The following is a 71,790-nucleotide window of genomic DNA, read 5'->3' on the forward strand; positions in this document are numbered from 1 at the left end:
AAATAGTTCGGCAGTCATCCAAGCCTTTTTGTTGAACCGGTAGTCAACAGACAGCTGCTTAATATTCTTAAAACATCTTGGCTTCGCAGCCTTCCCGATCACCAGCAGCGCAGCGGCAGCCACTCTGTGCCGGTCATGTTAGTAGCCAGAACTGTCACGCACACTTTACTTCATTTTCCACCGACGCACGGTTCCCTGTTATACGCGATTGTCTTGTCAGGCAGAGCCTTATAGAACAGCACTGTCTTATCAGCGTTGAAAATGTTGCATGGCTCCTATGTAGAAAGACACGCAGATAGTCCAGACCACCAGTCCTGCACAACACTTTCGTCAACCGCACCTCTTTTACCACACACATTGCGGAACACCAGTCTGTGTCGCTTCTTGAAGCGGTTGAACCAGCCTTTCGACGCATTCAAGGAGTCAATGTTCATAGTCACCATGAACTTCTCTGCTTGTGCGCAGATAAGGGGGCCGCTCAAAGGCAAAACGGCAATCCAGCACAACAGTGCTTCTTCTAGCTTGAGATGCGCTGCCGTTCGAAGCCTCTCCCTTTGGTTGCCAAACATGTCCTCGTCATACGCTTGCATAATCTGCTCTTCGTTCTTCACGCAAGTGCTCAGCGTGCTCTTCTTCACATTGAACTTTTTCATCTCTTCTTTTTGAGATACTCCCGCTTGCAACGCCTTCAATATTTTCACCTTCGCAACCAAATCCTTTGCTTCATACTTTGCCCTCTTCACTGCAGGAGACAGAGGGGAAGCCATCCTGGTGCTACGGCCGCAATCCGATTTCAAAGTTGTTTAGGTGCGCCGTCGATTTGGCCGACAGAATCCGCTGCTGCTTCCCCATCGCGACTCGACCGAGGTCGGCCGTTCGAATTAACTGAAGTGCGGCCGAATTTGTCCGAACAATGAGAGTTTTCAGTCATAGAACAATGTATATTTTGGACGGGACCAGATGCTGTGACCGAATTAACCGAAATTTTGAATTAACAAGATTTTACTGTATGGTTTTTTAGGAGGAAATGCAATTTTGTGAGGAGCTGTAGCTACAAGTATATAAGTGCTCTGGACATACAGAACCAGAATTTGGTAGCATGAGAAAATGTACGGCCACATCCATGGTAGCTACAAAAGCAGAGTCCCACAACACAAAGGTCGCCAGATAGATGGAGGCCACATCTACTGCCATAGGAAACCCTCAAGATCCAACCAACTGCCACGCATACATATGCATGCTAGATATCAGTGCTGCTTCAAAGATAGCAAATGAATTATTCTGACCAGACGATATACACTTTCGAAAAGAAGGCAAGATGATGGGCACTGGCTTAATAACGTTTCCAGTAATTATGACCATGCTGTATAATTAGACCCTACATATAAAGCACACAGAGAAACTAAGGGCCATCATACTCTGTGAAGCCAGGTGACTAGTAGAGCCAATGAGCACGTTCTCGTCTTTACTATAGTTGCCGTTTTTCATAAGGGCTTTGCTCCTCGGGCGCTCTCCCAATGCAGAAGCACAAGACATTCGCTGTGGATGACCTTGCCAATACAGCAACCAAATTGTATTGAGGTTGTGAAATGTGAATTAATTTTTTTTTTTAAACACTCGAATTCTTCCACCACACCCTCAAGAGCACCAGTAAGGAGTGGTGGAATTAGTTCTGCTGCTGCTTCCTAGAGGGCACTCGGGGTTTTCGCACAGTAGAGTTACTGTATATGCTACCTTTAGGTAGCAGAGTTGCGCCAAGATACGCCATCTTGGGTTCAAATGTCTTGCAGGAAAGCCACTCACCACCCGCGTAGGAGCAACCTTCGCACTTCAGATTACTAGCGTTGCTTTATTTTTCATTTCTCGTGTCCTTTCCTTTCTATTTTTTTTATGAAGGTATGAGAAAAACTCAGCTGCTCTGGTCACGCCTAGAAGCTTTGATTTTTTTGTTTACGTACTTGGTATGAAATAATGAAACAAAGGGTGTCGGCTCGTTGAACCAGTGAAGCATGTATTTACAGTAGGCCCCACATTAGCTTCATCCTCTTTTCCGGTGTTTTTCCCATTTACAGATATGAAATTATTTTTCAGTCTTGATTGCAATCGAGCCAGTTAGGGATGGAAGTTTTCCATCGCATTGGGCTTCTTCATTAACTGTGTGATTTAGCCAGCTAAAATTTTGTAGTCTTGAAATGAATTGAGCTGGATAGCGATCTAGAATGGCTACGCGACTTCCTCGATATGCGCGGCTTTCGTATTACTCTTGTATAACAATCACGGCTTACGACCGTTGATGTGAATCATTCTTCAACAGCCTGTTGTGTCCAACATTCTTTTCGCTTAAAGGTTGACAGCTGGATTAAATTCACAAACTAGCAGCAACAGCTTGCCAATTTGAATAGTTCTAGTATAACTTCTCCCTATATTTTTAGCGTTCCCCCCGCCAGACCAATTTGGACGTGTGCAGCAGACATGCGTATAACTACTCCCTTTATTTTTAGCATTCCCCCGTCAGACCAATTTCGACGTGTGCAGCAGACACACGCTAACCATCTCTGCATGTATAACGTATTCACTACTGCCCCTGTGGATAATACAAACAGAGCAAGTTTCGCAGCGCCGTGGATAGATAAAAAGAAGCCAAGTGCATGGCAAGAGCAGAGGTGTGCAAAAAGGGCACTTGCACCCCTCAAGCCACAACGGCACTTGCCCTCACTCAAGCTAGACCAGTGCTTTCCCTAAGCCGCGATGCAACAATAGTCTGCAGCTCCCCCCCCGCCCCCGCCAAAAGAAAATCCTGCAGACGACCATGGCCAAGCGTTTATTCTTTCTTCGCTGAACCCAAATTTTCCTATAGCCACACCCACTGCACCCGTGTCTGATAACATCGGCTGTTTGTAGTACATTTCAACAAAAAACGCACTTCTACCACATTTATCGCGATCAACGGGCAACATGGCTACAGTACCGAAGAAGCGTGGCGAGAATAACAACAGTCGATGTCAACCAGGCTTGATCTGCCCGGAATCTGTGAAGCATCGGCGTCGTCTGCATAGTGTTGGCTTCTCTGCAGTGCAAATGAACCACCTATGACCACGTGATGGTGCTCGGCGAATAGGGCAGCTGAACTCCTGCAGGCAGAGCGGGTGGCGCCCGAAAAACGGTGGTGCAGCTCTGCTACCTAAAGGTAACATATACAGTAACTTTATAGAACAGTAGCATTACTGCATATGCGACCCTTAGGTAGCAGAGTTGCGCATAGGTCCGCTATCTTGCCCGCTGAGACGTCTATGTCATGCAGAAAATCCACCCCTTCCGAATGTAGGATCCGACGCAGTCCAGCAGCTCCGAGCGTTGTCTCGCTCGTTCATAACCCGTAGCTGGCACAATGACTTTCGCTTCAAAAAAAAAAAAAAAAAAACAAACACGAATAAATAATGGTCTTAAATATTACTGATGCTATAGCTTGTTCAATGGCAGTCACCATAGAAAGATATTTTTGTTTTAAATAGCAAACAAGAAAGCCTTCACTTAATTTGTCAATAATCGTTTTTGCAACAACTCAAATTCCGCGAATCGCTTGTCTCACATAGTTTTTCACCGCTTTAAACCATTAACCAGGTGGCTCGATAAAACCATCGCTAGGACTATCCCTCTATATTTGACAAATAACGCAAGCAGACGAGAATTTTTGGCATATCTATACGTTCCTGTAGAATTGGTCATCATGGCAACTACACAGCACTGAGTCACGACGCTGCGCCGCACAGACGCCACTAACACTGATGTTCACTAAAATGGACAACACAATGGTGCTGTCCATTATTAGTGAACGTTCTTAGAGTACATTTTAGTGATAGTGTTTCAAGACACAATCACAACACCACACTCGGCGGCATCGCCTTTTCAGGCTGCTTGTGCAGCGGTGGTGGTACTGCCAGTGGCGCGGCGGTTGCAAGCATCCACGCGACTGTAAGGTTGGTTTTCCCTAAAATAAACACTTTTCGTGCACGCGAGCGCGCTCGGCGAATGAGTACGCAAGCGGAGAGTTCTATTAGTGGCGCAACTCTGCTACCTAAAGGTAGAATATACAGTAACTCTATCGCACAGCTACCCGAAGAAATTGAGGAGGTGTGCCAGCTCAGTTACAATCGAGAATTCTTTAAAAATTACATAATCAGGATCGTATCCAGAACTTACACACACAAGTGCTGTGCACAACTCAAATGCAGGAATGATCCAGATTAAAAAGGAGATATATGAATAGATAAATGTTTCAATATGATTTACAAACTTATTAAGAAGCTTAAGCGATCGCAAATTTTTCTATTGCACCAAATCAAATTTTCACGGGCAGTATCGATGTCACCTATCAAGTCAAGGTTCAAGATGCTGTTGCGATTTCTTGTGGACTTCGCACAAATGCATTATCAAGACCATTTTACATTGCTCCAGATAATGTTTACTTTTGTAATGTTATCTTCAAGGTAGAATGTACTTGACTTAATTGCAGTATCCTGTGGATATGACCCAAGACTTGAAAATCATTGGGCATGGCTACATTACCGCACACTTTCCACATGTAGCCCGGTTGAATCCTCTCGCAAGCAGCAGCATATCAGCTGATGCCACATAGAAAGGGTACGCATTTCCAATTGGCCCAGTATTCAGTTCGTTCAAAATAAGTGTCATATATTTCAATTCGGCTTAACTGTATAACAACAATATTAGTCGGGGTTTAACGTCGCGAAACCACCACATGATTATGAGAGAGGCTGTAGTGGAGGGCTCCGGAAATTTCGACCATTTGGTGTTCTTTAAAGTGCACCTGAAGCGAAGCACACGGGCCTCGAGCATTTTTCGTCGCCATCGAAAATGCGGCCGCGATTCGATCCCGCAGGTCAGCAGCCGAGAGCCGCTAGACCACCGTGGCGGGTAATTTACACTGTAGGGTATATCATGGATTGTTTTCTCTCTCTTTTTTTCGGTGGAATAGTTGTTGCAACTTGTACGGCGTGCAGTGCTGACGCGGAATGTTCTTTTTCTACCCCAGAGCGCGCGATCTCCTTCACTCGATCTGTGACCGTTAGCCACAGCTTTCATCGCAACTGCCCAAACCGAAATTAGAAGTTCTGCGCGCGATCTCCTCAACTCACATTTACATTGCTGCACATCTTGATGGCTTCGTTTCCTCCCATCGGATAGAGCTGCACGGGACTGTCCAGACCTTGTGATCGACACCGTCTGCACCACTCCACGACACGAGGCATCTGGGCCAGAAAGCAACATCATTAAACATAACGAAACAGGCCCCAGTTGTCGGCACTCGCGCCAAAAGCTTGCAAGAAAACCGTTGTGCCGTTTCGTCAATCCAGACACCCTCTGAACTCGTTATTTTCAACGACGAGAGCACGTAACCGGTAGCGTTCCGTATTTCAATACATACACCAGTGTCGAGACTTTTTATCACGCGACCGGCGGCTTTTTATCACGCGACCGGCTTAGGCGGTTACCTGGCGGACTCACGACACAAAACTCGAGATGCACACAACCAAACGTCAAGAAAACAGTCAATGAGGTAACATTTCATTTATCCGAACAACGCGGGACCGTGAATCCCGGACACGTGCGTTTGTGACAACAAAGTTGGTTTACTTGCGACTGGTTTTCGTACCGACTTACCTTGCAGCCGTGTCTTGCGCTTACGCGCCAGCCAACTTCGTCTTGCCCACAACAGCTACCGTTATGAAGAATGGTGGTGATGAACGTCAACACAAACGCAACTCAAACGTTGCGGTACCGGCAGCATGCCGGCAGCCGCGTGCGGCGTCTTGCGAAGGTGTGCGCATGGCGGCGCCACAAAACACCTATATTTATAGGCACCGTGCACATAGAGAAATAAAAAAAAAGGTCCTTTCTCTATGCCGTGCACTCGAGTTTTCCCGTGTGACTGCAGCGCCAGAGCATAGAGCCTAGCGGAGAAAAAACGCAATAATAGGTTGAGATCAGTCAAGATGGAACACGATGCCCGCGTCTCACTGCCAGTGTGAGTGAGCGGATTGCCGCAGGGACGCGTGCGCGCGTCCGTTTTCTGCGTGCCCCTAACGGCCAACGTCAACAGATTTAGAATGGGCTAGTGCCAACAACGCAGCTCCCTCTGATCAGCGCACGGTATAGAAAAACATACAATATAAAGAGTGGCCACTCGAGCCTACCGTTGTCAGAAAGGAAGGGGATTTGGCACCCGAAAAGCGCCGCGTCCCAGAGTACATATCACTCATCAACACCTCATGATCTGTGTTTTGGAGGATCAAATAAAAGTTTATCCAATCCAATCAACACCTCATCATGCCGTTACGTTCACCCCAGTAACGAGCCTCTTCGCGGCCCCGCAAGATAGGCTCTGACTAACCGCTAGATAGCACGCCAATGCCCGTTTTTACTTTTCTGTCCCGGCGTACAATAGCCGCCTCAGTAGGTCAATGAAAACATAAGTTTGGCATCAAATTTTCGCAAAGAAGAAAGTTTATTGATTAGTGCGATTTTCCACATCCACTTTACAACGTGTCCCACTGAGCACGTTTAATGCTTTACCACAAACATCAGTAAAGTTTCACTAAAAAGTGTTCTTTTTCTGCATTTATTTTGCACAAAGAATACAAATTTGTGTGGTTTAAATGTGCTGTATATGTATTCCTTTCGTGCACGGGTAGGTGTGTAGTCTAGTGGTAAAGACACTCGTTTTCGGAGTATGAGGGTACGGGTTCTAATTCCAGCATCAGAAGAAGAAAGCTTTGTTATTTTATTTATGCAAATACACGATTCAGATACACGATAAGGACACGTGTCCTTCCTGTCTCTGTGTCATCGTTTTGTTCTCGTGCTATAACTATCGTCATGCCATACCAACTAGCCCAAGCCGCCACACTTCTAAGCCTATACGGCACTACGTGCTATACGGCGTCGCTAGCATCAAAAGATCTGAATCGTGCGAATTGTGATCCTAATCAACTTTATGCAAGCTGCAGAATGAAGGCAATCATAGATATTGGATTTGATCCTAATCAGGTTTAATCGCGATTGGCAATGCACTATGTGACGCCTGTGTTAAAAGAAGTTTGTTTGGCTTTAGGAAAAATGATCTTGGGCGTACCCATGAGCGAGTTTCATACAATTATTGTATGGAACTCTACGCCAAAAGCGTGCCCACCAAAGGAAGGCGGCTGCAGCCGCCAACTTACAAGGGGCATGTAAACTCGGGAACATAAAAGTATAGTTATAACACAGAACACCTATACACTGCCATGGTTATAGTGCATGTCTAGAAAATATATTTCTGGATACTGTAGTAAAAGCACCTTTACCCTGACATAGTCAAAAAATCGCCGGAGTTGGCCTTTAAGAAGACTGGTATTTTAGGCAAAATTTTTGTAGCTTAAATCACCGATACTCGTGTTATTTCGTCGGGAACAACTCTTTTAATTTATAATAAACGTAGCTCATAACAGATCAGCGCAACTTGCAAGTGAACACCAGTAAAGTGAACTATATAGAATATTCTAGTTCACTATAAGCACCACCAAAAAAGAGCACGTTTTCGACATCTTTGGTAGGCAAAAGCTGGCTTGATTCACTTTTGCTGGCAAGGCATTGCGGGAGTTTCCACTCCAGCAAGTGTTTTTTTTTTTTTTTTATGCCTAGCCACGGAGGTGGGAAAGGAGGAAATGAATTGGTGGTGGTAGTGGTTAGAAGATGAGAAAATGCACCGAATTTCTGCAACCCGGTCGGGAGCACGGCGCAGTGCCTAATGAATTCCTTCCTCCGTGTGCAGTGTTTACAGTGTACAGTGTAAACACTGCACAGTGTACAGTGTTTACAGAGAGAGGGAACAGGAGGCGTGGGTAGAGGAGCAGAATGTTCAAATGATGAATTAGCTAGTCTTGTGGTCGATGCCCCTTGTTTCGAAGATATTAAGGCAAACGCCTTAAATGCCTCATCAAACCAGAAGATTGTCCTACGTACGTCCCACATCGGCGTCTACCATTGGCAGTGATTGTGACGTCACATGCAGATCGCCAAATTTGTGATGTCACTCTAGTATGACGGTATGTGATGACATTGCAACTTGATCAAAGGTTGGTCGACAAAGGTGGGCACGCGGGAGGGGAAGGGGCAGCTAGAGCCCCGTCGAAATTTTCGCCTCCCCCCCCGCCCCTGAGGGAACATATAACAAAATTGCTTTCTCCGCCTCCCTGCCCCCCCCCCCCCCCCTGAAGGAACTTACTTATTGTGGGTGCCCCCCCCCCCCCTAGTAATATGATCCTGCATCCGCCCCTGTTGGTCGATTACGGATTTCTAAACCAGGTGGGTGACAACCTTCGATCCCGACGGCAATGGAAAACCACATTGAGTAAGTACAAAAAAGCTTTCAGAAGGCAGCAGGGCAGGATCAATACACTGACTGAGAAAAAAATTATGACTACTTCGCCATCCAGTCATCTTAGGTGAGTGCATGTAACGGACCCTTTGGTTTTTTTTTTTTGTGCTCATAAAAGTGCAGTAAAAATTTTGCAAACTGTCCAGTTATCATCCTTCTAAGAAAAGTCCTTGTTAACTCTAAGAGAAGTCCTTCTTAACAAAGAAGATTAAGAAATGTTGCACATTTTTGCAAAACGTGCAGTGTGCAACATGGGTTACGTGAGAATCAGGATCGGCATGCTGTGTGTTGCTGGCACTTTCCTCAATATTTCACGTCATCGCACCAGGGATGCTTCTATATAGTCGGTTACAGCCTAAGAATAAATGTAAACTTCGCCCACAGAGTTCATCGTCCCACACAGGCAAAATTTGCATACATGTGTGTTTAGAAAAAGTGCTTAACGATTTGGAGTACTAGGTACTCTACTATGGGAGAGCATAAAGCAGTCCCGTTCGCGATGGATTACATTCAACCTTGGACGAAACCTTGCCTCTGTGCAGCAAACCAATCACATGAGGCATTACTGAACTTCAGTCCGTTAATTGTGGCACGTCAGCCAGCCTTCACGGATTTCCGGTATACCACTTGTCCATACAGGCTCATGTTCATTTCGCTAGTTTTAGTTAGAAAAGTTTTGCTTCTTGGCAAATTTCATAAAAAATTCTGACATTAGTGCTGTGCGAAATGTAACATTTTAACAAGTAACGATGAACTTTTAATTTATAATATGCTGTTTGCATTGCCAATGAAAGTATGCTTATGGTTAGAACAAAAATTGTCAATCAGTCAGTGATCTGTTGCACAGATGAATGACAGGCACTGTAGACATCCTTTCGGCCCACAAGCAAGAAACTTGGCATTTCAGTTTCTAAGAGAAATGTTTTTTTTTAATGTTCAAATCATAACCAAAAGCTACAGTCATTGCTCACAATTTGATCGTTAGCATTAAGCAGTTCGAACTGCAATCAAAGGCACTTTGTTCTGGACACAAAGTGCACTTTTGGAATGAATCATGCAAGGCCGAACTTCCAAGTTTGAAACATATTCGTGGAGAACTTTTCTTGGCAATGAAGCAATGGCTACCGATTCGAATTGCACAAACCCAACCACTAATGAATGTAGTTTTATGATTACATTTATGTTTTCTACATGAGAAATAAAGAAAAATCAATTTTGGGCAAAAACTTTTTTAAAACGGGATGAAGTTCACTCAAAAGGGATCATTACATTTTTTTAAGCTTAGATGCTGTCATTTCACATTTGTGCAAGCATGAAAAAGTTGCGCCTTTCACAAGTACCTCTCATGCTAAATGGCATCTGCGTCTTCTGGTGGCCATCCATCTCATTCTGGTTCTTCCGTCTACTCGCGTAAAAAAAAACTTGTCACGAACGTTACCTCATACGGTCATCTAAACTGACAAATGATACACTATGCAACACTCATTTTGTGAAACAAACACTTTCCACAGTTATATGAAATGCGTGCCATACCAGACTACATTGTATAGAAGTACATGTGCAGAAGCTCTGCCCCATAGTTTTCCCTTCCTTTCCCAGAAAGGTTGTCTGCAACTATAACAATGATCAATTTAAACTTTCCACACCGATCCTATGGTTTAACTACCTCTCTGCTGCATCATAAATAATAATTTGGAGAATACATGGCCAAAAATATACAGCAGGGCGTGTATTGCACACTAAGCACAGTTCATTCAGTTGGAATGCATTAAATCGCAGATTTTGCAGTGTATCTTGGTCTCAAAAAGGCTCCAAGCCATCATTTCAATAAAGTTTTGGTCCTTTCACTGCTCATACCAGCACCAAGTGAGAGGAAAAAAAGTGCATTAACAGTAACAGTGATGATGTTGCTATTAGAACATGCACACTTCATAGTAGAATGTCCTTATACTTGTGGGCTGCCATTCAAAGACTTGCCAAATGGCAAGGTTCTGAATGGCAGCGCACAAATGGCAGTTGTACTTGCATTGTTGTAATAGCATAAACTGCACACGAAGAAGACAAATAACTTGAATCAGTTGCCACATGAAAAGTCATTAATGACCAGCAACCCAACAGGTACGTATGATCTTGTAGTAATAATTGTATGGGTTTGGCGTCCCAGAACCACCACATGATGAGAGACGCCCTACGCTATGCGCCCTACACTATAAGAGACGCCATAATGGAGGGCGCTGCAAATCTAAACCTACATTTAAGCACACGGGCCTCAAGCATTTTTTTCTACATGCGAAAATGCAGCTGCCGCGGCCAGGATTCAATCCCGCGATCTGGAAGTCAGCAGCTGACTGCCTTAGCTACTAGATTACCATGGCGGGTATGTATGATCTTGAACACATATTGCCATGTGATGAGACTCACACAACCCGCTATTCATAAGTCATAGACATAGCTCATAAAACAGAGTCATGCATTATGGTGCTTGAATGCAGCGAAATGCAGGCTGGAACAGTGCAACACTCGATAACTGACAGTATGCCTCTTTTCACTAAATCTCACGCGACTGTTGAGGTTTAACATCCCAGAACCACAATATGATTGAGTGATACTGTATTAACGGGCTCCGGAAATTTCAACCACCGGGGTTCCTTAACGTGCACCTAAATCTAGTTGCACATGCCTAAAAAATTTTCTTCTCCAAAGAAAATGTGGCTGCCGTGGCTGGGATTCAATCCTGTAACCTTCAGGTCAGCAGTCGAGCATTGTAACCACTAGACCACTGTGGCGGGTGCCTCTAAATTATGGCAGAGTGCAGACACTTGACGGTCTCAATGGTCTGAAGCAGCTTTCCGCAGCAAGTCGAGAATATACTACTTTACCTTGGTGCACTTCTGAGCTGTACCACCCCAGTAAAGTTCGTGGCACACGATGGGATGGCCATCGTACAAAGGACGTGCCAAGTTGGACACGGTGAAACCCTCACAGCACGATAGGTGGCTATGCCCGCGTTCTTAATTGGCAGGCTACCACAAGCACAGCAAAATAGGCTTTGCGCAAACTGTCCAAACTACAAATATGTTTATTTACACATAATGTTTATGAAATACAGCTCAATGATGAATTCACGTGCAAAATCAAAGGACAGGAGGTGTGCTCCACAACACCAGTTGAAAGGATGCATATACATAGTTATATTACACTCTGACGAAATCAAGAAAGCATGATTGGAGAAATGTAAATGGTGTTGGGTCAGGCTTTAAAACAGATATCCACAATGGCATGTAATATATAGAATATATAGAAAAAAAGAAGGCGACAGTGTGGGCAAATTTGATCGACAGAAATATTTCTTTTCACATCACACACATACCAACACAACTTGTTTGCAACAAGAGCCATTAATTTGTCTACAGCAATTTGAAAGAAAGGTTAGGCAGTACGCAGGTTTTAAAACACACAACCGTTCCTATATACAACACACACTAAATTCCTGTTTGACTCGTACGATAACGCCTGAACGCACGTAATGAGACAATGCAGCTGATGTAGGTGCAGAGTGTTGCATGTTTGTGCACCATGATAAAGGAGAGGCACGATTACTGCAGGTGTTGCTCTATTGCAGATGTGTGCAATCCAATGCAGATACTTCGCATCAATACAGTCTGCTCTTCAAGTGCACACAATGAGGTAATAAAATTTGGATCAAATTAACTAATATACAAAGTTGTCTTCCATATTTATTGATGAAGCTGCACTAGAACCAGATTTTTTTTTTTCTATGAATACGCGGGACAGTTTTTCGAGTATTTGCCAAATGACGAAACCTTGTTCAACCAATAGGGTTACATAAAATTTCTTTCTGTGGTGTTCAAGAAAATATCAGAAGTGCTAAAAAAATTCAGTTGTGCTTCCTCCTAGTTAAAAAAAAAAACGTAAACGTCTTCGCAACAATGAACTGGCTACCTTGTTTATTGTGCGCATGCATAACACGTAAAGCCAATCATCATATTTAATGAAACAATATAGGAAGCAGGAGCAAATGAAAGAAAAAGAGGGAAGCACCAGTCACGGAAGTATGTGATTAAGCTATACACTATTAATTAAATATGTGGCAGCAGTGAATGCAATATTACAGGGAGGTTACAGGGTGAAAAAAAATCAACATAAAAAATATATATGGAGCCGTCTTACAACTGTCTAGCACGAATTGTATCAGAAACGCTTCTTATTAGGATTTCTTGTGCACTGTGTGGGCTGTCCTCGAAAAAAAGGAAACTTGGAACATACGAACACAGAAGCCTGCACTCGTTGTCCTAACTCTGTCGGGCCTTACAAACATTACACACCATTCGAAGAGTAGTAAGCACAGCTCCTACAATTGCTCTTGAGTTACTCATTGGGTACGCCCTTCAGCATAATAAAGCGTGGCTAGAAGACACATGCTGAGCGAGGATGTCAGACTGTACAAGATGATTAAGTACCGAAGGTATTGACTGTACAAAGCAGATCACGAGGAGCCTACAGCATCAAGGGACTCGAATTTTCTATGCATAACATCACCTGTGATCAAAATAAAATTGAAAAAAAGAAAGGGAAAAGGAAAAAGAGCTCCAAAGTTGCCTCTATTTAGCATGGTTGAAAACTCAACAACAATTGCTGGGGTTAATAGCGCGAAGCGTACAGCATGTATCAACTGTTCTTCCCCCCCAAAAAAGTTTTTTTGCCCCCGTACACAAGATACCGGTCCCTTATGTACCAACATTCATTACAAGTTTTTGAGCAGCGACTGTTCTTGAATATTGAAAAGCTAAAACCTATTAAATATGCTCAAGCCCAGTAATGTCATCTACTACGGAAGCAGTAAATTTTAACTGCTAGAACCGGCAAGCATTCCTTGTGGCATGATCTTGTGTTTTGCGTTGTACAATGCAAAACCCGAGGCTCCCTGTGAACTTAACCGAATGTGACATAGAAGACTGATTATTGCCCACCTTCACATTAGCGCAGCACCATGTAAACAAAGCATCCAATTACATACGCTCTACATCTGATAGTCACAAATTTGACGTTTTCTTCTTGCACCAACAATGCATGTACCAAGGACGATAAAACTGCTCCAATGCAGTGCTTTGGCCCTTTGTAACTCATGCCTTCCAGCAAGTTTCACAACTTTGAGAACAGTTTGAGGCGTCCGTGGCTACGATACACTGTTCATGAAGTCTGGAAAAACATTGTCACAGGTCAAGCCTGCTCTATGTGGCAGGTTATGCCACGTCTCCACAAGTCTTGCTAGGCCAGAAAGCATCGCTTCGTCACACCAAGCATGACTAGACCACCCAAAGTCAAGACAGCCTACAACTGCAGAACCTACGATTGTGAGTTTGCTGCAATAATGCTGCCTGCTGCAGAACTCGTGCACTTTACTGGTACTACAAGTTGGAATGCAAAGTTGACTTGGAAACTTGTGTAAGTGATGCTCAAGAGAAACGAGGGTGCCTGGTGTGTGCTTAGCAGTCTTGGGACATTTAACGTTACTTGCGCTGATCGGAGCGACCCATGGTGCACATGCGACGTGACCTGTGGCTACTCAATGGGAAAACACAGACAGTGAAATGCAGAGCTGTTGTACGTTCAACATTCATTCTGTTCTCGATGAAACTGCCCTTCTTCCTCTCAGTCTTTCACCAAAGGCTCTCCCTGTTTTCAAGTAGGCAGTCATGTGCCACGAGCAAACAAGTGGCCGGTCAAACACTTTTAAAAGTTAAAAGAGACAGCTATTTTTCAGTGAGAGTTGACGCCCAGCCCACCCCTTCAGCCTGATGTGACAGTCACGAACCAACCGCTCGTTTGTCCCTAAACACGTCCACTTGCACAAGGAGACTGTCTTGCAGCACCAACGAGCATATGCAAAGATGCCTGTTACTGCACAGTCAGCTGTTGAATGACCTGCGCCTGGCGTGCCGCGGGCCGGTCATGGCGAATAATGACATGCCGGCGTAGCGCATAGCCATAGCAGGTGCGGTAGTCGCAGTGCGGACAGCATAGGTTGCGGTCGCCATGGGACTTGTAGTGCTCCTTGAGGTGGTGCTTCATGCCAAACTCCTTGGCGCAGACGGAGCAACTGAAACGTTCGGTGGACTGGCGGGAAGAACGCGGCCGCCGGCCCGAGCAGCGGCCCCCCGTCGCTGCCTGTTGGTCCTCCCCCTGGCAGAGACCGCACTGCAACCGCTGGCGTTGGGCTTCAAGACACTCAGGGCAGTCTGGCACCGAGGGCAGCAGGTCCCCACTCCCCAGCAGAGCTGCTGGGTGGCTGCTGTTGCCACGACCGCCACCACCCTCGGCACTAGCTGTAAACAGAGAAAGAAATACCGTATTTACATTATTGTAAGCCGTATCCTTCCCCCGATAGCAAAGAAAAAAAATAAAAAGGAAACAATGGATGTGAACACATTTCATAAATTCATTTACACAGTCGCAGGACACACTACGCATTTAATAACACCGTAGTCAGAGTCAGCACCTGTCCCATCGCACACTTCTCTATCCTATACTAATGAAAAGTAGCGACAGAATATTTTGAGTCGAAGCTTATCACCAACTAGCTCCACAACAAGTTTTCTAAAGTCAGGACAAAAAACGTGAATGCTAGTGTGCAAAGGAGGTCCCGTTTCCGTCTTTTACTTCGGGACCTCTTTACATAATCGCTAGGTAACCTTTGTACTAATTACAATAAAACTGATTCTGATTTTGAAGGGTGGCCTCATAGCAGTGCTTCACAGCTATGCAAAAAAGCTAGCTTTGCAATACATGGGAATTTTTTTTAGTTGTCACTTTCAAATGTAGTAGAAAATTTTCAACAAACATTTTTGATCCCATAGCGTCGCTGGCTAGTGTAAGGACTAAAAGTTAGAAGCAACACGTAACTCAGCAAAAAGAACAAACAATGACAAATGTAACATGTATATATTAGGGAAGTGTGGATATTCAAAATTTCGAGTTTTTTTAACAGTGTTTGCTATTCAATCCGCACTCACATTTAACTATTCAAACTTTTCAAAGACAAATACAATCTAATAACAAATGATCCCTTCAGATTTTCAATAGGCTTCACCTTATTACATTTTCGTACAGCAGCAAAGCTGCCCTTATAACCCTTGTATTCAGAAATGCTGCTCGACTTGAACTTGACTTGCCACCGACTTCAATGCAACACAAACGTGTTTCGAACGTGCTGTCTTCAGGCGGTGCCAAGGCAGCGCAAACGCAAAGACGCGTGTCAAACACACTGCATTAAAGGAAATTTCAAGTCAAGTTCAAGTCGAGGAGCATTTCTGAATTCGGGTGTTAGGCTCCGCTGTGGTCGAACTTTTTAACCCTTTAAGCACTTTGATTCGAACTTTTTAACCCCTTAAGCACTTTTATTATTTTTTTCAATTTCCCAATCAGAAATGCCTATTCTTTATTGCTGATTTCGAATCGGGTTGTATTAAAAAGCAGCTAGTCAATTGGAAGAAAGTACTTGTATCAATTACTTAGGCGAACAACCACAATAAAGTTTACTTCTGAATTATACGAAGGAAAGCAGCTGTCTTCTGCTAGTAAAAATATTGTTATGGAAAAGAAGAGACGCTGTATCGACGAGGCTGTACATTAGATGTATTTGAAACCAGTGGTAATGGTGTGACCAGTTCACCAGCGATCGAGCGGAGACAACCCTTCGTCTTCCTCATCAGGCACACACACGCGTCGCCCCCTAGAATCTCAGTATGCATGCATGTAGCAATATAAAACTTATAAATAGAACAGTTCCAGATGCTACACCTTTCTTCACTTGTGTAGGCTAAGTGTCCTCAGACTGTATCACTCGGGAAGATTCGAGACTGTGTGAAAAATACCTTAACATGGAATAACGCAAAGCAACTTCACCGGCAAGGACTCATGATGTGCGCTTCTTAGCAGTCTTCATCATCACCGGAGGGGCTTTTAAATTCACCGTGCTGTCTCTATATCCGAACACAATACAAACACTCGGGGTATCCAAATCGGTATCCAAACCATCATCACTTCAAGACGATGATGCAAATGAAAAGCTGCTTTTTCTTGTTCATGGGCCGTGTATGCATGGGTCACTGCCACTGCATGCCATCTTTCCATACAAAAACTGCACTCCTGTCGCAGGAGAAAGCTAAATCGTCGAGTAAATGCTGCCATCTAGTGCATGACACGGAATCTAAGCCATAGACGAGAGCTTCTTGTTCTGAACATTACAGGAGAGTTACTATTCCGCCAGGACGAGCTCTGCTCCTCCAAAGCACTTACAGGGTTAGCACAGTCAACGTTTAATTGAAAAAGGCTCTTTCAGAACTTGAAATGCTTCAACTCACCACACTCTCGCATTGTGGCAAAGCTACCTTTCAAGCTCGGCTCTGGTCGCAAATGTGTTACTCAAGAAAATGCTGGTTCCAACATGAAGATGATAGGTGTGGAAGAGATAGGGGCGCAATTACTGCCATGTTGGGCCTAAAATTTGGGCAAGAAGCTTGAAAGATCAGAAGCCAAAGATTTTTAGCATTGAAAATTTCTGGTGTTCTTTTATATTGACATTCATGAGGCAGGTTTGGGATTCCGGACTCGAAAGGAGCACAACCTTTTCCGCCACATCAGTAAGGTTTCCACTGATGTTGAAAGAAGAGAGGCTTAGGAAATAGCATCTTCGCCTTTCACATCTAAAATGCTGACAGTAACACTTTGGTTGAACCAAATCATGTACATAAGTATGATTCGGCCTCTGCATTGCCTCATTCTTCATGAAACAAATATAGAACACGACCCTGATAAAGCTTTATCAACCAAAGCAAAAAAAAACACCTTTATGTTGCTATCTCATGAAAGTATGCTTGGGAATCCTCTTCAAATTTTTTTTTCCAGCAATTTTGCTTCGAAGTATTAGAACATTCTAAAAATATACGAAAAACATTCGATTTGCACACACTTCAATTTTCGAATTTGCTTCTCACCCAAAATTTTGCTGTTGAAACAGCTCTACTATTTATGTTTCACAGTTTCTAATATCACTGAAGCTTTCGCCTGCCAAGAGTAGTTGCAATACGCTACTTAAGGTAAGAATTTAATTTATTGAAGAAAAAGACAACCAGTGGTGCAGCCACTACTGCCGCATTCAAACAGGAAGCACTCCTATTGACCAATGCAAATTTAAATTAATAGAAATAACTACAAAACTTTTTTTTCTTGAACAGAAAGTGGTGCTTTTTTTTTTTTCCCTCCTCCCCTAGTTGGTTATCACAATAGGCTGCATTGCTGCTGACGCATCCTTATGGAGTTTCTGAAGTCAACAAGCCACAGTGAAATTTTGCAAATAACTATTTTATCTCTTTTTGTGTGTGTGTGAGTGCGTGTGTGTGTCTGTGAGAGACTATATCTGCAATCAGTGTATATTTGTGTTCACTGCACATACCACAGTCAATACTTGAAGTAGCAAGCCAGGCCATAAACCAAGTTCACAACTATTACAGTAGAATCTTGTTGATACCCTGGCTCCTATGCTCGAAATCGCGAAAACTAGAAATGGCCCCCATAGCGCCTCGTGTTGATACGTTCCACTTAGTACGTTCCCCGAAAATATGACTATTCGGCAGCAACATCTAGCATTGCTGTAAACGGCAGTCGTATGACATGTTCCACGGGCGAACATTCTCATTCAGGTGTGGGAAAAAAAAAAAAAAACCGCTCTAGTGTGCTAGTGAAGCGCCAAGTGCCAGAGTGCCACCGTGAGGCAACGGCAGTTTTCTTGCTGCACTCAATTGCCACCCCCTCATCCACCGCGTCTTCTCCAAATTATGCTCAATCGTCCCCTCTGCACTTTCTTCGACTGCCGGTCGCCCTCTCCATCACTCCTGCAGCTGTCTGTGAGCCACAGAAAGATCCGCCTGAGCTGTCAGTCATCAAATAGTTTTCAAAAAATGCCTTTTATTTTCTGTAGCACAGTAGTTTTCTTTCTCAGCTGGCACCTTGAGACGATTTTGCTGAGCACTGCAAAGCCTTCATCCGTAGCACGGTAAACGAAAATGCGATCGCCCCACACTGCAACAGCCGAGAGAACACTACGGAGCTAACTATCGCTTCAGCAAAAGACGCACGTGCAGCCTCCGCTACACAATGCGCCGCTGCATCTGCCTCCTTACCCGACCCCATCTCACGCGTTGCTGGCGTCTGCCTGCATGTTCTTCCTTGAGAAAATTTACAAAGCCATGCGCATTTAAACATAGCCACGCACCTTTCAGCGGGAAAGATGCGAACGCAACGTGCCTACCTCCCCCACTACTCCCAATGCCATCAGCGCGAAATGCGGGCTGCCGTGTTATCAGGGTGTCTGCAACTCTGCAGGGTAACCTCCACTGGAAATGAGTACTGCTCAATGAGAGTTGTCGTCAGGCCCTCAGTGATTGTCGCTACTTCGAGGAGAAAAAAAAATTTAGGGATATGCAAGTCGAGCCCTGTGAGAGGCTGCACGTTGCTCAGTAGAGAAAGTTGCGTCCAGCAAGGCGGCGGGGAAGCGCAGGCCCTTGTTGATTAAGGTGAAGCTGAATATCCTTCGGCGGCAGCTTGCATCGGAGAATACAGAGTGCACTGTAGACAACCCAGTGACATGCGCATATGACGACATCGATGAGGAGTTCCTGCCCACCGGCGCCGGTGCACCCATCGCTGGGTTCACCTCAACAGACGACGTAACGGCTTGTGAGACACAAAGTGTCCCAAGATAGTAGCGGAGGTGGTGTGGGGAGATGCAGTGAAGGAGGTGGAGGAGTGAGGCACCGGAAGACAGCGGGTTTTCTGGATCGTACGTTTATCTTCCGCATTTTTTCAAGAATGTGTGAAGTTTTTACTGTATATCATTAAAATATGCATGTCAGTACTGTATAAGGCAGTACTTCCATACGGTGCCCTTAGAAAAATAACTACAGTAAAAGGACAAAAAAAAAAAACACAAGAGGAGCCTATTTTTCAGGCATTGAACTCCTCATAACACCACCGAATGCAAAATTGCCACCAAAATAGCTAAAAATTTACACGAATCAAGTACTTTTGCGGAGAACCCTTACAGACGCTTTACACTTTTGGCTTTGCCTTCATTTTTACCACGAGTACTCAGGAAGCGGAGCTCACTCAGGAGAGCAAGTCACTTACTGGCAGCATGTAGCAGTGGAGGCCCATCTAGAGCACCGCAGGGCTGCGCGCCCGCAGCGGCTGCGAGGCCCTGGTCACGCATAGTCGGATACGAGGCTGCAAACATCTCGCCCAAGGGGTGGCAGGGACCCCCATCCAGGAATCCCTTTTGGCGGCCTCCACCAGTGGATGGGTGACCCCCCTTGCTGCCGCTGCTCCCTCCACCTCCATGATGGCCCTGAGGAGCGCCCATGCGGCGGCTCACCAAACCGCCACTCGTCTCCCCGCCAAAGTAAGGACTCTTGAAGGACGAGCTGGGGTCTTCGGGGTGCGGAGGGCGTGCCTGCATTGCAAAAAAATATTGGACGGTCCTTGAGCTTAGCGTTCAAGAGTAGAGCGCAGTATCATTATCTGGTCCTGTTCTCATCGCCTCCTCAATCAACAGCCTGGCTTCGGTTCCCGGGAATACCTCAAGCGCACCCCAAAGAAAGGAATGTCTGTGCACCACACATTGGCAATTTCAAACTATCCAAGAATACCTATTGCATGTACAGTTGCGAAGTGCGCACTACACCACTGTTTCATCTTTAGCAAACAGGAACTACCCACTATGAGCCCATAAGGCAACACGCACACCTGCACAGCTGTACACTTTGTTGGTGCTGTTGCTACTGATAATGATGACTAATTATGCCAATGCACTATGCAATGGGTGGACCTTTAAACTATTAACCTGCTGTTGAATTCACGTGTCTTGATACCCAGAGCAATTGAACACTACTACGACGTAATATTACGTGCATTAAGGGTACTTAGCTTACTTAATGAAGTAATTCACACGTAATAACAGACTATCTGCTGTCTCTAAAATTAAGTGTACAATTATTGCACGTTGCCAATTCCAGCACAGGAGGCTGCAACTTAAAAAGAATAATAAAAAAAAAACTTGACAAAGTCAAAGACAGTGCAGAGTGCAACATAACAAAAAATGCCAGGCCTGTCATTAAGGAGATCAGAATACAGTATAATTGATCAGAGAACTAAGAGAAGAGCCAATATTCTAGTTCATATTATCTGGAAAAAAATGAACCTAATCTGGCCCCATAATGTGCAAGACTGACAACCAGTGCTTAGTCAGAAAAACTAAATGGTTACAAAGAGACGAAAAAGGCATCAAAAGATGGCAGATATAAAATGGAATTGGCATGCACAAGATAGGGCAAATTGTAGATTATTGGAAGAGGTCTTCATACTACAGTGGAGATCAAGTTGGCTGAAAAAGAGCATCATGGCGTAAGTGAAATTATTAAAAGATTAAAAAAGAAAACGAAAGAATAGCTGTAGGTAAGGTAGATACCCATGTCATTACAGCCCAAGCGTGCAGCTCCCACCAATCAAGACACCGCCACACTACACAGCATAATCTAAGTACATGAGCTCACCTGCAGCAGGTTGTGGTAGCCAACAATGCGCTGCAGGTGACCGTACAGGGCCGTGGCATCCCGCTTCTGGATGTCATGAGGCACCAGGCAGTTTCCTAAGGTGCTTGCTCCCTTTCCGTGCTGCTGAGAACTCGACTGCTGCGACTGTGGATGCGACGACGAAGACGAATGGTGGGCAGGCGCATGAGACTGCAGGGTGTGCCCAGAGATCTGTTGATGAGGTGTTGGGGGCAGTGACAGTTGTGAAGAGGCCTGAGTAGAGATGGCTGGCGTTGAAGCCGGTGTGGAGGACGAAGACGATGACACGTCTAGGGCAACCGGCAGTTTGTCCCCGGAGCGCTTTACCAGGAGACGCGTCTTCTGCTGCTCTCGCTCGCGTTCCCGGAATGCTGGGTCTCGTCGCTTGAGCCTCATTCGCCTGCGCTGCCGCTCTCGTTCCATGGCCCTTCAAAACAAATGAAAATGCCAGGTTACACACCAACAAATATTGCATGACATTAGAATGTTTGGTCACTTGATTGTTATAGGACGTAAGGTATAACATTACAGGAGCTGCCATTTTGTTGTGCAGCCAATACACTAAAAAGCTGCTCTTTATTCTGATCAGCTTGTCTCAGAAGCACAGTGGAAGTGGCAAACTGGACAACAAAATGCCATGTGTTGAAATCTCAGAAAGGTTGTCCAGAGAAGTTGCTGGAGTGCTGACTTTGTTCGCTGTAACCGATCGGCTGTGCTCGTAGACGTTTGTTGTAAATGCAATTTTGTGCCATTGAAATAATGTATATTTCCATGGCCATGCGGGTACTGTTTGTTTTAAGCAAAAATTCGTAGTAAGTGGGGCCGTTACATGTGGGCTCGACTGTATACACAGTTCGAATCGCCATAACGCAATTAAAAATTTTCCTGTGTGGTCATGCAAGCTAGTGGAGCCTTCCTGGAGGGACATCATGTTGCAGACAGTATGACAGTACCTTTTCTGTATGCATGCAATTTTTCGTCAGTAGCTTACTATGGTGTTCATAATCTGCTACAGTTAAACCTAGATATAACAAAATTGATAAATTCTCAGGAAAATTCGTTATAAAAAGGTGTTCGTTATATGCAGGTTCAGTACGAAAATCGGTAAATAAACGTGCAAATTAAACAAAAGGGGGTCTGAAGACAGAGCTAACCCCAAACACTCATTTTACAGTAAAAAACTGCGTCATTATTGCGATAGCAATTACAAGGACACTCTCGGCCGGTTCTTGCTGTCGCCGCAATGTTCCGCAACAAGTCCAAATTGACAACATGCCCCCGCGCATTGTAACTTTCACAAGCGGATAAAAGCACGCGAGCGCTGCTGAAGCAGAGATCAAATGAGTCTGCCCATCCCTATCGTCTGGAAAGTGCATAATATCTCCCGCACGTTAGAAGTGCCATCGAATGCTCAAACAGAAAGTAAACCCCCTGTCCCAAACGAGCATGAAACAACGTGAAGAGGGGGGAGGGAATCGCTTGAGCAGCAATGATGAATGACTTTAAGGGCGGTCGCGATCGCTGGCGCGCTTGCTATCTTGGCGAGTATCAGTGCAGTTTCAACCCGAAGAGACTGTGTGAAAAGAGTAAACGTAATCGTTCTGGTCAAAGTCAAAAGCACGCGATTCTCCCCCCCCCCCCCCCCCAAGGATAATCACGCACGCACAAGCATCTAACCCCCCTCCGCTTTCACAGGGCAAAGTACGCGTGGGGGATAAGCGCCTGTCGGCACATTGTGACGATCTGAGCCCCAAAGCGCGTCGGCTTTTTTTTTATTGAGTTTTGATATATATACATAGGTACATATACATATACTATACATATACGGTGAATGAAGGCGGCGGCGGCAAAAACCCAGCCGAAACTGCCCATATACATAATTGCTATCGCAAAAAAAAAGCAAAGCTGAATGTTGTCGGGGGACACACCATGCGCGCGCAGTGAAACTATGCACGCGCGCACGATGTCGAAAATGAAGAGCGAATGACACGGACACAGACAGGGTTACCGCGGAAACTATCCGGTAAAGCACCCTCCATATGCAGCGCGGCCCCACATATGTGAAGCCAACTGAAAGCGTGGCATTGCCAACGAGCAAAAGTAGTTTTTTTTATTTGTTTACGCATTTTCTTCTGCTACGGCTGCCAAAAAGTTACTAGCAATATCTGTAACGAATGAATGAGTAAGTAAAACTTTCTACTAATGCTCAAGCAGTCCAAGCACAGACGTGTGGGCTCCACAACTTCGTCAAGACAAACACCATACGAACCTGAAACTCGGGTCCTGCCGTCGCAACTGCATGCGCGCACGCTGCCTCTCCCGTTCGAGAGCACGGAAGCCAGGGTCCTGCCGCTTGAGCTGCATCATGCTGCGCTGCCGCAGCCGCTCCATCTCCCGGTACGACGGGTTTTGACGCATTGCCTGCAACCGCTCACGCTGCAGCGCCTTTCTCAGCAGCGGGCTGTAACCAGAAAGAGAGACAGATTTCATGGTTAAGCATGCTCCGAAAGAATTCCAAGACATCTTACTTGATGCAGTGGGTGGGTGCCAACAGACTGCGGCTCCATCACACACAAAAGACCGTCGCTTTGTCCCAAAAGGCTCGGGAAGGATAATAATATTATCAGGGGTTTTATGCGTTAAAACAACAGTATGATTATGAGACACATCAATCTAGTAGAGGGCTCCGAAAATTTGGATTATCTGGCTTGGAGAGGAGATACAGACAAGTAAATTAAGAAAAGGCTGGTGCCTGCATGATATGTTACTGTCTAGTCAATGCCAACTACTGGTAGAACCAAGAGTATATGCAAAAGCATACATATCACACTTGCCTGAAGAAGCAACTCAGTGAAGGGATGGAGGAACTCAATGTCATTACATAGTGTATTAAAAATACTATATGTAATGTAGCATACTGTATGTATGATCAAACTATAGAAACTTGAGCAAAGTTCAGCTAAGCATTATACTAGCTCTCTAAAACAAAATACAGCCCAAAGGGTGCCAGGCCCCTAAGTGAATTAATTGAGGAATGGGGATGGGAGAGAGTCACGTCCCACTACCAAAAAAAAAAGGAACCAAGTCCTCTAAGTAGGTGAATGCCAGTAAGAACTGTTTAAAATTGGTTCTTAAAAGGAGTACAGCCACAAACCTTAGAAATTTTTGTATTGTTGCAGACAAAAACAAACAAACAAGAACAATGTTGTCTAGAACCCTAAAAGGAGTATTGTAATGTATCAGAATGCACTGAATATATTTTTAATACTGTTACATTTAAAGAAAAAGCTTACTTTAGATACTGAGGGGGCAGTTTCACAAAGACGTGTCAACACAACAGATGTTTGGGCAAGTCCGTGCCACACGAATGCACTTCATAATGTACTAGCAGCCAAGGTTTCTAGAACTAGAAGCATTTCTAGCAGCAGCTCAGTGGTCTGCTGTCAGCCGCACACAGTGGACACAAACAATGGTGGTTGAACTTTAGAGAGAAATCAACTTGCTGCTAGCAGGGACACCGCTTAAAGGTTCGCTCCCTACCGCAACAAGTTGATTTTTCATTCACCTAATTTCTTTCCATTTACAGCTGACTCCCCCCCCCCCCTCCTAGTAACGAATGGCCTAAAGAGCGAAATTCACGCACTATCGAAAAAATTTGGCACTCCTGGCCAACGTCCATAGAGTTAAATGCATTTGCCTCCTCTCGACAACGAAGAGATTTGAAAAAGCACTCCTGCTATAACGAAAGTTTCGGACAGTGATACGTAACAATTAATCAAGAAGTTTGAAAATAGCTACACCTCTCAATAAATCGGGCACCTAAGTTTCCAACAAGCACCGGTGCGACCATGGCTGCTTACACTCAGTCGGATGATTATGATAGCAACAAGACTTCCTTTTTTAGCTGAGAACAATTTTTTGCTAAGGCCCCTGAAGGCAACTTCGTCGGCACATGAAATTTCAATTTTCCATTACGCACGAAAAATCCAAGGTCGACGCTATTTTTTTTAAAGTGTGCGCAAATAATATGAGAGTGACGGCTACAGTGAGGAAAGCAGCAAAAAGCTAGAAAGACAAGTAAGCTTTCGTAGAGTTCGTGATGCTTTTGGCATAATTCACATTTTTTTGGGCATCCACAATGACAACGAAGCTATGCAAGGCTCATTAAGCTGCAAGGCTTCAGCAATCATGCTCATCAAAGCAACAGGAAACAGAGCGAGATCAGCAACTTCTTTAAATGAATTTCGGTTGTGTGAAATAATTGCTCTGCATAAACAATAAACAGTCTATTTTACTGACTTCACTTTGCCACATGTTGTCCAATGCATGAAACAAGAACTTTCAACACCCAATGTGCTTTCATTTGCAATTCATCATTCAGGCTTTCCCATTTGATTATATACGGGGTGACACGATTATATTTGACCTATTTAATTGGACTTTATTTGTATAACAAGGTATCAGACTTTACTGCTATTTGTGGCAAAACATTCAGAGTGAAAAAAAAATTATTGGCCTGTCCCATTTTTTTTATGTACAACTATGAAAAAAGATATCAAATACAGATAACTGCAAAATGCTACGATAAGAGAAGTGGCTTGCCCATATAAAACATAGTTAAAAGCTCTAATTGCCATGTGGCACACCAGAGGTGACTAGTAATTATTCCTACAGGCTATAAAGAATTATAGTCACTTAACTTATAGCAACTATAAAAATTACCCTCCCAAAATGTCAAACTGTTCCAACTTCAACAGTATGCAGTACCTTTCGTATTAAATTTCGCAGAATGTTGTGGTTTTCGTTATTTCTTATTCTTTTTTTTTTCTTTCCACATGGCCAATAAAAAAGCGGAGAGGCCATTCCATCCTTAACCTTTCTGAATCTATCGCTGCAATCCGAACAAAAATTGGATGATTTGTAACAAAACCACAGTCCGATGAAACAGGTCAGTTCCACAAGAATCACCACATATAGAGATGTCCAACGGGCTTAACATTCATAAAGATGCGAGTTACATGTCTGTAACTAACTGATTAAAATTTTTACACAGGCAAAATCTACAAAACCATTTTTCACAGCAACTTTGTCGATGACAAAAAAAACAGACCTAACCTAACCTAAAAGCAAGTACTGTTTTTTTACATAGCAGCAATTCGTTTCACAGGTGAAGGGGGTCAGAAAAAGAGCTAGAATGTTTGAGAAACTAAATATCTCCCCCACCCGAGGCACTTAGATTGTTTTCTCTCAGCAATAAGGTAGTCATAATTAACGACATAAAACTGGTAAATTATGCACCCAAGTTTTAAAACAAAGCTATGCAAAATACACCATTTGCTTATGAGATTCCAAACAGTCTAATAACATATTTACATGGGAAACTGTGGCCAAATTACCAGGTGAAAGTTTAAATCATTACTTACATATCTGGGATCAATGTTTAAGGTTTAACGGGATAACAATCTTGGAGAATTTTTTTGTGTGTGCTTAGGAAAAAGTTGATGAATAGACAGTAGGGCATGTGAGCATGGAAACATCTCTACAAAAACTCTTACAGTATTATTCACATATGTTACAATTATAATCTCGTATGCCCATTCGTATTGTGAACCTTGTATGCTGCCAATGTCAGGGCATTCGAGGACCAAGTCGAGCTTCCTAGAGCAGCTTATAGCCCTGGAGACCATAAAGAATTTTCTCGTAAAATAAAACATTGGCTGATTGACACTAGAAGAATAACTGTTTCACGGTCAATCTTTACGAATTAGCTCAACTTTCCATATTTACTAGAAAGGTATTTTTCTCTCTTTTTTTTTTATATATTGTCTGAGGTCCTTCCCCACTGAATGGTTTGAAATATAACCCACGAAAAAGCTTGATAGCCTAGAGATTTCATTTTGTACATATTGTGCCAGCATGAAAAGCAACATTTGCAGGGTCACTTTTCCTTTCTTCAGTGTTGAAGTGAAAACCATGGAACATTATTCATGAAACTGTGATGCAAGTATCTGCGAGAAAGTCTCCGCAGAGCCTATACTTTGTTATGCACAGTCGACCCCCCCATATGTGACTGCATGACACGTGTGGCGCATCTAAGTACTCCATGATAAACACTCACAAAAGGAAACTAGAACTTTCCTTGTTTCATTTTCAAGTACACCTGGTGTGCGCCCAATATTTTGACCCTTCTTACAAGCAGAGCGAGCAGCGAGGTAGAATGTCAAGATAACAAATGTTCGGGGCGACTGTTTTCATATGTAATGAAGCCATGTAATGGCATTAATATTGATACATAACAGCCGCTAAACACGGCTGTGTGAAAGAGGAAGACGAAGTGAGTTTTCGTTTGATGCTGGACTGGCGCCATCTTGTTCGTTGAGTTCTGTGTGCTGTAAATAGATTATTAAACAAGTTACTCGTAACATTATTGATGGAGGAGCGGGGTATCGAGTCCCGTAACATTATTGGTGGAGGTACCTGTACCTCGATGGAGACGCGCAGCGGTCGCACCATCGGCGACCTTTCGACTGCTGGTACCTCCTCTACGCCGCCCTCATCAGTCCAAGCCACCACCTACGTTCCACTCCCGCACCTATGGGATCCCGGCACTTTCTCCGGTGATGGTACGATAGGTCTTGACACTTGGCTGAACCGGTATGAGGGCGTCAGTGCTACTCATCGCTGGAATCCCACGCTCATGCTCGCCAACGTGCTTTTCTACCTGGACGGCACTCCCTGAACATGGGTTGAAAGCCACGAAGCCGACATAACGAGCTGGGATCTCTTCAAAGAAAAGATACGCGACCTGTTTGGCGATTTATATGGTCGTCAGCTCGCTGCGAAGAAGACTCTTGCCACACGGGCCCAGTCTTCTATCGAATCCTACGTCTCCTACATTCTTGACGTCTTGGCCCTTTGTTCTAAGGCTGACCAGTGCATGTCGGAAGACGAAAAGCTTAACCACGTCTTGAAAGGCATTGCTGACGATGCTTTCATCCTGCTAATTTTTAACAACGTCTCAAGCACCGACACCATCCTTAAAGAATGCCGACGTCTCGAACAAGCTAAAGCCCGCCGCGTAGCCCAAAGCATCGTGCGCCTTCCGAACACAGCGGCCACTTCTTCGTGTGACGCCTTCCACCAGGTCCCTCGATGTGACAACCTTACACGCATCATTCGTCGAGAGGTCGAGGCAACGCAACCGGTAGCCACACCATTACCGACGCCTGCGCCTTCCCCGACCACGATCTCTTTGATACAAGCCGTCGTTCGTCAAGAGCTATCGAATGTCGGCCTACATCCTGTTTTTGCCGTATGCTCTGATGAGCCTTCTTATCATCCCCCTTCTGCTCCTCGCATACAACGCAATCCGTCCGAATGGCGTACTCTTGACGACAGGCCCATATGTTTTAACTGTCGACGCGTTGGTCATATCGCTCGTCACTGCCGCAGCCGCTGGGCCCCACCGCCTCATTATGCACCTCAGTATTACGCCACTTCTGTTCGCCAGTCGTCCCCATCACTTTCTCGAGCAACTCCGACCACAGTTTCCGCTCCTGCAGCACCTCTGAGCAGACCTCGCTACGACCGGTCACTGTCCCCTGCTCGTCGTCAGTCCCGGTCGCCCCCACAACGCCGTGCTGCCTCCCCGACCTATTCGCAGCACCTCCGCCCGGAAAACTAGGCCGTGCAGCTTCTGGATGTGGACTTGCGTTGACGACCTTCGTAAGAAATCCTCGCTTAACGTTAACGATGAACCTGCAATGTCTCTGCAATGCACCAGCCACATTTTAAAGAATGATGGACTGATTGCTCCAAGGTTTGAAATGGTCCACCTGCTTGTGTTACCTTGACGATGCTATTGTCTTTTCGCCCACAATCGACTCGCATCTCGATCGTTTGTCAGCTATTCTGGATGTTTTTCGTCGAGCAGGACTCCAGCTTAACGCCTCCAAGTGCCACTTCGCTCGTCATCAAATTTCCGTGCTCAGTCACCTAGTCGATGCCCAAGGCGTGCGTCCAGACCCACAGAAAATTCGTGCAGTTACGAACTTTCCCGTTCCGAGGACCACAAAGGATGTCCGCAGTTTTGTGGGGTTGTGCTCATATTTCAGGTGTTTTGTTAAGGACTTTGCGACCATTGCGCGCCCCCTCACAGACCTCTTGAAGAAAGACGCCTCGTTTATCTGGGGCCATGACCAAGCGTCATCGCTTTCGCAACTTACGAAACTGCTTACAACGCCACCTATCTTGGCTCACTTTGATCCATTAGCCCCAACCGAGGTTCACACGGATGCCAGTGGACACGGCATAGGAGCTGTGCTATTGCAGCAGCAACAACGGGGACACGACCGTGTTATAGCCTACGCAAGTCGACTGCTATCTCCAGCCGAGCGCAACTATTCCATCACGGAGCGCGAGTGCCTCTCCCATGTATGGGCAGCTGCCAAGTTTCGTCCATACCTGTACGGGCGCTCATTCCGTGTTGTCACGGATCATCACGCGCTCTGCTGGCTAGCCTCCCTGAAGGACCCCACGGGACGTCTCACTTGTTGGACCCTACGTCTTCAAGAATACACGTTCTCTGTAATGTACAAAACAGGGCGATTACATCAGGATGTCGATTGTTTATCCCGCTACCCTGTTGACGAAGCAACCGAAACTGACGCTATCACGGACGTTTTTTCCGTGTCGCAGCTGTTGAACATTGGCGAAGAGCAACGTCGGGATGCTTCTTTACGAGCCATCATTGACAAACTGGAGTCAACGCCTCGCGACCCGTCCCTACGAATGTTTTTGGTGAGACGGGATCCTATATCGCCGTAACCTTGATTCCTTCGGATCAGACTTACTTCCTGTCATCCCAGCTCACCTGCATTCCACTGTTTTGCATCAACTTCATGACGCTCCCATGATGGGCCATTTGGCCGTTTCTCGGACATACGATCGGGTACGACGTCGGTTTTTTTGGCCTGGACTTGCCCGCTCTGTTCGACGCTATATCGCCGCTTGTGAGCCCTGTCAGCATTGCAAAACGCCGTCTGCCTTCCCAGCCGGCTACCTACAGCTGATTGACGTTCCCAATGAACCTTTTTTTTTTAGTTGGTCTCGACCTGTTGGGCCCTTTTCCACTCTCCACAGCCGGAAATAAATGGATTGCGGTTGCCACAGACAACGCGACGCGGTATGCAATCACACGAGCACTCCCGACCAGTTGTGCTACCGACGCTGTGGACTTTCTGCTGTACGACATAATATTAGTGCACGGTGCTCCCAGCCAACTTATCACCGACCCTGGCCACTCGTTCTCATCAGCTGTCGTTCATGAAATCCTGAGGTCTTGCCATACCAAGCACAAATTTACTACTTCGTACCATCACCAGTCAAATGGCCTCACGGAGCGCCTTAACAGGACCCTAACCGATATGCTTGCCAAATACGTTGCGCCAGACCACCAGGATTGGGACATTCATTTGCCATATGTGACGTTCCCCTACAATTCATCTCATCACAACACTGCCGGCTATTCGCCCTTCTATCTCCTATATGGCCGGAATCCAACTCTACCCTTAGACACTTTGCTACCTGCGGCCACTGAATATGCCGGGGAAACCATCGCCCGCGCCGACAACGCGCGTCAAGTCACCCGTAATTGTCTACAGGCTTCGCAGGCGCACCAACAACAACTCTACAATCCTCACCATAGGGACGTGCACTTTTCCCCGGGTTCTCTCGGGCTCCTCTGGTCACCTACTCGGCGTGTGGGACTGTCTGAAAAACTGTTGTCGCCCTACACTGGACCATTCCGTATCGTTCGCCAAGTGACAGACGTCATGTACGAGATTGTTCCAACCGATCCAACAAAGTTATCGTCAGCTCCGAGCGACACCGTTCACGTGGCTCGGCTAAAGCCCTATTACCCCCCTTCGACATCATCTGCGTAGATTTAGCACCGGGACGGTGCTTCTACCGCCGGGGGTTATGATACATAACAGCCGCTAAACACGGCTGCGTGAAAGAGGAGGACGAAGTGAGTTTTCGTTTGAGGCTGGACTGGTGCCATCTTGCTCGTAGAGTTCTGTGCGCTGTAAATAGATTATTAAACAAGTTACTCGTAACAATATTATTACTGCATTGTAGGTTGCTATAGAATGAATAGGTGAGCTACTTTGGCTCTAGATATTTAGCACAGTACCTGGCATGCAAGAAAGACGACAAAGAGTTTATGCCATACTTTCTTTGTCTCTATACTAAAAAAAAAAAGTAGGGAGCTACTTATTCAGATTCAGCTCAAAGTACCCAAACCTTTCACACTACAAGTCACAAGAGCACAGTTCAAACATAGCTAAAGGCAGTTGCAGCTAACTATGAGCTTCATCAACGAACAACTTCTTGCCTTCGTGCCAGCTACATGTACCTGCAAAGGTTGCAGTCCCACTGCTTGGTTGTGAGGTCTATATCTTTGGGCAGGTTCGAGATCTTTTCAATTGCCGTGGAAAGGGCAAACTGCTGTTGTTGCTGCTGCTGATGTTGTTGCTGCTGTTGTTGTTGTTGCTGCTGCTGTTGTTGTTGTTGCTGCTGCTGTTGCTGCTGCTGCTGCTGATGTTGCTGCTGTTGTTGTTGCTGCTGCTGTTGCTGTTGCGGCTGCTGCTGCTGCTGTGGCGACGCAGCATCGTTACTGAGGAATAGCTCTCTCGTCTCCAGGTTCATCATGAGCGAGCCCGATTTGTCGGTTTCCACGGTTATCGGACTAACATCTTCCTTCAAAATCGTCTCCACCGGCACGAAGCTCGGAAGATCACCTGGAAATAAAAAAAAAAGATAGGGAAGAAACGATCAAGCGGGCGAGGCCAGTCACCGACGAGCAGCAATTATGAAGCCGCGCGACCGCGCTTACCAATAGCCGGAATGCCCCGAAATGCATGCCAGTTGTCTACGTTACGAACGCGTCGAGCAAATGAAAATACGAACTCGACTGGCGCACTTCACGGACGTCAAGAGCGTGCGCAGTTTCGCGCAGGTGAGGGGGCTTGCGAGTTCGCGCTCCAAGCGAAAACACCTGGAAAATAGTGCGGGGGTTCAAATCGCGATGCAGTTTTCTCGAGACACCACGAAACGTTAACCAGAAAGCTCGAAACGTGTGCCCGCTGCTCTCAACGACTAAGCGACGCAAATGTTAATGGGATGGCAGGTAAAGCGGCAACAACACGGATGTACCAACTAGTCACGCGAACCTCTCTGGTCGAATGGAAGGACGCTGACTTACCATTCAGAGGCCTGTCGCCCTCCATGCTAGCGTGGGAGATCATACGAATTCCCTTGCACTGAACGAGTGAAGGATCCTCGGCGGGCCTCTGATGAGCGGACTGACAGCAATAAGAGAAACGCGATTCGCTTAAACTCTCGAATAACAATGCAGACAGCAACAATCACGAACACCCTCCATAGAGGCGACTTGTTGATTTTTTCTTGTTTGTATGTGCTTGCGCCCTGCGTGCGTGCGTGCGTTGCGTGAGAAGCGAAGAGCGGCGTCTGGCGGATTGTTTGGGTTACTCAATATCTTTCGTATTTAGAGCCACTGGTTCAGGCAAAAATACGTAAGACTGGTTGACATTGCCACGAGTTTACTAGTGCAGAAAGGCTCGCGCTTAAGGAGGAAGGAATCACGCTGGACTTGAAACCAGAAACGCCCACACTTAAAATATCTCTTGCTTTATGATCGTACTTCACGTCATGCGAAAAAAAGTGCTCAATTTTAATTGCTTTGCTGACCATTCGAGTACTTAGTTCAATTTTTATTACTTATTCAAGAAGATATTTGCGCAGAAAAGAAGCGAAATGCGACACTGATGCTCGAGAGGAGACGGCTCTTTCACTCGTTTCCACGACAACCGAAGACGCCGTCGAGCCGGTATTTGTTGTCATGGTGGTTCCGAACTCGGCGAAGCTTGCGATGCCCTCTCGTTATGAATCCCAGTCCGTCATCGCTTCCCACTCGTGTTAAAATTCTGGTCACTCGCATATGCTGATCACATGGGAGCCGTGCCGTTTACCCCTCGCCTCTCACAACCATTCTGCGGACTGCTCTGCAATCTCTGATTAAGTTGCTCTATGGCTCACATAAATGTTTTTTAGCTATTCTTCAGGTGCGTATTATCATTTATTAGCGTCGACTTTCATTATATAATCGTAACATTTTTTTAAGTAGTCAGTGGTGCATTCGGATTTGGAAGAAAAAGACGTCGTCTCGTATCTCGTGCGCCCCGCTGATGGGGGATGAACAAGAACAAGATTATGTGCGCCACAGTTAATTGGCGAACAAGATGTTTTGTTGCGCACGGTAAAAAGGTGTCGCAGCGCGAATCAATCGTTACGTCCTTGCGTTTGCGTCGCAGCGCTACGGCATGACGCAGTCAATAGTCGTGCAAGGTGAGTTCATTCTGTCTCTAAAAACTACACCAGCGATACAGTAGTGGAGCAGGTTGGGACTTCATAAGGTCCCTTTCACAATCTGTCTACTAAAAAAAAAAATCTTTCTCCTGCAGAAATTCCATCATATGCAGCGTTGTGCTTGTGCTGAAACAAACCCCTCATCTTTGTTTTACAGTCGGACAGTGCGGGAATCAGATCGGCTGTCGTTTCTGGGACCTAGTGCTCCGCGAACACATGCTGCTCGAAGATCGAAGTGTAAGAAATCGCTCCGCTATCGCACGAGTAAAATAAGACATGAACGAATGTGTCATTTAGCGTTTGACTCCGGTGTCGCACGGCCACGTTCGATTGCGATCGGGTCCGATCAGGGTCGAATTTCTTCGTTGTGGTTGGCTCCTTTACTCAAGCTGCAGAAGAAGGCCAATCGCTGTGGCGAAATATGATCCAGATCGAGCATAACCGTGATGGGCAGCGCACTATGCGATACTGAGCTTTGAAAACATGAGCTGGACAAACAATAAAATGACTCCGCGCAGTTGCGGTGACTGTTCAATATTAAAATAATGTTTCCCAGAACACTTGGCCGATGTGTCAAGCTACTTCTAAAATGTAGTGTAGTTCCAACTTAAATGCAACAATCATGTAGTCTGACGGCTTTGAATTGTAATCGTACTTGTCGCGTTTTTGCAGACCACCGACATGGCTGTATGGAATTTTTTTCGCATGGCACAGAACGGCAAAGATGAGCTGAGGGCCAGGGTAAGTTGGAATGACGTCCACTCCGCAAGGACAAGACACATATGACATTTAATTCTGTCTTGCGGATTTAGCTATGGCACCATCTTAAAACTATAGAAAAAAAATTAAAAGGAGGGACTGCCGTATTTTCGACTGATTTAATTTCCGATGCACCACCCAAATGAATACTTTCCAAATATGCACACGCAAGAATGTAGCACGTGAACACTCGCTACCTTATAAACGGATCATGTAGAGATATGGAAGGAGCACGAAGACTTCTTTTTCTGATGCACGTGCAAGCAGCTCTTGGCCTGATGCTTCCCTGTTTCTTCCTATTGTGCATGTGTTCAGAAACATCACTACAGAGCTTAACAAAGCATATTTTCAAAGAACTATGGAGTTGTGTGACCATGAACTTGACCACAGTGTGATTTTGCTGTTTTCTTTTCCCTTCAACAACAAAAGGCGGTGATGGTAGACATGGAGGAAGGCGTGATTAACTCCATTCGGCGAACGCGTCTTGGAGGCATGCTGAGCAACCACCAGTTTGTGACAGACGTCTCTGGCTCCGGGAACAACTGGTGAGAAAACTCGTGCTGAATCTTTTGATGTCTCATCGTGTCGCATCAGAAGAGTTGGATCACAGTGTTCTGTTCCTGGCTGTAACGATGGCATTCCAACAGAAATGTGAAAATGATCGCACGTTTAAATTTGGGTGTGCAGTAGAAGACTGCGTGGGTGGAAGTAGTACTAAGTTTTCCACTATAACATGTCTCATAACCCTAGCAGAATTTTGGACCACTGAGCGTTATAATAAGGAAATGCCATGATTGTTGTACAGCGGGTGTCGGCAAAACACTCGTAAGTATCGATGTGTAAAAAACTAGGAAAAATTGTGATTCTGCAGCTCTTGGCACTCAGCGTCCAGAGATATTTTAGCGCTAAGTACTGAATTAAAAAAAATGCTGCTGCTTCCAACCCGTAGTTGTACTTAAAAAAGAAAGTACTTTAATTGCGAGAATGCATTGTTTCTCCCACAAAAAGCAATGATATGCAAAATTTTTGCATTGTGAAGCTCAACTTTGTTTTAACTACCAATGCTACTTTATTATGAAAGTTGACCCACAGAAGTGCATTTAAGCAGGCCTTATTACTTAGAAAAGGCACTCTCAGCATATTTTTTCTTGGGAGGAGGGGGATATTGGGCATTTGGGGGGGGGGGGGGGGCGAGGTTGTAAATTTTACTACCTCATAGAAGCATTTGTGTACTAACCTGCCATGCTAGATTTAGTGGTTATCGCATTGCCCTGTTAAATGTATGGGTTCAATTCCAGCAACAGCAGCTGCATTTCCGGGAGCGCAAAACTCAGTAGTGCTAGTGCACCTACATTTAAAACTCTATGAGTACAAAATAATCTGCAACCGTCTGCTACGATGGGCCTCATAATCACATTATCGTTTTGACGTTTAAAACACCAGCATTTAAAGTGGAAGTACTGTTTGTGCAATAGGAATTGTCTCAAGTATGTTTAACATTCAAGTTTAGTATTACACAAAGGCATCATCCTTACTCTTAACATTGATCTTTCAGGGCTGTTGGCTTTCACGAGTATGGCACAAAATACCGAGAAAAAATCGCAGAACACATCAGGAAGGAAGCCGAACATTGTAGTTGTCTACAGACGTTTTTTCTCCTTCACTCGTTAGGTGGTGGTAAGTACATTTCACGCGCGCTCTTCGTGGGTGCCTGGTGTGCTGATAGAATAGGATGCGTTCATGTTATTCAATCTGTAAAACATTTTATTGCTATCTGTGATGCTCATTTAGACACCTATGTATATGCTGGCTGATGGCTAACCTCATTCATCTCTCTGTAGTAGTATTTTGCTTCTGCAAGGCAAGGGCAACATACAAATTTGATAGCGGTTTCCCGTTATTGATGGATGAACCAAGAAAGCAAAGTTACCTATTTCTGTGCTGAATAACTTAAACGAAATACCATTCCACTTGAATCATTTAAATAAATACGAGGGAGCAATAACTGTTAATTCTCATTTTGAAGGGCCAGTAAATGGGTTCTAACTTTTTTTTCACACCCCCTAAACAAGCTCGCCAATTCTTACAGTAAACCACGGCAATCACATTTTCTAAATATTGGAGCGCTGCGTGCCATGCAGGCCCTCCATTTTGAAAAACCATTCCCGTGTTTATGTCTCGCCAATCCCCTTCGTATGCACACTGATGCAAGCTTGACTAAGGGCAACATGACGTGCCACTGAGCACGTAGATTAGGCCTTGGCCCTACGAAATCGCACCTTGGCCATGCGATAATTCAGTTTCCGTAGAGTTTCCCATATATCCACTAGAGGGAACTCTGGCGCTAGTGTCTATGGGAGCTGCAACACACAGCGCTTTAGCCAGCATGGGAATGATTGGTAGTACACAGATTTGTCTAATTTTTATACTTCTGGCTCTTAGTGTACTCGTCTGGCTTGGAGCTGTTTTCTCACGAAACAAAAATCAGCAAATGTTCAGCAATTGCGCTTAACCACATTATTCTTTTAGGCTTACCTTTTCAAATCGGGTCACGAAGTTCAAAAGGGTTTGCTCTTTTCTCCGAAACAAAACCAAAACACACCAATAAATGAAGCCACAAATACAATTTGCTGCCCGCAGGTACGAAGACTAGGTAAATTTGTGTACTACCCATCATTCCCTTGGTCGCTGAACGATCACAGTGCCAGTGTCCCCTCTAGTTAATTTTATCATATGAAACTCTATGGCAATTTTGGCTGCGCAGTCTGTTTTTTTTTTATTTTCCTGTGCTGCCCCCTGTCATATTATAGAGCCTGAGACTACCGAAAGAAGCGGTATTGCCAGAACGAAAGCCTCCAAGATAAAGAGGCGTCTTGCTACTTTGCAGCTAAGGGAAGGGTGCTCCTTCCACCGTGCTTCCTCTCTGTGCCACTATGGCATGAGCTCATGTCGGGGATGCCCTGCTCGATCGTTGGCTGCACGCCAATGATGCATCTCTGACATCGTGTCACGCTGCGGAAGTGAGGGGAGTCACGACAACGGGCTATGCCCTTTGGCAGAGAAGGGCGGCGAGGTCCCGTGAAAATTTGAAACCAGCTGAAACAAATGTTCTAACCCCTGTAACTTCCTTATTATAGCACGTAGGTATTCATAAAATTCTTGCGCCAGCATGTTCACATAGCAATAGTGCTCATATTTCTCTTCCTAACAAATTTTGGACCTCGGGGGGTTGTTTACTGGCCCTTTAAAGTTGGAGCAAACACACATCAGTGTACATGACCAGTTTTATCATGTGCAAAAAGCATGTTAAAGTATTTTGTTTGTGTTTATATCACCAATAAATGATGGTTTCGGAGGTTGGCATCAGTCAGTGAAAATTTATGGCATCCAACAAATGCACAGTTCTGGTCTGAGTTTCTCTCCTAGGATTCTGTTAACATGTGTTGTGGTGCAATGATTTTTTTTTTTTTTTCAGGTACTGGTTCTGGCTTGGGAACTGCTGTTCTAGAAATGTTGAGTGAAGAATTTCCTAAGGTCTTTAGGTATGAAACTGCTTAACATGATGAATCATAGTACAGTAGAGCTCATCAAGTCTCTCACTTTTACGCCTTTAATCACGCGTGATATCGCAGATGTCAGCAACGCAGCAATGTAATAGCATCAGAGAAAGCATTTTATAAGTGCGTTGTATGAAAATGCGTATTATTTTCATGACATGGTAGTACTACAAAACAAAAAAAAAGCTCATTCTCATCATTCCGATGCTTATAAATCAGCAAGTTGCTCAAAGAATTGCTTATCTTGTTTTGTCTTACTTATTTTTATTTTCTTGCATTAACATGTGTCAGTAATGTGCTCGTACACGATTTTTGAACCAGATTCTGTGTACCGGTGCTCCCCTCTGCTGTGGACGATGTTGTGACGTCGGCATATAACACGGTATTTGCCCTTGAGAAGATTACAAGGTTCGCGGATTTTTCCTGTCCAGCCGAAAATGAGGTAAGTTAAGGATTTGAATCAAACTACTAATTTAGGAATTTAGGGATAAAAAGATGTTTGTAAAAAGTGTGCCTGTCATAATTATGACATTTCATGATTGTGCCTCTGCTTGAATTCAATTAGAACTTGTGGTTAAATAAAATCTGGTAACAGTATAGCTTTTCCACGCTCTTGTCTCTCTGTGGATAATGCTAAATTGTGTGTGATGGTTTCATATTGTGCCCTAATACTCAGTTTTGCAATGTAAACTAACTGTTCAAGCAAATCATAATATGACAACTTAGTACCTGTTCTTGACGCCAATGCCTGACAAGAAAAATTCCTGATGTTACTCGGTAGATTTTCCTTCCGTAACTGGAGAAGTTTTCAGGCTAGAAAAACAATGTCAATTCTTTTCCTAACCCAATGTTGAATTTTTATTTAAATATACCCTCTTGATGATAATTGCTGAACATTTTTTATTCAGCTTGTAAAAGCTTATTGCTGCGATCGTCCTGTGCACTTCATTCTCGTGTCTCATTTTTTGCGCAGTTATAATTTACCTAGATGTCTTACCAACTAGCCTCCCATCATACCCTTTTCGAGTTTAGGCCTTGTTAAAGCACATTGTGTTATGTAGTGCTGCTGAGGAAGAAAAATAAGCACTGGCATTCTTCGTCTTGGCTGAGAGGATTTAATGATGTGAAATTTTTATATCCTAAAATACCTTGTATTTCAGCACGGTTTTCCCCTTATTGGGCTATTTCGCTTTATAATGGACATTTGATCACATTTAAGCTGAAGGCATTGGATCACGCAGTAAAGCCTGTGCCGTGGTTTATCGCAGGCACTGATTAGCATCTGTGACCGTGTTGCCAAGGCTGGGGCGAGTATTAAGCAGACTGTTACAAGTAGTGTGAGTAGCATACTGGGACAGAAAGCGAGACCTTTCGACCATATGAACAACATTGTGGCCAATCTCTTGATCCATATGACAAGGTATGAATAACTACTTCTCTCCAGTGTCTCCTGCCTGCCTTTTTGCTTGGAAAGCGTTCTGGGGAAGCTTTTCTTTTGATAAACACTGCTAGTATGCTCAAAGGGGCCCTGCAACACTTTCCAGCATGTTCACCAAACACTGTCGATCGGTAGCCGAAGCACCTGCTAACGCGTGAGTCCAACAATATAGCACAACATGTGGCCTAGAATTTACAATTCTCTAAGCTGGCTAGAAATTGTTTCGTCTTCTCTCAACAAATGATGGCGTAAAAATAAAGCGCCTGCACCATTAATTGAAAGTCCACGACCATTGTTGATTTGAGCATCGTGAGCTGCGTAGTTACTGTGGTGGCCTTGAGATTTCGCCACAATGCCTGCGCACATGCTTGCGATAACATGGAAAGTAAGCCGCACATTCGAAGAAAAAGTGCTCAAGGTCGTGACATGTGCTGATGAAGGGATGCATCTTTTGCCTTCTTTTCACACCGCTCTGTGCGTAGAGGGCACTTGAAGCATGTATCAAATACCTGTAACTCCGCTCGTGCTTGATGGACTATAAAAATTTTTGCGACAGTCGATACGTGAGGCAATGAGCTATTTTAAGAAGCCATTCAGCAATTACTGTGAAAAGTGTTCCAGATCCCCTTCAGACGATGCTGAGGCCTCTCAAAACCTGATGCGAAATGGTGCTCCTGTTTGCAACTTCCCCGTGAATATTGCCACGTGCATAAAATCGTCGAACGCGTCGTTGCTTAGGCAGGACTGACATTGCAGTGACAACACGGCGGGTGATGCTGCAGAATAGGTGGTATCTGACTAAACAGTGTAACAATGTTGGATAATATATAACAAGTGTCATCCAAAACATTGACAGCTGTCTTCAAATTCGCGATGACGCAATGGCTCACACAAAGCATACCTAATAAACTTCTATAATAGTAATAATGCTAATATCACAGAACGATTATACACTGGTACTGTATCCTAAAATTCTTTGTGGACAAGCCATCCCACCCACTGGGGTAGCGCAAACTTTGTGGCTGCCGAATTCCAAACAGAAATGAAGCTTCACATCTCGATTTTAGATCATCACTAATTCAGATGCCTACTTCTCTGTTGAACTGAAAATTTTCATTTGCATGCAATGTGTGTCATCTGTTAGGCCTTTTTGTATTTTGTCTACACGAGATATAATTAAACTGTTATGTTTAAATGTTTGGATATTAATATCGTATAGTTGGTGCATTAAGGGCCACGTGGAATGGAATTTCACTGAGTAAATTCGATGATCGATCATTTACGAATTTGCTGAAAATGCAAGGACGGCAGAGCCACAAGGTTTGCAGTGGTGTAGTCATATGTCAACGTATTCTTATTCATCTAAAGTGGATGTTTGGGCATGTTGTTACTACATATCAAAAACAAAACGGCACAAAAGACAAAGTGCAAGAAAATGGGAGACACTACAGCACTGACTTACAGCAAAGCTTATTTCTCATCACAATGCGATGTATACACCATGGGACATATTTGTGCAGTCCTAAATGAAAGAAACAAGGAACAACGATAAAAACGACAGACTATCAGCCTCATCACTAAAAAACTAAAGAGTGATGAGGGTGATAGTTTGTTCTTTTTTTTATCAGTTTTTATCATTGCTTATCATTGTTCCGTCTTTCTTTTGCTTAGGACTGCACAAATATACATTGGGCAGTGTTGACGAATAAACTTTGTTGTAAGTCAGCACTGTTGTTTGTGTCCCCCCTTTCCTTGTGCTCCATCTATTGAGCTGTTTTGTTTCTTATTCACGCGTTAAGTGCCAACTCTTGTGCAGAGGTTACTCTATATGTACTGTCAACATCAAAGGAAACCCGATCAGTGGCAAGCCTTTGCAATGGTATAGTGCACGCTGTCCAGTTATTATGATTGACAGGCGTACGTATCCTGTCCGGCAGCTCCGCACATATACGTCTGTTAAAAAGCATCTGACCTTTGGTGGAAGAAATAAAACTGGCATAATTGGAGTGTTGAAAACCTAATTTTCCTCAAAGTAGTCTCCTTGGGACTCCGCACACTTCTAGTGGTGCTGCCATTGTTGGAAGCATTCTGAGAAGGCCTCCGTCGGAATGGGGTTTAGCTCAGCTGTCGTTGCAGTCATAATGTCGGGTTGAGTTTGCAAAACATCCAGAAGTCGCAGGGGGCTATATCAGGAGAGTAAGGAGCCTGTTGAACTACAGGAGTCTGACTTTTCGCTAAAAAGGTTTGAACCAAGTGTGACGAATTTGCAGAAGCATTGTCATTACGGATGCACCAGTTTCCTGTTGACCACAACTCAGGTCTCTTGCACCGCACGGCATCACGTAGGTGACAAAGGACATCTCTGTAGTACTCATTTGTAATTCTTCGATCCTGGGGGCGTACTCATAGTGTAACACACCGCGGAAATCTAAGAAAGCACTCAGCATCACTTTGACGTTGCTGCACACTTGGCGGGCCTTCTTTGGTCTTCGTGACGAGGAATGCTTCCACTGTGACGACTGGGATATGGTTTCCGGCTCGTACCCGTACACCCAAGACTCGTCACCAGTTATAATGGTGTTCATGAAGTTAGGGTCACTGCTTGTGAAATACGGCATGTCTTGTGAGACTTCAACACGAAGTTGCTTTTGCTCCATCGTGAGCAGTTTCAGCACGAATTGCACTGTAACTCTCTTCATGGCCAAATCTTCGGTCATAATGGAATGTGCAGAGAAAGTATTGATGCCCACCTCTTCCGCGATTTCCCGGGTAGTCACACAGCGGTCTCGCATCACCACAGCGTTCACTTCGGCAATGATTTGGTCATTTGGGCATGTTGATGGCCAACCAAAGCGTGGCTTGCTCTCCACTGATGTGCAGCCGTCTTTAAACCGGTTGTACCACTCCTTAATCTTTGTGTGGTTCATAGCATCTTCACTGAAAGCTGTCTTGATCTTCGAAATGGTTTCCACATGGCTATTGCCCAGTTTCTGGCAAAATTTGATGCAGTAGCGCTGCGCCAGTCGCTCTGTCATTTTTCTTGCAATGAAAAACAGACGAGAGCGCAGCACACTACATCACTCAAATGCTGTGTCCCAGGGACTGACGCTATTGGCAGGCGGGAAAAAATTTGCGCATGCGCACGAAGGATCAAGGTCGGCTGATGCAAGTGCGCTTGTTTCAAATTCATCAAGTGATTGCAAAAAAAAAAAAAAGGGGTAGGATATTTTTCTAACAGACCTTGTACGCGTGCCTGTTCATTGTGATAAGTGGACGGCGAGCACTATACCATCACGAAGGCTTGTCGCTGTTTGGATTTCATTTGACGCTGATACTACTGTATCTCAGAGCATGAATTTTATGTAGTCTAAGATTTGATATGGCATCACCTGCATTTGCAGTTCAGCACGTTTTTCGGGCTCGCTCAACGTGGACATGAACGAAGTTTGCACTAATCTGGTGCCCTATCCCAAGCTGCATTTCCTGGTGTCCAGCATCACACCACTTTACTCGCTTCTGGATGTCAACCTACCAGCTCGCAGGTGAGCCTTTTATTTGTTTACCGATAGAAATGGAGCCCGATAATTAAGGCTAATTTAGTGTTTTATTGAATGGTAAATTCTGGGCATTTTGACGGGAACGTTCTGCCAGACATATTTTCTAATGTTGCAGTCATATGTGAGGTAGCTCATTCCTGGCAGCCCAAGACGTGGAAAAGTGCCATCGACAATCTGAGCTTGTTATTAACCATTTTTTTACTATAAATGCCTAGACATCTGCCCTGTTGAAAACGTGGAATGGTATAGTGTCTGTTGTGAGGTCATCATCATTGAACTATGTCCCATTGTTTTGTGTAAACATGCCATCCTTAGGAATTCGTAACAGCTGTTCTACGTATGTTGCGCTTACTTATGTCTTCAAGTAAAGATAAAAAAAGATACTATAGCACGACATGTTCTTTTACGCTCAGACTGGACCAGATGTTCACGGATGCACTTAGTCCGAACCACCAGCTAGTGCAGTGTGATATCAGAAAAGGAACCATGCTATCCTGTGCCCTTCTAGCTAGAGGAGACGTCTGCATGGCTGACATGCGCAGGAACCTCGAGAGGCAAGTCTACGGATCTTTTACCGGATTATGTCGGACATCAAATGAAGTACCTGTCTGTATCCGTTTTACAATGCATTCAGTTTCATATTGCTTTTGTCGAATATCACGGCAAGTTATATTGAATATTTAAACGTTTCCAACAAGGAGCAGCAATGTCATCTATTCCGATAACTGTGACAATAAAATTACGCAAAGCGCTAGTCAGCCAGCTGAATTATCTGCACTGCACCTGCAGTTATTGTCTAAAATTCTTATTGATAGCAGAACTGTCAGAATTAAAATTGCACCATGATAGAAGATTTTACATTATAATAAGATGCTTTAGTATATCTCGTCAGGTAGTGGTACTGATACGTAGCTCTACAATATTAGCAGGAGCACATAGTAATAGCGTCTCCTTTCGCATTATACTGTGTCTGTATCTTCTGCATTTGAAGAATGGCTGGCGAGCACATTGCACTACTACTTCTTTGCCTGTATGCAGATTGCGAGCAGGCCTCAAATTTGTTCACTGGAACCAGGATGGTTGGAAGACGGGCCTGTGCTCGGCAGCGCCAGTGCACCAACCATACTCCCTGCTGACTCTTTGCAACACCAGCTCATTCCATCATGTTCTTTGCCGACTGAGGTCCGGATTCCTCAAGCTGTACAATCGCAAGGCAAGTATAAACCTGTATATCCATGCAACCGTGTATACTCAGACGTGCATGCTATAAAACGCACAAAGGAAAGGAAACTGGTGAAATGATTCAAGTGCGAGACAGACTTCTGAAGACAAGCTCCCATAAAACTGTGCCCTACAGCTGTAGAGTAATGTCTGCATGCTTAACTTCTATTTCCTTGTTCTATACAGTCAAAACCCTTTATAAGACACTAATATAGGAGACAAATGGGTATAAATGACTTAAGTATGCCTACAGTAAAATACGGGGGATAGGAAAATGCATACGAGGTACCCTGCTTATAAGAGACATCTCGTATAAAAGACGAGAATGGCTGCTCTGAGCACGCCTCTTATAAAGGGGTTTAACTGTGCTGTGAATGCTATGGCAATGTGCTTTTAAGTGTTAGCGCCAAGCTGTCGTAGCCAGCCATATTAACTCTGTTCGAATATGTACAGCATTATCTGCACGCGAGCGTTCTTGCTTATGATCCGCACCCTCAAGCGATTCGCGAAAAATTTTGTAAAACAAAATTCCCGCGCTATGCCGCAAAGCTAGCTTCCTTGCATAGCTGCGAAGCATTGCCGTGAAGCCATCTTTGCACACCGGAGTTTACATTGTTTGTTTAGACTTTAGATCCGACAAAATTACACCATGTGGCTGTAGTTGGAGTAAACTTGTACAAAATTCTGTGAAACAAAGCTGATTAAAGGAGCAGAGACTCAAAAATGTCGCACTTTTTTTTCAATGGGTAGCTTATGACCAACTTATCACAGATGGGAACCTAGTTTGCTTGAGCACGCGACACTTATTTATTTAGAGACATTTAATTCAGAGTGCCCAGTTGCAGCTTCGGTTTCAAGTATCACTGAGCCAGGTAGGCAGGAGCAGTATGAGTGGCAAGGTAAAAAACACGGCTGGCTACGCGGCCACCCAAAACTGTGACGTGGACGCCACAGGCGAGCGGGGGCCGCACTGACAGCCAGCACATGCAAAGCCGCAGGCAAGGAGGAAGAAATCGCAGGTAGTCCAAGAACAAGCAACTAGCCAACACAAACTCGTGACATAGGGTTTGTTTACATTACCTCTGTGTTGTTGCGAGGGGCTCCGCATCTTGCTTAGTTGCGCAACACGCACTACGGATTTCATTTTAAATGTGCTCTAGGCTATATTCGCCCTTGATATTTCGTAGATGCTGTGTATGTCTCCACGTAAATCTATCTCACCTTTGAAATTTTGTGTCGGTGCTCCTTTAATTAAATAATTCACAGAATAGTCAAGTCATTTGTTTCAAGTACTTCTGACAACTGGAAATTCATTCCGTAATATAGGAAAATAAAGGCTAGCTGTGTCCTTTTATAATTCTGCATGCTCAAACGAGAGCAACCAAAATTAAGCTCTAAAGATTGTACATTGGGCATTGCTAGGTCTGACTAGAGTGTTTTCTGCACTCATGAACATAAATCATTGCTTTGCTTTGCAGGCGCACATGCACCACTTTCTCCAAGTGCCTTCCATGGAGGAATCTCACTTTCAGGAGGCCCTAGAAAGCTTAGCCGAGCTGTCAGCCTTGTACCGGTCCATGGAAGGCACAGACTTCAGCAAACTAGCTCGTCCCAGAATCAAAGTTTCGCTGTGAACGGAAACACGTGCCTTTATAGTAGCAGTACTGAGTGGTTTAGTAGGGTGCCAAGGATTTTGTGTCGTTAGTACTAGTGCGGTTTTTATACCGTAGCACTTTCCTGTGCTATACTATCGACGATCGTTGATTGAAATCAAAACTAATTGAATATACATCTAGGGTCTTCATTTTTTGAAGGCATACTTGTTTGTAATGATATCACGTACACATTTTTTAGTAGAAAAAAAAAGCATTGAATCGTTTCAGTACTATTTGTGTGCATTAGTGCCAAGTCGAACTTATTAAGTGCACCATTTAGTAGTGTCAAATATGCAATGTTTTTGTAACATGATATTTCTATATGGGGCCCCTTTTAGCTAGACATGGTATTTAACTACAATGCTAGATTTCAGAAGGGATGCTCACGTTTTTTAAGCTATTATAGCAATGCATTCATGCCATCTACACTTGCACTATGCTGCATTTGTTAAACTATTTTAATGTTGACTCTGCATTGCCTTGTCCTGAATACACTATGGAATTGATGAAATACATGCAAGGTGCATCCTCTTTATTTATAGTGCCCTCCTACACTTTATGTTTTTTGTATCCATTTATGGAAGAGCAACCTGAAAACTTTGTTGAGAAAAGGACGAGCCGCTGTTTCCATGGCGAAGCCATAGGAACATTGTGTACCGAGTATTCGGGTGTGTGTATCAGTGTTCTCCACCGCCTTGCGTCATTTGTGGGGGCGCGGAGGATGTAGAAAATTGTGCGTACGACAAGAAGTGGTAGTATTATCATCATAAGTGTGTTCGAATACAGGTGTTATGGGGGGGGGGCTTTGCCATGGGGACAGCGACTAGTCCTTTTCTCTACAGACTTACTGGGGAAATTACTACTTGTTGTAACGTACCTGCAATTTCATATTGCACTCTTATCGTAAGGTTTGCCATTTGTAATGATACACTGCCATCATGTTGCATTTGTCTTTTATACATATAGAAGAAGCATTTTATGCATACACAGTTCTATAAATTTGTACATATTCTATTTATTATGTTTGATGTTTGCATTTTTTTACTTGTAACCAGTGTATTCTTTTTACCCGTGACGTCCACTCAGCCTCTTGGCTATGGCTAGCGTAATTATGCGCATAGTATTTCGCAATAAAGCAGCGATACCTGTCTCGCTGTCGGAAGTGGTTCTGTTTGCATCTTCTACGACCGCAGTAACGGAGAGCATGCCACACACTTCGCGTAACATTTATTAAACCAGGAGCAGATGGCGTGCAGCTCAACAGAGCACGCAGCAAAGTGCCAACATCAAGCTTATAGTACAGAAATGCCCCTCTCGAGAGGGTTATCACAACTTACTCAAAAACAAAGCCTCACATTTTTGGGTAAACCCATGGCACATCACGCACTACGCAAAGCAAATTTACAATTGCGGGCACTCTAATCACGCATAACTGGTTGCATGACTTTTGAAGTTTCAATAAATGAGAGAAACAGCAATTTGGAAACGAAGAATTGCAATGATCTTTCAGTATCACATTTATTCTAAGCACCGCTGGATTTAAACCTGCCAGTCGAAGAGAACAATTTTTGATTTGCAGGTTAAATTCTCGCTTCATCACTAGAGCAAGCTGACCGGGAAAAAATGTAGGAATAGCCTCATTCTGCAGCGAACAAAAATAAGCCACACCTAGAAAGGTATTAACCACAGCCCTGTTCCAATTTCTGTACGGTTGGCAAAATAGATCCTACAACGTTTTGCTCACTACAATGAACACATTGATGCTAAGACTATCAAGAGCAAATTGAAGAAGTTGTGGCCAGTACATCAAGAGATTCCTTTGAATGTGCTATGAAGAAGCGGTTGGCGGTACACATTACATGCCAGCTTGATGTGTTCATTGAAATTCGTTCAATTGCCATAGTCACTATCATTTCACCCGACGGGTAGCATTACGGTTACGATGATGCTACATTAATAACACATCAGAGGCTACATGTGCTCTGCTAGACTATGTTCACGTGCAAGTGATTATATGTTCACAACAGTAGACGAGGCTTCACATGTTACGCTGCCACATACTACAATGTCCATTTGTCATGGCAGCCAAACACTCGTATTACACTAAACAGCTGCAAACAACCTAATTCTAACATCAACAAAATGACAGCCCCCCGTTTCAAACCACTCTGCAACATATTACAGAGCCCTCACCTTCCAAGTTCTTGAGGAAGCTGGGCTTCTGAGTAATTACTTTTCGTTATATTTATTTGTTACGTGGCACGGTATCTTACGTGACTTTTTTTACGGCATCAACAAGAAATCAGTCTGCTGGCTTGCCCAGTGGGCATTGGTTAAAAGCAATATTCCTCCCAGAATTAAAAATTGAAAAATACGACATGTACAGTCACCAAACTGCCGAAAATAAAATTGTAAAAAACATGAGAACCGTTGAAGGCATCATAAACTGGATATATTAACTGTAATGTACCAGCTGCCTATCACAAGTACGCGAGAACATTGAGTATGTGTACGTACTAACTTGTGTATCGCATAACACATCGCTAGAATATTGTCATATAACAAATAAAAGCAAACCCAAAAGGACCTCACAGAGCTGATTGTACAAAAACCAGAACATATTCTCCCTCCTCCACGATGACATTCACACATCAATCTAAGACATGCATGATGACTACCACTTCTAAACAATACAAAAGTCTCTAGAGCACTCCATATTCACAAGCGGAGTTGTTGCCTGGCTGTTACGATGCAGGGCATGGATATTCGATGCTTCAGGGCACCTCACTTGAGGGAAGGTACACTTGAATTGCAGTATATCGGATAATCACTCCGCGTGTGTGTTCCTACAAAACGATATCACCAAGTTGAATTTTTCATTTACTTTGGTAAACCTGGTAATTTGTTATTCTTGTTTGTGATGCTGAGGTGTGATTCATGCCTGGATACAAATAAATTGTACACAGTACATTGTATAATTTTTGCACAGTAGATCCAAAAACTGTTCAGGAGCAATCAATGCAATAAACACAGGTACACATGATCCATGTTTCAATGATAAAGCGGCTTGAAAAACAAGTGCAAAGACCTAAGGACATGCAAACAGAATACTGCTGTCATAGATGGGAGCAATGGCAAGGAACAACCTTCTAAATGTTGAATGCTACAGACAAACTACAATGGGAAAGTCAGCACAGTAACAAGAAAAAATAAAGGCTCGAACGGCATCATTGACTAGCAGCATAACTCTGAATAGGTTTGCAGAAATCCCTGGAATGGTGACAAAAAATGATTACTTTCTGAAGAAGGTTCTGGAGTGCTGGTTCTGGCCTGACTTGAATGAGTACAAAGAGAAAATAAAGTTCCAAGAATGTTTTGTTTGGGCTAAATCACAGGTATGGACGCCATTATTGTCAAAGAATGTTTAAAGTACTTGTAAATGCGTGCGTCCTTCATTCACGTCCCATTACTTAGTACTTTCTTCGCGCTCAACAGAGACCCTATGTCCTGGTCAGATGAAAATTCTGCAGTTCCTTCATGTAGCCGTATGGCACTCACAAAATTAACATGCCGCTCACCTCTCAGTGAAAAATCAATGGGCACCAGCTTTTCCGCTTGAGTTAACCACTTGTTTTTAGCTATTCACTAGACTATACACTCTCTTTGCAACTCTGCTAAGCTAACACAACAGTCTAGAAGTTTAGAACAATGGTAAGTTGAGCTAGTAGGTTGATGTTCGTGCATAAAACAAAGGTAAAGCGTGTACACATGGAAGAGAAGCAGGTCACGCTATATGTGTTCTTGAAATCTGGTTCGCTTCTCTAGCCGTGTTTCCACACCATTAATTTCTATCATGACGAGTCTACAAGTGCTGGCTACATCACACTGGCACTTCGCTATGATGTTACTATGCAGTTTTGTCTATTTGCAGGCAAATGTACAGAATGCAGAAAATGTTCCTTTAGACATGGCATGCATGAGCAAGAGTAACAAACTATAGCGAACTTGGAAGTAATTGAAAACATGACAAGAGTTGTACCAGTCGTGGCTACAATTGAGGACGTAAAAACAAGGTCATCGCTTGTAAACTAGCAGACATAACAGAAGATCACGAGTTTTGTCTATACACTTGCACCAGGCATACGGTATCAAGCTTTTAAATAAACTCAATGCTTCAGTGAACTGGTTTTGCAACTTCCGTTGAATAGCCCTGCTCGCACAGGTAAACAGCGAGTTCACGTATAGGCACTAACAAGTCAGATTACCAATGCCCAGTGTCAGCTGCCTTTAACTTGGTTTCTTAGTCCATTAACTCCTATGATGACAGCCATAGAGAAATGTCACGGTAAACGAGAAAAGGTGCTCATGGCTGCATCAGCTGCCCTAGAGTGACCAAAACCCCTCCTAGCAGTGCTATAAGAGACACGTATGCCAGAATCTTATTTGCAAAACAATACTGAGTGGCAGAACTGTTTCTTGCTGTAGGCAGGTTTCCATTCTTGATCACATCAGTGCCCGTTATTTTGATGATGCTCGCCACATATGCCCAATCCAGCTGTTCACCACCTTCTCCTCTAGCCCTTTCCCACTCTTGCTCATTGCCTAGCCTTCGCGTGTGCTTTGCAGTCACGGGGGAGGGAACCCATCATGCAGTGTCTCATGAAGAAAATCATATCAATTAATTTTTTTCAGTAGTGCACAGATCCACGAGGCAGCGCGTTGCATTCCTCGTGTTCACAATGTTGACGATGTTTCGAGATTGCATGTGCCCGTTCGTGGCGCTATGCGGCGAACCAATGGGGAAGCGTCACTGCAACACTACTGCATGTGCTGACTTTAAGAGCACTGTGCTACGATGGCAGCATTGCTTCGAGCCACAATGAAGGTGTACAAAGGAACAAATCTGACAGATGTATGACATTGGAGCGGGGCACAAGTCTATCGCATCTCTGAGGCACAGCACTTCGACACACATGAGGCACAAGCAGCGCTAGCCCTCATGCAACGTTGCATCACGACCACTCCTTGAACTAAGGCGGACTGACAGCTCCCGTGGAAAAGCATGCATTTGCGCTGGCATTGAAAGAAATAAAGGAGGCATGAATCACAGGAAGCCCTGTGTATAGCTCCCTTTCAGTAAAGTGATAATGCAATCCTATTCATGAAATCGCATGCCAATATTGTTGCGGCCAGGAACATTCACATGAATAATAAATTTTGTAGAAAAGTAGTAAGTGTTATTACGAAAGTCACTACCTTACTTGGGCATCAAAAAATAGTCTTGTAATCACTGTTCATTACTGGTTCTTTACTTTCTACCCTCAATGTTTCTACATTACAGAGAGATTATATAAATTTTGAAATTTACATGAAATTGAATACAGGCATTCTTACTTTTGAATGCAACTTCCCACCATAATTTTACCAATATTCAAGGCTGCCATATCACTATTTTGGTTTGTCTTCACCAAGCTGTCCACTTCCACTTTAATATTTACGTCATAAAAATGATAAACAGATTATGATAATTATACAATTATTGTTATAATCGCTTTACCCACATCAGCTTAAGAGCGCCCTGAAAAACCAGCGAAATATTTTGCTGTAATGCCACACCAGAACCGAACGCGAGTTGCATTGTCCCATCACAGACTACAAGAAAACCAGCAGTTCATCACTAAACAGAATAAAACCTTCCCTGCAGTACTACGTCGATTTGTTTAACACAGAAAAAGATCATTCTTATTACACTGCAAGAATTCTCTCCTCGAGTTCGAGGCCTTAAACTTCAAGCACAGATGGCCACTTATCAAGCTATGTGGAGGGGACCAAACACAAATATGTCCCTTCAGAACACATAAATTTAAAATTACTTTTCTTTTGCAACCCAATACCAAAATGCAAACGCACTAGAATTTTCTAAACACACAAACATTTGTGATGAGTGAAAAAAAAACAAGCAAATGTGACGTAATAGACAATTGATATGTGGGGTTTAACGTCCCAAAGCCAGACGTAATAGACAAATCTGCCAGACAAAAAAAATAAATAGCACACACCACCCTGCAACGACAAAGCGCTGACCAGTGGTTCCTGCAGCTGCAATGACAAGGGGCTATGGGGAGACAGTGTGCCATAATTCAATAAGGTTCACGCATGAATACGAAGGGAGAGCAACAAACCGTTAGCTGCTTGGGCTGCGCAACGGCAAAGACACTGAGGCTTGAGGGTACTCATGGTTTAGTAGAGGCTTCGCCTTCACTTCTAACATGAACACCAAACAACATGTGTCATTTTTCTGGTGTTATGCAGGAAACTCGGGCACACTATCACTCGAAGGTGGGCGACGAAACAATACACACGCTATCAGCACAAAAAGAGAAATGCAAACTCAGGACTCGCATGGGTCACATGTACCCGAGTAATCACAGTAATCTCAGGAGCACACCATTTATATTGGAAATGAGCGATTTCACTACCAGTGATTAAAACTCTGCACATCCATCGACTGGCTTTAAACAGAAAATGGTGCTCCAACTTACAAACATGGCTGGGTCCATTTATATTGATACCATATTGATATGAAGTATGGAACAATGCATTAGTAACTTCATTTGAATTGGGAACACACACTATGTTGATCGTAATACACATGTCACATGTGAACCAGTACACGCAACCATCAATGACATCTTCAAGCTCCGTTGGGACAACAAGACATCAATCACCACTAAAACAGCTTTCTGCCAGTTTCAACATTCTCAAGAAGCGCATGTCAGAAGGCAGGATTAAAGGGCCTCTAAACCACGAAAACCTCGAGATTTAATAGTGGGGTTGCAGTTGTGCATGAGTCTACAAAACACACATGGTTGCAAAAATTTTTTTATAATAGAGCCATAATACCATAGTAAGGTTACACGCATTTGAAGAACTAAATAAAGCAAAGGAAACAGCCTGCGTTGCTGTTTCCTTTGCTGCACTCTTTGTTGGCCTGCCTCTCCTACTGGCGGAGTGTTCTTCCTCACACACCAGGAACACACCAGGAGCGTGCATTCCTGCAAGCAGACTAAGAGGTTCTTCCTGCTGCTGATGTAATCAGATTCTCCTGGTGATGTCAAATCCAATGCTAGAAATGCTGAAGGGCCCTAGAGATAACTGTGGGATTTCTTTCTTTAAATTTTGTGGCACACCTGAAGTGCATAGTGCTGCCACACTTTGCACGGTTAATCACAACAGCACTCTGAACTTCGCGTGCATTTACTTGAAATGTTAAGAAAAAATATGACAGGTGCTCTAAAAGCCCTTTAAGGACCGCTCTGAACCAATCAAAAGCCGCATGCAATCTCAGAGCTACCAAGGTGTTTCCTGTGGACTGGCAATTCTGGACTGATGCATCGCACTTTCATTTTAATGTAGCAAAGTCTGCTGTGTTAATAGCAGACTTTTATTCAAGGTGAAACAGTAAGCTCTAGTCTGGCAAAATCCACTGGCACTCACTAGAAGGCGTTCGTGGTCCTGATATCGGCAGTTTGGAGAATCACTCGGGTTAATGTGATATCCCGATTGCACCTGCGTTAACATTTCTCCGGGTGCTGTAAAAACATGCCTAGCGTCTGTTCAACATGGTCCACAAGGGATGTGAGGTGGGAGTCACGAGCGTGCGTGTGTCGGCGTGCGGTGCTACCGGCGCCGCTCGCCCTTCTGAGTGCGTTTGCGCTCTTTGTCCTTGCGCTCTTGTGCCTGCTGCTTCTGTTTCTCGCGGTTCAGCTTGTCCTGCGCTTTCTTGCGCTCATGCTCTTGCTTGCTATGCTCTCGCTTCTCCTTCTCGGCCTGGGCGACATTCTCGGCGTTAGTGTTCCTCGCAAGCACTGCCAATGATGTCGTAAGCAAGTCAAGGAACATGTCCGCAAGGTTGCTTGTTCGTTATTATATAAGTAAACCAGCAGGAAAATAAAGACGCAGGGCACCAACAGGGAACATGCACAGTGCACTGTACAGTTCTGCTTTTAGTGCCTTCAGTCTAACCCTTTGTAGTCCGAAACTTTTACCCACTTTCCGGCCAGTACAAAACTATTCTGCCAGTTTCTTGGGTCGTGAAAAAAAAACACAAACTGTGGAAGCGAACCTCACACAATATTTATTTTTGCTCCTGTATTTTGCAGGAAACTTCTTTAGGGATGTTAGGGCAGCGTATGATACTGCCCGAAGCATTCTCCTGGGCGCAAGGTTGTTACTGCAGGTTTTGTAGAAAAACTGTTTCCCCTCCCGTCTCCTTCTGTTTGCTTATCACTACAAACAGCACAGACCTTGCGGCTTGGGCCTGGCAGCTTGTAGATAAAATGGCTCCTTCGATCTAGCCTTTCTTTGCACTCCTTCTGTGCCGACAGGCTCTGCTTCCTGGCTCGACAATACCATTCACAAGCTGTTGGATGAAGTTGCGGTGGTACTGAAGGTGTTCGTCATCGTTCTGGCCATGATTCTCCAGCTTTGTGCGCCTCAAAATAAAACTGTAGATAATAGAATCCTCCAGAGGCCAAAAAAAAAGCTTGTGCCACCATTTCATCTTTCTGCGACAAAATGCGTAGCTCACACAATAATGACTTGCTGTCGTCCTTACTCGTTTTTGTTGAATCACTGTCATCATTATCTGATAGAGGCAAGTAATTATCTTCCTCACTAAAGACATAATTGCTTTCACTAAAAGCACCACCATAAAATGCATGCCGTGAAAGCATGGCCATGCTTCACAGCGAAACGTGCGCTCTAGGCTTCAGTAGCTGCGCTGAACATTGTGTTGTACTCTAGTGTAGAAAAAGTAAACATCAACAAACAAAGCCCACTTATTCCTTCAGAGATTACGTTGCACATTTACAAAAAAAATCAAAGCATATCCACAGAGTGAATGATGATTAGTGGGGCGAAGCTTCGAAGGGTTTTATCCGCAAACCATGAATCATTCGTAGGCCCCGTCCGTCTGTCTGTCCGTCCATCTGTCTGTCTGTCTGTCTGTATGTTCGTCCATCCATATGTCCATCTGTTCACCTGTCTGTTGTCTGTGTGTCCACATGTCCGTCTGTAAATCTGTCCGTCTAGTGGACACTTCAAGTACCACCATCTCGCATCTTTTCAACATATATTCATCATATACAAGTACTGCCATCCTGCGGACAATCCAAGGACTAAAACGAGAGGTGGCTACTACATACAGGAGACGCACGACCCACGCCTTAAGGAACTTCGCTCCTAAAAAATGTGCATGACTCACAGTAAGAAAAACGCGAAATTTAAACCATGAACACCCTTGTCAGGCAGTGCCCAACAACGGACCGCAAAGGGTTACAGGAACACTAAAGTCAAATAAGAAGTTACGTCAGAGTGAAATCCTAATGTATGACGTCTAAAAGGACAATACTATCAACAACAGTGCCCTACTTGCCGAGAAGTCAAGGTAAATGCACGAGAACACACTCACCACGAGTGGGACATTCGCAAAATGATCCCAATGATGTTAGAGTTGAAGCCTACAATAATTCACTAGTAATCGAACTAAATGCACTAAATGAAGAACTGTCCATGCATTAAAAGACGTAATAAAGTTATGCCTGCTCGTTTCTGTTTGATTCATAGAAAAAGAACCATTGCAGGTTTATGGGGAGCGGCACGAGTAGTTCGAAAGTTCAATTTTTGCCTGGTTAAAAGCTGGACAGGTCGTGCCATTTAACAGGGCCTCGTTGAACCAAGCACACCTGCCATCTAGGAGGCCATGGCCAAAAGTTGTTCAATGGCCGTTGTTGGTGCTGTGGCTCCCGCTACTTTCGCTCTGCTGTTACCAGTGTCGGTGGCCGCGCAGCAAAGCCGGGCAACATTGTGCACGGCAACAGTGACGTGAGACGGCCACCTTCAGGTGGGGAATTTTAAGTGTACTAACACGATACGGACGTGATATTATTTCAAAATAACTTCTTTGGCACAAAAGTAGCACTATGAGGTTTTCTGGACCGCTACTTCAACAATCAACATCGACTTCATACTTGTCTTTAGTGTCCCTTCAATAGGCATCTTACGGTTTAATACATAGCAAGCAAAAGTGGCAAAGCTAAGGCAACGTTTGGCACTATTTGCATCTGCAGCAAAAAACTGTGGGTGCTATGTGGCGGCAGGAGATTCAGATATGTCGCATAATATAGTTTGGGTTGGCCATCACAGGCACAATATGAACCCCAACTTTGCAAGCCACAAAAGGATACATTTTGGAACGTAATGTTCCTTGTGGGCTGCTCCAGAAGTCGCAGGAGGAGCCACCACCGATTCTGTAGATGACTTTGTTACCACTTCCCTGCATGAATCGTTGTGGGGTATATTACCGGTGCGAACTATGGAAACTATTGCATCTACCCAAAGAAAAAATAGAGCAGTTCACTTCGCCGATGTAGTTCTGCATGAAATTTGTAGAAATATGGCCACAGAGCCAGACAGAGTTTGTACATGAAGCCTGCACTAACACTTGATTTCAGACGTATCGGGACGCTCAATGCATTGTAGCATAACAATGCACAGGACTCTCTGTCAGGGTGAGTGAATGTGCATTGCGCCGCCTCCCACGTCCGTGACGTCACAGACAAGTTCTCGGCGCTAGGTGACTTTTTATCTCATTGGCAAGTGTCAGGGCAGGGAAGAACACACAGTCGCTATGTCCCTGCTTTTTTTTTTCTGCTTTTCCCCCCAGCTACCCCCTGCTTTCGTCTGTTCCCCAGCCACAACATTAGTAAACACAAAGTAACGCGACGGGCGCTGGCACTAATCCGATGTCACAGTTCTTTGCTCCGCACGTCACGTACGAGTATCAGTGCACGTGGCATCTCAACGAGCTGGTACCCAGAGATGGTGGCCACGGTGACGTCCATGCACACTATGTGATATTAAGTCAATGTATGAGGTAGACATTGCACACACCTTACCCGTTGTGCAGGTTTACGCATGGTAATAAGACTGAATCAAATCGCATAAACATTTCATAGCTAAGATTCGGAGCAACAAAATGGTAATTCAGCTTGAGCTTCAAAGATGATGCAATAGGTGGATAGCAGAACGGCCCATCGTCTGCTTCTGTACTTCCGGCTCGAGGCCTATCCCTTCGCTGCTTCAAGGTGCCTGCTGCGCAGTCTAATCGGTGTAAAATACGTGCAATTCTATGACGCTTTTGCTGCTGTTTGTTCAATGATTGTGTTCTTGAATTTTTTAATGAATCGATAGATAATATTTCGTGCATTTCAGAGAATGAAGCGAGACGTGGACATGAGCGAAAACGAGGAACATGATGGGTTTCGAGCACATGCATGCAGGTATAGCTCAGTAAAACTTGTTGGGCTAGTTGGTTATTCATCCTATTGTAAGAATCTAGCGCTCACTACCAACTGCTTATTGCTCCGATATGACCTTCTTATATACGTACAGATGAATGCGCAAAGGTAATAATTAACAGAGCTGCACCCGTGGAAAGCCAACAGCACATGAGGTATATAGCGCCACCACACAACAAGGAACAAGTAAAAAAAAAGTGAACATGAAAAGCAGACAAACCAGATAGAATCACTAGATCCTTGCCTCGAGAAAAGATATTTCCTGTTGATGCAACACCAAAGACTGCTTGCTGACACAGATATCCTTATTTTTTTTCAATAAAATATGCTTCCAATGGCAGATGTGCAGATAAATTTCAGCTTCTTCCAAGAACCTTCGTTTCAGAGAATCGTGGTTAACACCCACATGCGGCAATATGTGACACAAGATGTGCGTACTTATCTTCGTTTTTCTTGAACTTTAGCGCATGCTCCCCAAGCCGGTCATTGGGGCATCTCTCGGTAATGCCAATGTACACGTTACTGCAGCGCTGTGAGTCGTGTGTGTTACTCAGGTGGATGTGTGAGTGCTTGCGAGAGTCAAGGTTGCGCTAAATTCTCACAATATGGCGTGCGGTTATGCTTTGAAACACGCAGTAATCTTTTGCAGAATCACCTCCATTTAGTATTTTCGAGCGCATACACTTACCCAGACAACTTCAAAATCACTTGCACATATGTTCACATGCTGTCATATGTCAATTTACGTACGATGTCTATATATGTACGCGTACTTTGCAGGATCAAGTATGCCGATATAGTATACTTCTATTGTATAACCTGCATCGCTAACATTCTGTCAAATCGATTGAAACAGGTGAGTACGTGAGTCCACAGAACAATACGGCCACTCAAATAATGGTACCATGTGACGTAAAATGATCCAAGTCGCTTTTGAAGCAATGAGTAGCATGGTATGGCGTATCTGTTATGTCAGACTTGCAAGCGTGTAGTGCCGATAGGTCATGCTAAACTCTAACTCATAGCCTTAAAGGCTATCTTGCACAACTTTACGCTGAGTGCGGATAATTTTGCATGCATTCAAAAACATTGTTCGAGCGTGTGAGGGACGACACCTCATTTAAAGGTATTTAGAGGCGTAAAAAAAGAAAGCCAGAAGACTATGACCGCGTTTCGTTTATAGCTTTCGAAACACATTACTATGGCCATTCGCTACATCGAGTCCGGAATGGTATCTTTGTAACCAAGAACTGAATAAATCATTTTACGGTTACGTGATCAACAAGAAAATAAGTGAACCATGATGTCCAGGAATCTTTGTATCCGACAAAACATGCGCAATATAACCTTCACTGCAAAACAACAAGCATCCTATTCATCGACTACATCGCGTTGCGCGCAGGAAACATCGCCCATGTAAAATCATATAATAAGCAACGGTGAAGATTGCACATTTAGTTTTAACACATAAGCGAAAGCTCTAGACTGTTCGACCTGTCAATTTTGGCGACTTTGAAAAGCGTTGCTGTGTTAGTGCGGTACGAACTGCGCACGAGATAACATCCACACAACTTACTCTTCTCCATCGGAGACTTCACCGTACTGCGCAAGAATGGCTTGTCGTAATTTTTGTTCCTCCACGGATAGGTTTTTTTCGGCGACAACAGACTTGGCCTGTTCCTCCATGAGACTCACTAGCTTCGCTTCGACGTTGTATTTCCCTGAAAATGAACAAAAAACAAGCAGGCCGTGAAACCATCCACGATTCGGGCCACAGCCATCGCGTGGGTGCACACATGCCACCGGCAAGCGCACATGTTTTCTCAAACCTTGTTCGTCATCCACCCGCACATCTCCCTCGGCTGGCCGCTCGTTATATTCGGACCACTTGTTAAATATCTCGTCTTTCACGTCGCACAGTGCATCCTCCTGTCGACAGAGAAACAAGTGTTCACGCGAATCGAAGAACTATCAATGAATGCGAGCTCGCGCAACGCAACATGCGATTTCTCCTACGCAAACTTCTGTGAGGATGCCTTGGAGCGCCTCGGATTTCTCGTCCTCCGTCTCGTTGCCTTCGAGTATGCCCGTGATGTAGCTCCCAAACACGTCCGGATCGATGTTCAGGGCTCGCAACTTGTCGGTCAGCCAGAGTTCGAAATCACCGTGCACAGCCGCCATTCTGACCGCGGAGCCCAACACCTTCGCCTGGGCGGGCGGCCGTCTGCTACACTGGCTGCGTCTCCCTCATGCTATCCACATCAAGACGGGCGGCTGTGGGAGCATGGTAGGAGCGCATTCTTCCTTTCTTTTTTCTGCTTCTCACTTGCGTTCTTTATAAAGCTACGAATGATAGCTACTCCAAGTGCTGCCTTCGCTGAACTGTTCCGACTAGATTCAACACACTTTGTTTTTTGCTTACTCGGTTTGGCACTTTTTATTAGCAGTGAAGAAAAAAAAAAATGGTGATGTAGTTCCGGTTTCGGTTTCTCGCCGTCAACGTAGCACGACAGTGACTTCTTGGCAACGTAACTTATCTTTTAGCCCTAAAGAAGCTATGATCATATAAGATCATATAAAAATTCCTAATTATTCAATACACTGGCTGCAATTATGAAATATTTATATTTTTTCTCTGCTTTTTTACCTTACGAAATTCATGATACAATGACACCTTGCAGAACGTTCGCGACACGGCAAGCACATTGATATCATAGAGCAACATAGTAAACTATGTTACTCTATGGTCATATAATTTAAGACGAAAATACCCTGTTATAAGTCAAACCTGTGGAGCGCACGCGATTCGATACGAAATGTCTCGATATCGCCTCAACACAATTAAGATTCACTCCCCGTTGGGTGCGCGGAGTTCTTAGTTATCGCAGGGGAGAAGGGGCAAAGGGTAAAGTCCATCTTGTTGGTCGAGTCCAATAGAAACAGGCTTCTAAATGGATGCGTGAATTGAAACGGGGCTTCAGTGTGGGCTTGTTGGTGAATCGTTTGAACAGCTTTGATGTAGCGCAAGGGAACACGCGAAATGACACGTAGGCGCTGTGTGGCGTCCTTATGTGCCTTTTCGTTTCCGTGCATCGTTTCGCGCTACATCAAACGAATAAGCTGTTCAAATAAAACCGGGCCGACAACGTGCACCGAACAGAGGCCTGCCTTCGGACCACAGATTTCCATGGCCAAAGGCGGAAACTAAATAGCTCCTTAAATGGGGTCATCGGCAGTTTGAATCGTCAAAAACTTTGCACAGACATAACCTTGCAATTTTAACAATAGTAGCCTGGTCCGACTGAGTAAAGGTATGAGGCAGGCTTGGCACTTGGCAACCCCCACCAACTTGTCCTACCAACTTGCCCAAGCTTCCACGCTTCAACCCCCCCCCCCCTTTTACCAAGATGATAAGGGGAATCGCGCCCCGCCCTCTAGCTCCACTTTTGCGCGCGCCCGTGTATGGGTCGATCCCCTTGCTGACAATACCTTATGTCATCGCATGAATATTCAAGCATGCACTATATTATGTACACACCATATTATCTAGCGCGACGATACCTGTTTCTTCCCGAAATGTAAGCATGCAAACTGAAATATTTTGGACATTTATAAAGCGTTAACATTAACAAAATACCGGGGCTCCCACATCTCCGACTGTGTGTGCGACTTTTTTTTATGGTATTTATCCGGACCTTGTGTAGGTCACCGTGTGCAAAAATTATGCTCCATGTTCCGAAGTTGCTCATAAGAGTACCGTTTCGCTTGTATAAAAAAAAACAATTCACATAATTGAGCTATTCGGCAAGCTCTCGCAGCATGACATAGAAGGAAACATACAGGGTGTGCGAGTAATGTATTACAATTATTTTGTGAACAAAAGTACACTTAATATGAAAATTACTAAGCTGAACATTGACTTGCACAAAGACTGCCTATATAAATGAATTGCTATTAGAACACAACGCTTAACTGAAAGCATGTTCATTATCTTCCAATTGAATAATTTTTCCTCTCTCTCTCTCTCTCTCTCTCTCTCTCTCTATATATATATATATATATATATATATATATATATATATATATATATATATATATATATATATATATATATATATATATATTTGAGATCTAATGCCAAGGAAAGTATAGGGGAAGTTATTAAACCAAATTGCAATGTTATTGTGAAGAAAGAAAAGTGACTGAAAAGATAACTTGCCGTGGCCAGGAACCGAACCTGCGACCTTCCAATAACGCGTTATTCGAAAGTCACAGGTTCGGTTCCTACCCTGAATAATTTTTTTGCTGGAGAGGTTTGAGTGGCAAACGGCTAACCTTGGCCATTCGTCATCGCTGTGAAAGCGCGCAAATACTTTAGTATCACCCGAAAAGCTAAAGCGCGAAAAAACAAAATTCGGTAGTGGGTGGAGGAGAAAGGGGGGTCCGGCCCTGCAACCAGCAAATCAAGAGAAAGCGCAAGTGTGGAGACGTACACAGGTCACGTGGGATAATACGCCGCCATTGGCTGGTTTTGATGGGCCCGCTTGTTTTACCCACCCGAACTTGAACGAGTGAAGTGGCCATCATTCATTCAAGTGAATGACTCAAAGAATCAGATATACATGGCTAACCGGGCGGCAGGATACTTTAGTTTCCTACACTGCCGCCCGCTTATTGGCTCATCCCCCTTTGTGGGTGAGCGCCAGCCATGTGACGTCATCATCATCCCTACCCTAACGGGAATCGTACTTCACTTTTTTTTTTGCACCAAAATAGAATAAGCAGAGTCTACAATTTCTGGATGGCATACAGAATGAGTCTAATGTACATACAATATATATTTCGTAATGCGCGGCTAGAACTGAAATCTGTGCTGACATTGTGTTTGAGTCACAGTATATACAGCTGCAAAACGGCCACTCAATTTGAACAATGGCTCCATCACCCCGTTCGAGTCCTCCTGTAGTAAACGCGGCTGAGCACAGCAACTCGCATAAAAGACCGAATTGGTCTACTTGGTGGTGCTCGTACAGGTCGATCGCTTTTAAACGCCGTTAGTGAACGCACCAAATCAACATGTCCTTTTCCATTATCTTTCGTCCAGCAAACTTCAAGTTTATTGTTTGAGGTAACTACAGAGTGGGTGGTTCAGGGAAAGCCGATCGACAATTTTCCAAGTTCTGCGGCTTCATAAGACCACGGGCACAAACCACAGAAAGAATGGCACATACATGCCGCAGCCCCATAATGGTAGAGCACATTTATTTTTATTTATTCAATACTGCGGAGTCGTGGTCCATGCAGGCTGTGTAATACATTTACAAAAGAAGCAGCAATGACACTTGAGCAATAAAGGTGAATAATGATACAGTCTGATCGCATGTATTCTCGGAAAATATGAATGCCTAAATAGGTCAGTGCGAGCAAAATATGGGGTTAAGGTGTTGGCGTGGTACGGTACGTGTATACCCACGCTGTTCCATGACGTCAGCAGGGGGGGGGGCGCAAAAGGGACACTTGCGCCCTTCCCCCTCCGATCCACGACAGCACTTGCCCACTCCATTAACACCTCACCCCCTCCCACACCGTGCGGCAATATGCGCTTGCACCCAGTATGATTTGGACATAGCCCAAATGATGAAACAGGCGCGAGACTCCATCGAGGTGCGTTTCAAGCACTGCATGCGATCTCCACGTGCCTCGACACACTCGAACGCCACCAACGCATTTCTAGAGGCTATATTCCTGTATGTTTCGCAAGAATAATAATAAAAAAAGAACGATCGTATCGTATGTCAGCACCATGAGGATCTGTAGCGCCACGTTTCGGACAGTGTTGCTGATTGCTTACGGTAAGTCATGACTCCTTAGTCCATTCTCCAGCATTACGAATGCGCAATTACATATGAAACTTCTGTTTTCTTTGGCATAATATATCGATGTTTGCATTGGTGACTTCAGCATTTCAAAGCTACTGTGTTTGTACTTGCCTATTCGTCAGCGTTTCAGTCATGCATTTAGGTCACGTAATTGGTAATCAGTGTGTCGAGATACCTTACATGGTTTACGTTTATCACAGTGGTTCAGATATTGCGTATAACATGTGCTAGTTGTTCAGCTTTATTTGTCTTCTTCCTTTCTTTGACGAAGATGGAATGCAGAATGCAGTGTTTTGGATATGGTGGTTATATAGACGCCAAAAGCGCGTTCTTCCCAACCACCGATCGACCCTATAGAAATCTGAGAGACATCTCTCATCTGTTAACTTTATCGCCATTGCTGGGGCACTCTCGCGCTATCTTCTTCTTCATCATGCAGGAACGAATCTTGGCGTATCGAGTAGCTGCGAGAAGCGCCTAGTTCCGCCATCCACCGTGCTGCTTGAACCTGAAGTGCACGTCAAGAGCGTCGACAAGGGTGGTCGTGCCGAAATGGCCTGCCGCTTCTGGTCCGTTCGGTTTTAATTACACTCGCTGGTGTTTAACGTCCCCAGAGAGAGAGAGAGAGAGAATAAATTCAGAGAAAGGCAGGAAGGTGAACCAGAATTGTAGCAACCTGGATAAATCTCTAAGTACACGGATCTCGAGCATTTTGCATCCATCGAAATGCGGCCACTGGGACTCGGACCTCGCGACCTTCGGGTCAGCGGTCGAGTACCATCACCGTTTCGGGTTGTGCTTTCACCTATATACCATCGCATCTTCCATTTTGACAATGGGCAGACGAAGGCGGCTTACGAATGCCTTGACTATTCGTGCTGTGCCGAAGCGAATTCTAGATAGATAGATAGATAGATAGATAGATAGATAGATAGATAGATAGATAGATAGATAGATAGATAGATAGATAGATAGATAGATAGATAGATAGATAGATAGATAGATAGATAGATAGATAGATAGATAGATAGATAGATAGATAGATAGATAGATAGATAGATAGATAGATAGATAGATAGATAGACGAACTTGGAGTCTACCGTGGGATATAAGATTTAAGAGATCTCATGCTGGGTTTGCGTTAAAAGTCCTTCTGTCTCAAAAATAAAATACGTGACAATGATTATTACTACGCTTTTCATTTTTGCACGAGCGCAAATTAAGAGCGTAGAGACTGCTGTTGAGCATGAGTGCACGTGTCCAAATTTCTGAGTGGTTGTAGGCGCCCATTTTTCGAAGGCAATCTTACCAGCAGTGATTAGGCGATATAAAATAACTCTAAATCGATGTGTAATATCTTGCACAGCCCGCCACAGTGGTCTAGTGGCGATGACGCTCGGCTCGGCTGCTGACCCGCAGGTCGCGGGATCGAATCCCGGCCGCGGTGGCCCCATTTTCCACGGGGGCGGAAATGTTGTAGGCCCGTGTGCTTAGATTTAGGTACGCGCTGAAGAACCTCAGGCGGTCGAAGTTTGCGGAGCCCTCCGCTACGGCGTCTCTCATAATCATATCGTGGTTCTGGGACGTAAAACCCCAACAATTATTATTAATGTGTCATACATTTGGGTGGTCGTTTGTAAGCGCTCCAACTCTGTTTGAAAGCGGTGAACTCAAGAGCGTTAGAGCTATACAACGAGAAGTATGCAAGTGATGTTCGTCCATATTTATCTTCTATTGGCCCGTTTATTTTCGTAGTATGTTTAGTCGTTCGTTTATATCCGCTTTTTAGAGCTGCCGTATCATTCTAAAGGAACTACCCGGATGTACCATTAGAAAAAAGAAAGAAAAAAATCTCCGTTGACTTTTTATGCGAGTTGGTAAAAGTGCGACTAATATCACTCCTTTTAAAGATATACGTGAACTCTCTTTAGAGAGTATTATGCTCTTGTCGGAGATTCGCGAGACTCAAAAGGAAGTTAACGTCGAAATTGACAAGGAACGGCAATCGTGCACTAGAAGGCATGCATTCTACCGTATTGATATTACCCTGGAGACAATACTAAAAATAAACGTGATTTTATTCCCAGCTGCGCATATGTTTAGAGTGTGCAAAATAATTGAGGTGCTTTTTTTACAACTCCACTTCATATTTGGGAGATATTTATTATAATTAACATATTTTAAATAATATTATGTTACTTAATGTTCCGGTTCTTTAGGGATTCTTAGCAAAAGTTGCGCCGCTCTTTTTTTTTTTTACGGAGGGGGGGGGGGAGTGATCTGGGAACTCTGAACGCCAACGGCCGTTCAAGTTCGGCCGAAGACTGGAGCGGTTCGCTCGGGAGAGCACGCACTATATTCACGCAGTGCGCACGAACACTAAGGCACGCATGCGCCATGGGGACACGAACAACGCAATACAACTGCGCACAGACGCGTGCACGAATGAATGCGCAAACGACTGCGTGCTCATGCATGCTTGCGGCCGTGGGCACGTGCGTTTCTCACACAAAAAAATGGACGCACGACAGATACACGTACGCGCACAAGCACAGATCCATAGACTATGCAGCCACGCGAATGTATTCACCTTTTCATAAACGCCTCCCTGGGCGCCGCCATAGCCCTCCTTGGGCTGTGCAAATTGGCGCGTCCCCTCGAAAATGCACTGACAACGCTGCGCCCTTAGCCTTTGTACTCCCGCGCACAGCCCATCATGGCGGTGTTTTTTTTTTCCTTCCTGTGAAAAGGTCGTCGCCGGGCGAACGCGCACGTGATAGCGCGCGCGGTCATGCACGCGGTCACGCACAAGTCTACGCCGACATACAAAAAATCACAGTAGTGTTTAGAGAAATTGGGTAACGATTTAGAGTATACTGGGTACTCTACTATGGAAGAGCATAGAGCCGTCTCGTGAGCCTCAGTCCGTACCCTTTCAGTGTTTACAACACAGCCCCTTGAAGACATACGGTTTTGTCTACAACAAGAGCTTTAGAAAATAACCCCCTAATTTTCTACATGTTTTCTTTCCTTATATGGCAAAATATATTCAAATAAATGTGCTTTTGAGCTACAAAAAATTATAAAGCATTTCCTTCTACTTTACGCACGTTTAGTTTATGTTAAAACAAAAGAGAGACTTTCTTAACCGTTGAAAAGAACTTGATAACGCGCTTTCAGTTTCGACGTTAGGAGCTGGTAAATGAGGTGACCGGAAGTTTTTTGGGGGATATCGCTTGTGACCTTGAAGCCGTCTAAACATATATACTCGCATGACGACGCACGCACACACTTGGACTATTTTACCTATGACAAACAGGCGCCGCCATCTTGTGCGGCTAAGATGACGTTTTATTGTTTTTTATATTCAGATATGAGTTAATGAGGTCATGAAACATCGTATTTGAACAAATAATATGTGGGGTTCAACGCTCCATAACTATCAGTTGATTATGAGAGACGCCGTAGTGGAGGGCTCCGTAAATTTTGACTAACTTTCACCCAAATCTGAGCACACGGGCCTACATCATTTTCGCCTCCATTGAAAATGCAGCCACCGCAGCCGCGATTCAATCCCGCAACCTGCGGGTCAGCAGCCGAGTACCTTAGCCACTAGACCACCGCGGCAGGGCGTATATGAACCAAGGGAAACGTTTTTTTTTTCTGTGTAGGTGCCTGTTGTTACACTGTGCGTTTAGTTGTTATCGATGCAAAAAACACGAAGGGTAACAGCCCAGCATGGTGGCACTGAACCCCCCTCCCCTCGTAAAGTATATCCCGCATATCGTCACTCACAAGTGTTGCATGTGCGGGAACGTTTGTGCGGCAACAGCGCGAAATAGGAGAGACGAACGAAGAAACACCCAGGACGTGGACTGACCAACAAATTAACTGTGTCTTATTGTTGTATTGCTTCAATACAATAAAGAGGGAAAAAAATCACAGCATATCCACGAAGTGAATGATGATGAGTTGGGCGAAGTGTACGTCGTCCGTGCGTCCATCCGTCCATGCGTCCGCACGTGCGTGCATGCGTCCATCCGTTCGTCTGTGCGTCCGTTCGTACATGCATCTGTGCGTCCGTCTTTATGTGTGTGTGTCTTTTTGTCTGTCTGGGCGACGAGCACGAGCCGCCACGGCTGCTGCGCGGACGCCCCACTGCTTCGCCCTAGAGTTAATGTATATGCTCCGTACGGGAGCAGAGTTGCGCATAGGTCCGCCATCATGTTCAACGGCTGCGCAGTGAAGCCACTCGTCGCGCGCGCAGGGGAAAAATACGGCGTGGGTGGCGTGCCGCAGAACTATTCGCGTGCGCTGAGCAAGATTGCGGTGATGCAGTGAGGCGGTATATTGCTGTGGGTAGCGAAAATGCTTGAGGCCCGCGTGCTTAGATTTAGATGCATGTTGAAGAACCCCAAGTGGTCGAAGTCGCCAGAGCCCTCCACTACGTCGTCTCTCATAATAATATGGTGGTTTTGAGACGTTAAATTCAACAGGTAAATAAATAATGTCAACACAAAATTTTAAAAAGTAACTCATTGCGTAATAACGCCGCAGTGCAGTTTTTTCAGCAGGCATGCGATGCACAATGTTTCTGCAAAAACAATTTTGTGATCGCCTGGTTAATTTTTAACCTGCTAGATGGCGCCACGTCCAGTTTGTCGGTGGCTCACACGGTTGCGGCTTTGATGTTCTGGCCATTATACCTTTGGTAATCCGGCTGAAACAATGTAATCACTATTGGCACCCCCACACTTCGGCTTATTTTGATACGACGTGTGAAGTCACCGCAATACAGATATCGCGAGTTTCTACGAACGAAGGTGGATTTGCGAAATAGCGCCGCAAACGTAAAGCCTCTCTACCCGGCGGGTAGTTTGCGTTATGTAAATGTTTACGTTCTGTAAAGACCCGCGCACGCGCAGACTCTATCTGGTAACATGATGACGCAAATCGTATACGTACAAGGTAAAAGCCTCTAATGGCGGTCACGATGATACTGGAATTAGTGCGGGCAGAGAACGCGCGGGCGCCGCGCCATCTTGCACGTGAAGTTGGCTTCGCCGCGTGGCATTGAACATTTGACGTCACTGCACCACGTGACAGCGCTCGATGAATAGCGGTGCTAGCGGTGGAAGGAAAAGGTATGCGCAACTCTGCTACCGAAAGGTAGCATAAACAGTATCTCTACTTCGCCCATGCCCCACCAACGATCCGACACGTACGGCGACGATCCACGAGTCTGATAGAGGCACTCGTTCCCCGCGCACACATCTCGCGCAGCAGCCAATCGAAGAGTAGCGGTACTGCGCCATATAGAATGTCCTCACTCAGTTGCAGTTTGTATGTACTTTTATATAGATATATACCGTATGCAGTAACTCTATGCACTTCTATGAGACAGCGCCATCTATTATACTGTTCGGAAGATACTGTCTTCCTTTTTTTCCTGTTTTCTTCTTTTGCCAATTACGCCTAATGCGGGACAAAGTTAGACTGAGAGGAGCTTATCTCCTGGAAAACTTGTGTCAAACAAGTCACGTGGAACCTCAAGCTATTCGTCACGACACAATATCGTAACCTTGTCGATCAATCACTTCTATGCACATCATAGTGTGACAAATAGATTAATTCTTCACGCGACTTGTTTCCCCGCACTTCTTTTCTTTATGTTGCACTGAAGCAATCAAATTGATTTGTTAGTCAGCGCTAGTCCTGTATACTTCTTCGTCTGTCTTGTCTATTTTACAATTGCAATTTGTGGCCAACTAGCCCAACAACGTGCACTTCTGGGAAAGTGCGATTAAATGTAATTTTAGTGCCCTTCTCTCACACTTACCTCCACTCATCAGCAGGGGCGTAGCCAGACATTTTTTTTTTCGGGGAGGGGTCAGTCATAGTATATGTATATTCGTGTGTGCATTTCTATGTGTGCGTGTATACATATGCCAGCAAAATTGAAAAAAAAATCAGTGAAAAAATTGAACCCCCCCCCCCCCCCCCTGCGGCTACGCCACTGCTCAACAATTTTCAATCTGCGCGATGCATGACGACCGTATGGCGGACGTTCTATGGCAGGCGTCTTCAACTCACCTCGGTCACAAACTTAGACCCACGAAAACCGGAAAGTGATGAAGGTAAAAACAGGGGTTTTGTGGTGTTAACGCTGTCATTAGAGAAAAAAAGGGGGAGGGGTGGGTTCTTCTCATATCTATAAGGGTCATTTCTAAAAGAAAATTGGCATAAGGCTTCCATCGCATATCCGTACCAATCTCTAGAATGACTAAGCTCTGGACGCCAACTGAGCTTTTGTTGTACGGTTATATTTACATGTTTACAGACGTGGTGATCGTAAGTGGTGCCTGACTAAAGGAAGACAAAAATGATTGATACCAAGCCACGTTATTGTCGCTTACCCGAGCGAAGAAGTTATTAATCCCTATAGGCGAGAAAATAATGCGAGTATCATTTAGTGGAGCCACAGAACTGTACTTTTTGTCAAGCCCAAAATAACTGATATAGAGCTCTAAACATGCTGGCTTGATGCCTGTTAGGACGCTTAGGTATGACGAGAGATGTCCACAATGACTTCTTGTGCGTAGAAAATCCTCGTGGCAGATCGCAGATGTTAGTTATTCCTCGACCAGAGAGCCGACTTGCTCAACTTCGCCAAGGACAGTCGGTGTTCGCACAAGAACAACGTTCCCGAACATGGCGATGAATCTTAGCGGCCATTCGATGCCACGCCTGCAAGCATGTGTCGTCAAGAAACAAGTCTGGCACACCCAAACTCTAGCAAGGGACCTCAACCCACACAATGCATGTGCGAGCCGAGCTACTATGTAGAGTGGAGGGTCTGCGGGTCGTGTGTTTGAGGCCCCTGTTTCACGAGATCGTAATTTAAACGCGGTGGTTTCGTACGGTGGCGACCAGTGATGAAGGGCCCTCGCCGACGGGTCGCCAGTGGTTCCGTCGCCCGATGGAGGGCGACTTCGAGCGACTCGAGCCCGACGCGCACGACGACCCGGCGCTGAACAGAGTGGCGGTGGCCGCCGACCACGCCCTGACGCTGGCGAATGTGAGCGAGTCCGACGTTGGCTTCTACGTGTGCCACGACAACGAGGAGCCACCTGCGCGTTACAGGATGGAGTACCTGCTCGACGGTGAGGCCCCACCCCACCTTTTAGCCGTCGATTTTTATCGTGAAAAGTACAGTTGAACATCGCTATAACGAACGCTGACATGGCTAATTATCGGTTATAGTTAACTAAAACGGAACTTTTTTTGACCATGCTTCCTTTCAATGATATTTGTATTTTTTATAGTTTTTTTAGCGAAACTGAAAACGCGAGCGCTGCCACGCTATAAATGCTTGGTCTGCGTGAGGCTGAAAAGGTGTGGCAGCTTGGGCTAGTTGGTACGACATGACGATAGTTATAGCGCGAGAACAGAACGACGACACAGACAAGAAGAACACGAAGGACACGAGCACTCGTGTCCTTCGTGTCCTTCTTGTCTGTGTCGTCGTTCTGTTCTCGCACTATAACTATTGGCTGAAAAGGTATCGTAAAAGCAAAAAATGATTATTCATAGACAATGCGGCGACATTATTTCAAACGTTTGGTTGAGATTTAAAATTGTTTTGTTAAAAATGTAATTTCCAAATAAATGTGAACGCATGCCTGTTTCTGAAATCAAATTCGTTTAGTTTTAACATCATCTTTTCATATTTAAGTTTGCTCAGCTTGAAACGCCCCAAATAAACGCTTAAGGATTATCTCGTTTATTGTATGTATGAAGCATATTAATTTATTCTAACTGAAATTCTCGTGCGAGACAAAAATTGGTCGGTCAGTATCACTATCTAAGTACTGTTACATCGAACATCGGATATAACATACAAACCTATGGTTTCCTTCTTACATCGTTATGATGAGTTTAGATTGTATGCACAATTAAGTATTTAAACGTAGGATGAATGCTTTGACAAGATACCCCTGGAGCAAATTATGGTTACCCTTATTTGAAAGGCGGCACATTATACGCCCGGTTTGCAATTTTCGCCACAGAATTTCCTCCTTTTTGCTCAGCTGTTTAGCTGCCTCTGGATAAATCTTACGGTGGAGTTTATAGTGTGCGGTGATTTCCTGAAACGTTCGTAGTTCGTCTCTTGTGGAGAGGGGCTGCTCGCGCGAAGGTGGCGGGTCAGCGTCGATCGACCGGAAAGTGAGCCCTCGGGCGATGGCGTGCGCCTTCTCATTCCCCTTCAGACCTTCATGGGCTGGGGACCATACTAGTGAGATTAGCTCCGCGGGTACTGGTCCTTGTCTTAGAATTTTGGCGGCTGTAGCAGAGATCCTGCCCATATCGTAGTTTCCAAACCCTCACCTGTACAGTAAATGGCACCCGGAAGTGTTCAACTCCAGATGTGTGCACTGCAACGGCACTGCGGGTTTAGTGCACATGGTATGGACCTGTCCATCCTACAATGATCCAAGTAGAAACGTAGAATCCTGGGAAGCCTTATTACACAGCCGTGACGCCGAAGAACAGCGTCAAGTCATCGGTCTCGCCCTGACCGCCGCCGAGTCCCAAGAGATTCCGGTCGATGGCTAGGGGGACGATTGGGGGCAGAGGCCGAAGCCTCCTCCCCCGTCATTCTAGACGGGTGCAATAAACGTTATTTCTCTCTCTCTCTCTCTCTCTCTCTCTCTCTTATACACCTGGAGAAGAAAGCAGTGAAGTAGGAAGAACGAATACGGAGAGGAACCATCACTCGAGCTGAAGTCCTTCTGTGATCGTCTTCGCAGCAAAGCTTTAAAATGTTTCA

The 71,790-nt window shown here is 44.6% G+C and overlaps 4 protein-coding genes and 1 long non-coding RNA gene across 6 annotated transcripts; 1 reads left to right on the forward strand and 4 right to left on the reverse strand.

The window, feature by feature from the left end:
- Positions 1–2,805: 2,805 nt before the first annotated feature.
- On the reverse strand, positions 2,806–6,362 carry LOC119170388 (uncharacterized). The gene is made up of 3 exons (XR_012886644.1): positions 5,683–6,362; positions 5,157–5,270; positions 2,806–3,398 (listed from the first exon to the last, which is right to left on the reverse strand). It is a non-coding gene; the product is annotated as an uncharacterized LOC119170388 (long non-coding RNA).
- Positions 6,363–11,496: 5,134 nt separating this feature from the next.
- On the reverse strand, positions 11,497–32,626 carry LOC119169560 (uncharacterized). Its single transcript, XM_075876306.1, has 6 exons — positions 32,351–32,626; positions 31,502–31,886; positions 23,354–23,545; positions 21,067–21,511; positions 19,646–19,967; positions 11,497–14,784 (listed from the first exon to the last, which is right to left on the reverse strand). Exons 1-6 carry the CDS (start codon positions 32,391–32,393, stop codon positions 14,357–14,359), a joined length of 1,815 nt encoding a protein of 604 aa, XP_075732421.1. The 5' UTR covers positions 32,394–32,626; the 3' UTR covers positions 11,497–14,356.
- Positions 32,627–32,779: 153 nt separating this feature from the next.
- LOC119170386 (tubulin epsilon chain) lies at positions 32,780–46,886 on the forward strand. Of its 2 annotated transcripts, none has more exons than XM_037421532.2 (12): positions 32,780–33,513; positions 33,692–33,771; positions 34,207–34,275; positions 34,723–34,838; positions 35,849–35,970; positions 37,769–37,835; positions 38,172–38,292; positions 39,119–39,270; positions 42,690–42,830; positions 43,259–43,399; positions 43,884–44,058; positions 45,545–46,886. In XM_037421532.2, exons 1-12 carry the CDS (start codon positions 33,489–33,491, stop codon positions 45,698–45,700), a joined length of 1,365 nt encoding a protein of 454 aa, XP_037277429.2. In that variant the 5' UTR covers positions 32,780–33,488; the 3' UTR covers positions 45,701–46,886. The 2 variants fall into 2 exon arrangements, with proteins under 2 accessions (XP_037277429.2, XP_037277430.2); XM_037421533.2 differs by having other exon boundaries at positions 32,780–33,230.
- Positions 41,523–42,323, reverse strand: LOC142784089 (protein GVQW3-like). Its single transcript, XM_075882752.1, has one exon. It carries the CDS (start codon positions 42,321–42,323, stop codon positions 41,523–41,525), a length of 801 nt encoding a protein of 266 aa, XP_075738867.1.
- Positions 46,887–46,931: 45 nt separating the features above from the next.
- LOC119170387 (coiled-coil domain-containing protein 43) lies at positions 46,932–59,477 on the reverse strand. Its single transcript, XM_075876319.1, has 5 exons — positions 59,098–59,477; positions 58,911–59,010; positions 58,658–58,802; positions 55,969–56,057; positions 46,932–53,589 (listed from the first exon to the last, which is right to left on the reverse strand). The coding sequence occupies exons 1-5, from the start codon at positions 59,260–59,262 to the stop codon at positions 53,402–53,404; spliced, it is 687 nt and encodes a 228-aa protein (XP_075732434.1). The 5' UTR covers positions 59,263–59,477; the 3' UTR covers positions 46,932–53,401.
- Between the last annotated feature and the right edge of the window lie 12,313 nt (positions 59,478–71,790).

The sequence above is a fragment of the Rhipicephalus microplus genome, chromosome 2 (genome assembly GCF_043290135.1).
Source record: "Rhipicephalus microplus isolate Deutch F79 chromosome 2, USDA_Rmic, whole genome shotgun sequence".
Lineage (NCBI taxonomy): Eukaryota > Metazoa > Arthropoda > Arachnida > Ixodida > Ixodidae > Rhipicephalus > Rhipicephalus microplus.

Coding starts and splice junctions, on each gene's coding strand:
- LOC142784089 (XM_075882752.1), bottom strand. CDS start 42,323: ATGACAGAGCGACTGGCGCAGCGCTACTGCATCAAATTTTGCCAGAAA.
- LOC119170387 (XM_075876319.1), bottom strand. CDS start 59,262: ATGGCGGCTGTGCACGGTGATTTCGAACTCTGGCTGACCGACAAGTTG. Junction 59,011..59,097: donor GCATCCTCACAGAAGTTTGC/GTAGGAGAAATC, acceptor CTCTGTCGACAG/GAGGATGCACTGTGCGACGT. Junction 53,590..55,968: donor GGAACATTACGTTCCAAAAT/GTATCCTTTTGT, acceptor CATCATTGGCAG/TGCTTGCGAGGAACACTAAC.
- LOC119170386 (XM_037421532.2), top strand. CDS start 33,489: ATGACGCAGTCAATAGTCGTGCAAG. Junction 33,514..33,691: donor GCAGTCAATAGTCGTGCAAG/GTGAGTTCATTC, acceptor TTTGTTTTACAG/TCGGACAGTGCGGGAATCAG. Junction 35,971..37,768: donor CCTTCACTCGTTAGGTGGTG/GTAAGTACATTT, acceptor TTTTTTTTTCAG/GTACTGGTTCTGGCTTGGGA.
- LOC119169560 (XM_075876306.1), bottom strand. CDS start 32,393: ATGATCTCCCACGCTAGCATGGAGGGCGACAGGCCTCTGAATG. Junction 21,512..23,353: donor CGGCAGGACCCGAGTTTCAG/GTTCGTATGGTG, acceptor TTTGTTTTGAAG/GGCCATGGAACGAGAGCGGC. Junction 14,785..19,645: donor TCCACTGCTACATGCTGCCA/GTAAGTGACTTG, acceptor CTCTGTTTACAG/CTAGTGCCGAGGGTGGTGGC.